This window comes from Mytilus edulis, chromosome 11 (genome assembly GCF_963676685.1).
Source record: "Mytilus edulis chromosome 11, xbMytEdul2.2, whole genome shotgun sequence".
NCBI lineage: Eukaryota > Metazoa > Mollusca > Bivalvia > Mytilida > Mytilidae > Mytilus > Mytilus edulis.
The window spans coordinates 75,659,083-75,731,171 of NC_092354.1; the positions used below are offsets into that span (position 1 = coordinate 75,659,083).

General features: G+C 33.6%; 2 protein-coding genes and 1 pseudogene across 5 annotated transcripts; all 3 read right to left on the bottom strand.

Moving 5' to 3' along the window:
- Positions 1-4,129: 4,129 nt before the first annotated feature.
- LOC139496298 (procathepsin L-like) lies at positions 4,130-24,912 on the bottom strand. 3 transcript variants are annotated; one of them, XM_071284804.1, is made up of 10 exons: positions 20,854-23,216; positions 17,562-17,629; positions 17,036-17,460; positions 15,318-15,423; positions 14,760-14,906; positions 14,038-14,161; positions 7,455-7,555; positions 6,881-7,043; positions 5,600-5,705; positions 4,130-5,148 (listed from the first exon to the last, which is right to left on the bottom strand). In XM_071284804.1, the coding sequence occupies exons 4-10, from the start codon at positions 15,375-15,377 to the stop codon at positions 5,049-5,051; spliced, it is 801 nt and encodes a 266-aa protein (XP_071140905.1). In that variant the 5' UTR covers positions 15,378-15,423; positions 17,036-17,460; positions 17,562-17,629; positions 20,854-23,216; the 3' UTR covers positions 4,130-5,048. The 3 variants fall into 3 exon arrangements, with proteins under 3 accessions (XP_071140905.1, XP_071140904.1, XP_071140906.1); XM_071284803.1 differs by lacking the exon at positions 17,562-17,629 and having other exon boundaries at positions 17,036-17,181; positions 23,071-24,912; XM_071284805.1 differs by lacking the exon at positions 17,562-17,629 and having other exon boundaries at positions 15,318-15,896; positions 16,313-17,181; positions 23,071-23,207.
- Positions 24,913-25,046: 134 nt separating this feature from the next.
- On the bottom strand, positions 25,047-42,305 carry LOC139496296 (cathepsin L-like; annotated as a pseudogene).
- Positions 42,306-42,553: 248 nt separating this feature from the next.
- Positions 42,554-51,072, bottom strand: LOC139496297 (cathepsin L-like peptidase). Of its 2 annotated transcripts, XM_071284802.1 has the most exons (9): positions 50,784-51,072; positions 49,226-49,371; positions 48,538-48,643; positions 47,936-48,088; positions 47,323-47,446; positions 46,471-46,571; positions 45,677-45,839; positions 43,705-43,810; positions 42,554-43,467 (listed from the first exon to the last, which is right to left on the bottom strand). In XM_071284802.1, the coding sequence occupies exons 1-9, from the start codon at positions 50,787-50,789 to the stop codon at positions 43,368-43,370; spliced, it is 1,005 nt and encodes a 334-aa protein (XP_071140903.1). In that variant the 5' UTR covers positions 50,790-51,072; the 3' UTR covers positions 42,554-43,367. The 2 variants fall into 2 exon arrangements, with proteins under 2 accessions (XP_071140903.1, XP_071140902.1); XM_071284801.1 differs by lacking the exon at positions 50,784-51,072 and having other exon boundaries at positions 49,226-49,380.
- Positions 51,073-72,089: the final 21,017 nt, after the last annotated feature.

Here is a 72,089-nt window from a genome sequence, read left to right on the forward strand (position 1 = left end):
TATATAATTAGTAACAGTGAAAATTATAAAACTAATTATTATTAAATTGTAGTAGTAATTAGATAATTAATTGTATTATCTAGCTTTGTGGGTCAAACTGCAAACCAAATATATAGCGTAAATTTCGTTGATCCAAAATTAAATCTACTAAATGAACTGGATGAGTAGTTATCCCCAACACAACACAACAATACAACAGAAAAAAAAATACGATTTACAACTACAAACGTTAAGACATTTGACAAAATCCGATGACAACAACAAACACAACACCAAAACCCAACACATTAATTTGGGATGGAAAAGTACCGTGCCACGTCTTAAAGCAAGACGAATTCACACTCAGCAGAACAGTCACATAAAAAGATCAGACGACGTAATGACAAACCACAATCTAACACGTGATAAAAATGTCCATAGTTAGTTTGGACAAAGATACGTCGTATGGATCAACCAATTCGTGATGGTGTCCGAAAAATTTAAGGAGTGTCATTTTTAATCTGTCCTCCTCATAACTTTGTTGGAGCAGTTTCTGCGTTAGGAGCAAACTCCTGTATATGAAGTCCGTATAGTGTGAACATGCACGAGAATAACGTATTAATTGAGATATGTAAACACCATACGAAGGGGCAGAGGATATGTTACTGCTGAGAAATGGGAAATTGATAATTGGGAATTTGAAATCGTCCCGTTTATCATAGATTTTCGTGTGAAGTCGTCCATCTGTGTCAATATTGAGGAAAAGATCAAGGTATGAAGTAGTCCTTCTAGTATCAGTAGTATCCTTAATTTCAAGTTCGCTGGGATATATGAGATGCAAGTATTGGCTGAAATATGGGTTATTCAGTGATAGGACATCATCAATATATCGGAAAGTGAAATTAAAGAATTTCGCAAGGTGCTTTTTCTGTTTGTCTTTTAGATGGGTTTGAATGAATTCTGCTTCAAACGAGTACAAACACAAATCGGCTATTAGGGGTGCAAAATTAGTACCCATTGGAATACCGATTGTCTGTTGAAATATGAATCCTCCAAACTCAACACATATATTGTCGATCAAAAAGTCCAGCATTTTGATAATATAATCTTCAGTATATTTTCTGGTAAATTCAGTGTGGTTCTTAAATCTTGAATCTCACAAAATAGGAAATATTGTAACCCAAAACAAGAAATGTGTATCTACGATTCCCATTTTTATAGAAATAGCTCTGTTTAATGAGATGGTGGAGTCGATCTTTCAACTGAGCATGGGGAATAGTAGTGTAAAGGGTCGAAAAATCAAAAGTCTTTATGTTGCTGCAAAATTGCAAAGATTGTGATCGAAGATTAAGCAGTAGATCTTTCGAATTTTTGAGAATCTACATCTGGTTAACACCACTGGTAGAATATATCTCATCACAAGAAACAAGAAAAAGGTAGGAAAAAAAACGTTGTTACTATGGTCATTTTAATAAATATCCTGTTGACAAAACTTTTAATTATCGAAAAAAATAAGGATTTTTTTATCCCAGGAATAGATTACCTTAGCCGTATTAGGTACAAATTCTTGAAATTTTGGGTACACAATGCTCTTCAACTTTGAACTTGCTTGGTGTCATAACTATTTTGACTGAGCGTCACTGATGAGTCTTATGTAGACGAAACGCGCGTCTGTCGTATTAAATTATAATCATAGTACCTTGTATGACTATTTAGACCACTGGATTAATGCCAGTGCTGGTGGACGCTTCTTCACCCACCGAGGGTATCACTAGCCCAATAGTCAGCAGTTCGGTGTTGACAGGAATATCAATTATATGTTCATTTTAATAAATTTTCTAGTGACAAAACTATGAATTATAATCCTGGTACATTTGATAACTATTTACTAATAAGCCCACTTAAATACATATCATTACAGTTGTTATTTTGCTAGGTTGAAACTTCTGTCACCTAAAAAGTCACACACGCACAAAGGGTAGTGGCTGTATTAATTCAGTCTGGTGATCTTTACCCTGTGTTGGTCGTTTTTGTCCACTTCTGATGTATTATTTTCAAAAGAGTCATATATAGATTGCTGTAGAGTCTGTTTTGCTATTTAGTTTTAGCTCACCTGGCCATTAACGGCCAATCGAACTTTTCTCATCATTTGACAGTCGTCGTCGTTATCATTTACAAAATTACTGAACCTTATTTTACAAAGCTAATCAATAATATTATTATTATTGTGGTATTTAGTTAAGAAAATAGATGTCCAATGAACCCCCTAGCCGACCAAAATGGCCGATCCTCCTGAGATAGAACATAGAAATGTTTGTTTTGTTTATGTGAATCTCTTGGTTTCAGTTTATTACCGTAGCCGGATTCGTATTTGCTTAACCGAGCTATTACTATTGAATAGCGGTATATAACTATTTCCCTCATTTAAGGAATCATTACTGATGTCTGATCTGAATTATTTTGTCGCCCAAGGAAAGCAGCTCAGCCGAGAAAGATAGTTCTTGTCCAATATTTCTCATCAAGATTTATTGCTGAGCATCGTTTAAAGTGCGATCAATCCTCGCTCAACAAGAACCTACCCTGCGTGTAAATGCATTTACAATAATTTTATCCTGAATTAGACTGTAATCTTATTATTCCAATTTGATTAATTTGATTAATGATGGATCTAAAAAAAATCATACTTTATTTTTTTATATATATCGTAGCTAGTGCCCCTTTAAGAATAATACATAGTTTAGCAAACAGTTTGTCGAAATTTCGTCAGTATTCCCTACAAAAAATAGGGAAGTATTTGCCACCCAATTTATAACCGATCTTCAAAGGTTTCGATACTTTGAGCGTTCCTGATGAAGGTAAATCCAGAAAAGCGCGTCGGACGCATGGAATTTAAACGTGTTGTTTCCAATTTTTCATAAGTTATGACTTTAATCAAAACAGGGTTTTTTAAAAAGACCGCTAAATGTTTCCATAAAAATAGTTATACATGTATGTCAATTTTGGGGCCTTTTATATCTTGCTGTTCGATGTGAGTCAGGGCTCATGTTGAAGACCATACTTTGACGTATAATGATTTTACTAATAGTGATTTAGATGGAGAGTTGTCTCATTGGCACCCATACCACATCTTCTTTTGTCTAATATGTATTTCATCTTTGAACGTCGAAAAAAACTTAAAGCAGTTGGTATCGTAACCATGACAAAAACAGAAGTACTCGTTTTTACCGATTTTCTATCTGTAGAGACCATCAACATCGGTTTGAAGTTATGGGGTTTAATTAATTAAAAAAGGGGTTAATTTTCAGCAGTTTTCGTGAAACTTTGGTAAATTGTTTACTTCTATTGACGTACATGTAAGCTCCCTTTCGAATTTATAAATTTTCGATTTTACGTTTCAGAGTTATATGATTTCATTCATAAAAAGAAGATATATCGCAGTTTTCGGACAATGCTTTGAATAGTTATCATTAAACTTGGGGGATTGGTTTATATCTATTAAGAAACCATCCCTTTAGATTTTCATGAATTTCTTATACGACAGTGATAAGTTATTGATCTTTATTCTTTGAAAAAGGGACGGGCGTATCATGCTCTCATGGCGTAGCTGTTTATTCTCCTCAGTTGAAGTATATGATAGACAGATTTCATATCGCATGTATTACATTTGGTGTCATACGGCCGTCAATCTTTCACTTTTTGAACAGTCTACAGTACTTGATACCAACTAAAAAGAATCAACATGTTTTTTTCCCCTCTCGGTTGTTGAAGCATATAATAAAAAGATCATAACATGTTATTTTTCATATCAGATGTATTATCGGCCCTTGACATGTGATAATCTGATATAGTATTCAATGTAAAGTTGTTAAATAATATCCGAATAAATGGGTTAAAATTTAAAAAAAATCACAGGCAAAATAAATGAAGGTTTTGCAGAGATACAATATCTTAAATAAAACGTTATGATTTAACGGATTTGAACGAAACTAAGAATTACCTTTTCAGATTGGACATGTACACATTAAAAGGGAAGACAATTTTGATAATATTGCGAGTTGTAGTTTCTTATGGACATGTATTAAAGACAAACAAAGAAACTATTCATTAAAATTAATTGAAATTTGAATGTAAGAAATTCCACAACACATAGTACAAGATATCGGTTTTTTTTTTATTAAATCATTTATTAAAATTGCGACTAAAACCACATTACATAACTTAAAATAAACGTTACTTTATTTGTAGGGATTTAATTTTCTCGGACACATTGATATGATTTCAGAGAATGTTTTCGATTGCGTCATCTAATAAAGTGTAAAGGTCGATGTTTGAAACTTACACCAACTAATTATTTCATTTGTCTTATAAAATTTGCTAGGATTTCTTAAAATTGGTATTCAAATATATATATATGCTTGTTTAAGAAGGCATGTTTGTTATTGACGCAAATAGCGTGATATTTTAATACAAGTAAATCGCAAGGTATATATCTGTGAATGAAGTAGAGAATAACTGTGGTATAAAAAGCAAGTTTTGTCTGATTTTGTATAGAATGAAAAAATCACATGTAATATTTATGTGACTGTAAATAATGGAAATACATAAAAAAAAAAAACAATAATGTGTCCATAGTACACTAATGCCCCACTTGCACTATCATTTTTATGTTCAATGTACCGTGAAATTAGGAATACAAACTCTAATTTGGCATACTAAGTTTCAATTTGATTGGACTTCAACTTCATCAAAAACTACCTCGATCAAAAACTTTAACTTGAAGCGGGACAGACGGACAAACGAATAAACGAACGAACGGACGGACGAACGGACCCACAGACCAGAACACATAATGCCCCTCTACTATCGTGGGTGGGGCATAAAAATCAATACCTAATCGTGACAAATCTACCTTTAAATACAATATTATCTAATTATTGCTAGTTTATATATATATATTAAAAAATCCTGTATTTCTAATTCATACAAACGAAACAAACACTGAATACACAATGCAATAAATACAGACTGTATCAATACAATTGAAATTAAATCAAAAATTAAAATTCACTTCATACAAGAGGATAGAGGGCATCGGTTGCTATTGCACATTGGTTGTTTTTATTCCGTGACATTTTGATGTATCCATCCATTCCCCAGAACGCACTCCAACTGTAAGAAAAAAGGAAATTGTACAGTTAGTGTTTGTATTAAGTAATAGATAGTGTAGAATAACAACAGGGTTAAAAGCATAATAATTTTGTGCTTATTTTGAATTTTAAATATGTGTTTTTCATATAGAGAACATGTTACTCGAGTATATATACACGTCTTCCGTGTGCCGAAAATACAGCGCATTCCTGTTATAATGTTTTCCAATTGTACTGGCTACCAAATTGCGAGCATTATGCTGCCGTATCCTATGATAATATACTTATAGTTTGTTACATTAATCAATGTATTTCATATGTCTCATCAGATGACATTTCCGTATTTTGTTTATCTCTTAACGAGGAGACTACTATAATTTCACTCACTAGAGGAAATGTATCACTTCACAATACCTTGGCTACATAAAAAGACCAGATAAAAATGACAAAAAGTACATTATAACAATGTTTACCTGTTTTTCACCAACCAGTATTCCTGACCATTCTCCGTCCCATATCCAACAACTAATACACCATGGTTGTAAGTCACTGAGCTGCAAGTTGGATCGTCAAATATACCTGAAAGTATCAATAATCTTTAGAAACGAGATGTGCGTATTAATTGCTAAACAAACATTTCAAATAATAATTGAAACACACATTAATACAAGGTTATATATGCAAATTCCATGAACAAAATATACAATGGTGGCCTTCGACAGTTTTTTACTCTTTTGTCGGGTTGTTGTCTTATTGACACATTCCCCAATTCCAGTCTCAATTTTTTGATATTCTTCAAAAATCATTAAAAAAAAAATACAGAATTTGACAAATTGTTACTGTTGTAACGTGTACCCGGGCGAGGGCGTTCTAATATTTTTATCCTCGGGTTCGATCCGGTTTCCTAGGATTTGAGCAGCGATACAAAACTTCAAACAGTTTATTCTATACTACCAAAAATAAAACTTAACCCGAACCTGGTACATGTGGTACATTAAAACAGTTTAAAACCTTTTATATTTTGTTTTGAATCAATTGTTCTCAACTGTAGGCTGAAAGCTAAATGAATGGGACTGGGTAGAAACCTGAATTTATGGAACTGGTCTGAAACCTAAATGAATGGAATTTGGCTGAAACCTAAATGTATGGCACCTATTACAAAACAAATGTATGAAACAAATTTGAACTATGTAAACTGTCGTCTGTGAATTTATTTATTAAACAAATATGTCTATAACTGTCGAACAACAGGGTAGCACTTAGGCGTGATTTATTGTCAGTAAAGTCACTGCAAAATTGTAGCACCAGCCCCGTTTGGGAATTTGTACCGAACCCGCTATCTATATCATGTCAGCAGGTTTCAAACACTACCATTTGTTTAACTATTGCTGCTACTCGTTGAAAACTTTTTACTTCCTACTTTTCCGATGTGCACTTCATACTGTACAAATGGCAACATTACGACGATGGAACGTTTTAACGACATTGACTGGCTAGTATACAACCCTTGCACGGTCGGTCATGAGAAGCTACCTTTTATTTAGGTCCTGCTTCTGACACTATTTATTTCGGTTTTAAGATCTAATATTACTCTGCAAGACAGTTTATACAATTATAATAACACGTACCAAACTACCTCAAATGAAGAGACATGCATCATTGGCTCAAGAAATATAGGTATGAGTTTTTAATTGATTTATATATATTTGTATATGCATAACGCAGCTCGCTACATTCGTATTTAAGCATCATACCCGATCTGTAGAATTGAAAAGGTCGCTTTACGTCAACTCCGACAGCTATTGGTCCCACAGTGGCTACTGCAGACTGCAGAGCCTTCTCATCTCCAGATTTAATGTTGGTAAATCCTTTGGCTGTAGCTCCAACATCATTCTCCTTAAATCTACAATTGTCATCCTGTAAATGTAACACTTTTTGATTGTACTACCATTACAAAATGTTTAATTTAGGGATGCTTAAGTACCTCATGGAATAGGTGAGACGATCGCCCAAAATCAATAAAAAACAGATAATGAATTGTATATAAAAAAAATACACCAAAGATTTACAAGATTGGTTTTTTATTATTCATATTTCTTTATAACTGAACTACAAAATTACCTATGACACCAAGCGACCTTCATTTGTATATGCTCAACGATATTTGAAAATATCTAAATGATGTATTCTCTGTAAGCAACCTATGATATTCATTTTCTCTCTATAAATATCTGTGCTGTACTCTTCTTTACTGTAATGACAAATTACTCGACTTACAGATATTCTAAATAATTAGAAAGAATTTTAAATATCTCCTTTTAAACAAACCGTAGCTTCATAAGGATAAGAGGATTCAGTATCTATCCCTCCATTGTCTTTAATGTATTGATATGCTTTAGACACATACCCGCCGTGACACCCTTTGTTACCTACAGTTAGAAAATGCAGAATAATGAATTTTACAGAAAAAGTAATAATGGGGTTCGTGTTGCTTATTCTCTAGTTTTCTATGTTGTTTCATGTGTACTGTTGTTTGCCTGTTTGTCTTTTTTATTTTTAGCCATGGCGTTGTTCATTTTCGATTTATGAGTTTGACTGTTCTTCTGGTATCTTTCGTCCCTTTTTTATATAATTAGAAACACTCATTAAGATTGCATTTTATTCTGATACTAATCTAAACTGTAAAAGTTGATTATTGTATTGATTGCTTAACTGTTTAAATGCCTCGTACCGATCTATGAAGTAAAGCAAATTGCAACTAATTTTCTAAAAAAAATATGTTGTGCCATTGAAGACCTGTTGGTGACCTCCTGCTGTTGTCTTTTCTATATGGTCGGGTTGATGTCCCTTTGACACATTCCCGATTTCCATTCTCAATTTTATTTTTATTATAAACCATTTCCGTCGTAAGGGTGACTGGTATTGAAACATGGTCAATCTTGGTTATCTTCCGACTGGCAGTAACACTCTAATACCAAAGTTGAGCACTTGTTTGCTTATGCGGGATCAGCAAGTACGCATTTACGTTCGATCTGAATGTGAAGGTTTCATCAGATGCATTGTTAAAAGTGAGTGTTACGCTCTTCGCACGTTGAAGACCATTACATCAACTATTTACAGGATCCGTAGGTGGCCATTTTCTACCCCTACCCCTCCAACTAAAATGTATATGCTCCCATTCAAATGCGTTGATCATAAAAAAAGGGGTGTTCAAACCACCGACCCAGCCCCCAAACCCCCAACCCCCTTCCACTGGATCCGCCAATGATCCCGAACGACCTTTGTTACTCGAGTACCAACCGATTGGATGTATTTGTGATGATTTTGTATCTGTGGTTAAATTGTTTACATTGATTACAGTTCGGCAGAAGCCTTATTTTATGCATTGTGTATATACTTTAATAAAACATAGAAAAGAGTAAGATGTTTCGCGGGTAAACTTTGGGTCAGGTTCAATATAAAGGGGTGTTCCTTAGGAAACTCAGATACGAGAAACAAGACACTTTGGTAGAACACCCCTCCTTTAATAATGGTACGGCTACCATTGGGGTATATAAGCTGGAGAGAATCCTAGCTCAGGGTCGATTGTCATATGTTTGAAGACGAAGACCTGAAGTACGGTACGTAGATATTTGAGATCGCTGTCTCTTATATATTAAATATTGTGTTAGTATTACTAAGAGTAATAAAGAACAGGTCGGTGCCTGTTATAAATACGGACTTGTACATTTACAAGCGGAACCGTATTGTACCGTATAGGACAAGTGTGAGTCTGTGTGACCACCTTGTAAAGTACATAATTGTATAAGAGGAACAAAGACAAGTGTGTAAACTTGTAGGGTACATTATTGTACCAGGAGGACAAGTTTGTTCCTGACCCAGGACAAATTTGTAATAGTACAAATTTGTACCAGTTGTGTATATATAAAGTAGAATTGTATAGATAGTTTATTAGAGATTGCAAAGAGCAGTTGTACATATTTTGGTTCATTGACGTATATATTTGAATAAAGATTATTTGTTATACATTTTGTAAATAGAGCAATTTTGGATCCAGTATCAAACTGGTAACGTACTCATTCTAAATTGAAATAGACACGCTTACCCTGTGTACACGTTACATAATTTGGTGGCTAGCGGCGGGATCCAAATTGTTCATTTTTAAATCCATAGTGAAAGATTATATCCAAATTTGAACATCTCATAATTGTATATCCGAACTGTCTTGTGAGAATTTACTGTTCACTTTTGCACAGATCATTTTTGTTCAAACTGTTCACTTTTGCACAGATCAAAATTGTCCTGTTAATGTTTTAAATTTCCCACGGTTAAATTACGATTATTATTTACATTAGGGATTAACGATCGATAGTGGTACAGGCAATATTTTGATTGACATTTATTACGTTGTACATTTATGACATTGTGTTGATATTATATTGTGAATGCATGGTTATATATCGCAAATTAAAGTACAAAAATGTCTTTTGACGACGAATTGACAAAACAAATTGAAGGTATGGAAGAGACAAGGTATAGAAACAGTTTTGTTTCGTCTACACTTAAAGATCAGGGTGTTCGTCCAAAAGATACTTTCATAAAAAGAAATGATTCGGGTCTGGGATCAAGAGGGTCCTCATTGTCAAGGAAGGGAGATAATGAAAAAGTTGATTTACCAACATTCAACAACCCGAATATGCACAAAACTGTTAAATTTTCCCAAATTGATTTAAAGGAAGGGGACACTTTGCCTTTACCCATAGATAATAGTTACATTAGGGAAAAAGACAAAACTGACAAATCAAAGTACCGACATACTGGTAACACAAATAATTCTGGTGTGAAAATTAAACCATGTCAATATAACGGTAGCACATCATGGATGGACTATTTGTCCCATTTTGAAATGTGTGCACTTGTAAATAATTGGTCGGAAAACCAAAAAGGGTTATATTTGGCGGTATCGTTAATGGGACAAGCACAGGCTGTACTTGGAGATTTACCAAGTGAGAAAAGACAAAACTTTACCGATTTAGTCAGCGCACTTGAAGAGCGATTCGCGCCTTCTAGTCAAACTGAGTTATATAGAGTTCAGTTTAAAGAAAGACGTCAAAAAGACAGCGAATCACTTCCCGAATTAGGCCAGTCAATTCGGAGATTGTCCAACTTGGCATATCCTACTGCCCCATTGGACGTACGTGAAACTCTCGGAAAAGAGCAGTTTATTGATGCGCTCGTTGATTCGGAAATGCGACTCAGAATAAAACAATCGCGACCGAAAGGTTTAAATGATGCCGTAAGACTTGCTGTTGAACTAGAGGCGTACAATAAAGCCGAAAATAAAGTAAGAGAGGGACGAGGTTATTTACGGCAAACTTTGAACGATGACGAGTTAGGTAGGGAAGAAAAGATTACAAAAAGTGACTCGCCAACGAAAGACATTGCATCATGGATGCAAACAATGGAGAAAAGTCTAAGTACTCTTACGACTGAAATGGCAAAATTAAAAACTTTTGGTACAAATGAGGGGCCTTCTTATAATAAAACGAGATATACCCAAAGTAAGAGGACAAATAAGGGTTGCTACAATTGTGGCAAGTTTGGTCATTTAGCAAGGGACTGTCGCCTACCCCGAAGAAATCAGAACAATTATAATGGAAATAAGGGGGATGGGACTGTCAAAATGAAAACTAGGAAACAAAATAACCGGAAGACAAATGAAGGTGCGGTTACAACAGCATCTGAAGATGCTGGTATGTATGTCAAACTAAATGTAGGAAACATTGAAGCCAAGTTTGTGGTTGATACAGGAGCAACTTTGACATTGGTATCTTCTAAGTTATACGATATGTTGACTCCATTAGATAAATCATATCTAAGTGAAGTTAAGACAACTGTTAGGTCAGTGTGTGGCAATAAGCTAGAGCTTCGTGGAAAGGGCAGGTTCAATCTGCATTTCGGTCCAAATATGTTGCAAACTGAAGCTGTTGTGACTGATCTGCAAGTTGACGGTATACTTGGTTTGGACTTCATGAAACGACATAATTGTTTAATTGATGTTAAGAATGGGCACTTTTGTATTGGGGATTTTAAGGTAGATTTGTGTTTTCAGGGATCAATAGGCTGTTACCGAGTGGTTGCTTCAGAAGCGGTTGTCATACCGCCAAGGTCAGAAATTGTCATTAATGGCACGGTTTGCTTAGCAGTAGGTCAGAAATTACCTGCTGACAATGCTTTGTTAGAAGCAAATGAGCATGCAGGGAAAGACTACATTTTAACTGCTAGAACGTTGGTAAGGTCAGGCGAAAAAGTCCCTGTTAGATTAATGAACACAGAACTAGATCCTAAGACAATCTATCCTGGTACAACTATAGCCCAAATGTCTGGTGTTGAACAAGTACTAGATAGTAATATTAGTTCAAATGAACAGAAACATGACGGACTTGGACCAGATTTACAAGATCTGTTAGACCGGACATCAGATGAATTGACTTCGAAAGACAAACAAAAAGTTAAATCTTTGTTGATAGAAAATCAGAACTTGTTTGCTTCTTCTGATGATGTTGATTTGGGAAGGACCAATCTCGTAAAACATGAAATCAATACGGGAAACGCAAGGCCGTTTAAAGAACCGCCTCGTCGTACACCATATCATTTGAACAAGGTAGTAAATGACAACCTTGACAAAATGTTACAAAAAGAGATTATTAAAGATATACCTGCACACAAGTTGGCTTGGGAGCTTAAGGAAAAGTTAGAAATCTCCCACAGTTTTGTCAGAGGTAAAATAAAAGGGCAAATACGAAGACAGAAACACTATCACGACCTCAAATTGTCATACCAAAATTTCAGAAAAGATGACGAGGTGTATGTTTATTTCCCAGTTAAGAAACATGGGATGTCTTCAAAATTGACTAGTTTCTGGAAAGGTCCTTTCAAAATTCTCGACAAATATGGTGACCTTACATATAAAGTTGACTGTGGATATAGAGGGAAACCACAAGTCATACATGTCGACAGACTTAAGAAAAAGAACAAACAGACATTAAGGACAGAATCAGATAATAACACTTTTGTTCCATTTAACACTGAAAATGATACAGCTGAAAACGACCCTTATTCACAAGACATTGCTGTTCATGAGTCAACGTTGCCTGAGGAAGAAACGCAAGAAATTAGTTATGAAGGGCGTCGTACAAGGCGAAAACCAGCTTGGATGGCAGATTACATTGTTAAATAGTTTTAGTATATTTAAATGAACAAAAATGTGTATATTGTACTTCTATGTTTTATCTGTTTTAAAGGTAGTTTTAGACATGCGGGACGCATGTGTTTTTGAGGCGTGGGTTATGTGATGATTTTGTATCTGTGGTTAAATTGTTTACATTGATTACAGTTCGGCAGAAGCCTTATTTTATGCATTGTGTATATACTTTAATAAAACATAGAAAAGAGTAAGATGTTTCGCGGGTAAACTTTGGGTCAGGTTCAATATAAAGGGTTGTTCCTTAGGAAACTCAGATACGAGAAACAAGACACTTTGGTAGAACACCCCTCCTTTAATAATGGTACGGCTTCCATTGGGGTATATAAGCTGGAGAGAATCCTAGCTCAGGGTCGATTGTCATATGTTTGAAGACGAAGACCTGAAGTACGGTACGTAGATATTTGAGATCGCTGTCTCTTATATATTAAATATTGTGTTAGTATTACTAAGAGTAATAAAGAACAGGTCGGTGCCTGTTATAAATACGGACTTGTACATTTACAAGCGGAACCGTATTGTACCGTATAGGACAAGTGTGAGTCTGTGTGACCACCTTGTAAAGTACATAATTGTATAAGAGGAACAAAGACAAGTGTGTAAACTTGTGGGGTACATTATTGTACCAGGAGGACAAGTTTGTTCCTGACCCAGGACAAATTTGTAATAGTACAAATTTGTACCAGTTGTGTATATATAAAGTAGAATTGTATAGATAGTTTATTAGAGATTGCAAAGAGCAGTTGTACATATTTTGGTTCATTGACGTATATATTTGAATAAAGATTATTTGTTATACATTTTGTAAATAGAGCAATTTTGGATCCAGTATCAAACTGGTAACGTACTCATTCTAAATTGAAATAGACACGCTTACCCTGTGTACACGTTACATATTGTTAATTTGTTTTTGTCCCAAACACAAACGACATAGTTTCCACTGGACAAAAAGTTCAGGATATGTGTCTATCATGTTTTAATGTCTGTGGACATCGGATTTGTATAATTGTTTAATTGTCAAGGAATTTACACAGATGATTACAGTTTGATCCTACATGTATGACGTACCATCTGCCAGAAGTCTAAGATCTAACTTACGTGGTGTAGAAATCTAACAAACATATTCAAATATCATATTAATAACGTGTTATACTAGACCCAGGAGCCTGTACTTCCGGGTTTTTTGTCGTTGGTTTTTGTCTGTCACAATTTCGTCGGTTTATTGTTACATTATATAGCATTCCCTTCGGTTTTTTATTACTTAATATTTCAAATTTTGTCATTCCTAAGCTTTTTAAAGTTTACTCTGCATTCTAATATGAATGTTGAAGACAATGTGGTGCTGTGACGATATTAGCCTCGTCTTAAAACTTTAGTTTTGGGGTTTTAACTAGCTTAGAAATAAAAACACGTCTTACGTTACGACATTTAATAAAAGAGAGTGTAAAACAAAAAAGTAGTTTCCGGACATCACTTGTACAATTCCGTAAAAACATATGTTACTTAATGACACATATATATAAAACATACATGTATATATGTATTTTAAATGTGTAACAGTGCCCTGTTTTTTTACCGATTTGTTTTTTTTTCTATTGGTTTGTTATTTGGGATCCTATACCATCTCATTAGTTTTATAAAACTTACCGTATTTAGAAGAACAATCAACGAGATTCTGTTCCGACAACGACACAAGTTTCCCGGTCTTTCTGAAATGTTGACCTTCCAATGAACCTGTGGCTGCAAAAGACCAGCATGATCCACAATGTCCCTGAAAACAAATGTACACGTGATAAGATTTTTCAAATATTTTATTCTATTTCAATACACAACAAGAATGTGCCCCTAGTACACGGATGCCCCATCCGCACTAACATTTTCTATATTCAATGGGGTAAAATTTCTAATTTTGGCATTACAGTTAGAAAGATCATATCACAGGGAACATGTGCACCAAGTTTCAAGTTGATTGGTTTCCAACTTCATCAAAAACCATCTCGACCAAAAACTGTAACCAAAAACTTTAATCTGAAGTGGGACAGACGAACGGACGAACAAACGGACGGACGAACGAGGGAACGGACGCACAGACCAGAAAACATAATGCCCCAAAATGGAGCATAACAATACGACTAGAACTCATGACATGACACTTTTTCTTGTCAAAATTAAACATTGCCGGAACATTCTTTATAAACAATAGTCAGTTTGAGTCATGTGTATGCTTTTGAAAAAAAAAGTTCATGTTTTAAAAATAATGGTTTGTGTATCGGAAAATGTTTGAAAATCAATGTGTGAGATATCGTGATTTATTTGTGGACTGTATATTTCTATATATAATATGTATGGAAAACAATGATAATTGATACCTGATTTTTCACTGGTGTGACGTATCCTTGTTTTCTCCAGTCGACTTCCTCAGGAGTATTTACATTACTCGGTGGGAGGTAAGTAGACCCGTCTAATGAACTGTTGTTTCCGTATTGTGTCATCATTTGGCTTACTTCATCTAAAGACTAAACAGGTGTTCAAATTAATTAATGGGATGTCAAGAGGTCTTTTGTTCAACCACTTATATTTTAGCACTTCGAATTCTTTTTCCCCATTCTTTTCAGAACGCAGACAGTTGTAAATATGATTTGCATAAACTTATTGCTCAATTTTGAATATTTTATTATTATATTTCCATATACAATGTATCAACAAAGAAAGGCAAATACTAACAATCAACTATGGTACAATTCGTTGGCCATCTTATTTAAGTAGGAGATGTTTCACGCAGCTTGTTACTTTTTAAATATATTTGCAGGAGCAGTAACTCACCAAAACCTTCGGACCAACCACAACCCATGATAGTACATCTTTTATTTGAGCAGTGGTGTTTTACTTTTTTGAAACAAATGTTTTTTGAGAAAAGAAACAATTACCATATCAGCGAGATGATTAATTCCAAGCCAGTAGCTATGTTCGCCTCTATCTGCCGCCATATTGTGGTGTTCTATAAAACGAACATTATCCTCCCATATCTGGCGTCTGTAATGAAGAAAAACAAAAGAAAGATGAAAAATGTATTGAATACACAAGATTTAGCTTAAGATATTACCATCTGTTTTCTCATGAAAGCATTTAAGATCGTAGTTTTGATTCACGCTCCGTTAACACAACATACTTGAGCATTTAGAATTAGGATTTTATCCAGTTACATGTAACTTGTAGAGTAGGGAGTTGAAAAATCGACACAGGGTTTCTTTAATGTGCAAAGCTAAGTTCATGCTTATATTTAACACTATATTCTTGAATGAATAGACGGGACTTTAAAAAAATAAACTGTCCATCCATCTTGACTAGAAAATAAATCACTGGAATAAATACACGGGACATTCGAAAGCTATTCAACCATCACGATTAAAAAAAGAAATCACTGAATACACGGGACTTTTGAACAGCTTTCCTTCCATTCCGACTCTAAAATAAATCACCGGAAAAAAAACGAGACTTTTAAAAAGCTATCCTTCCATTCCAAATTAAAAAAAATAACTGGAATAAATACACGGGCTTTCAAAAAGCTATCCATCCAACCCTATTCCAATAAAAATCTACACATACATTATTTTGGGAGTTTAAATTCAAACAAAGATGAGTAAAATACTATCAGATTATTACATGGCATTCTTCATATCGCATGCATTATCAGCCCAAGGGCCGCATGACATTGACCGAGGGCCGATAATACATGAGATATGAAAAATGACATGTTATGATCTTTTTATAATATGCTTCAACAATGGAAAAAAATAACAGATTCATATATAGATCCTTTTACGTGGTTCCAAAATAGAAGTTCAAAGATTGAAAAGTTCCCGGACGTCGGTCCCCAGATTTAGTACATTCGATATGAAATCTTTCTGTCATATGCCTAAACAAAGTAGAACAATATTTTAATATGGACGAATCGACAAAACAAATAATTCAACAATATACATAACGAACACTGTTTGGAAAAGTCAACTTTTTTTAAAGTAACTTTCTAAATTATGTTTGAAACTTTTAAAAATGCATTTAGTTAATATTTGTTTTCCATTACTTTACACCATATACTTTCCAGTATCCAAATAATTGTATAATATTTTGTAATGTTTGTCCCTGGAAACGTAGCATTGAGGTGTATTTTCCGGAATGCCATGCGATAACGTTACGGAAAGGCATGTGATAACAATCGAAGCATGTGATAAACTTTTCGTATCAGTCCGATAAGCATCAATTCAAAAAATATGGAGTTACGTTAATTTAATGTTATTATCATACAGTAAAAATCATATGTTATTTAGTCTAAATATATGATAAATAAACATATCAACCCTTTTGTAGCAGTATGTATTTATATAATTATATAAGTGTATTTTCAGTGGAAAGGGGTTATTTCAAAATTCAATTTGTCTAGTTCTTTAATTATATAACTTATTGTATAACATCTGGATGTGAGACTTATCCCAATACGCAGAATTTTTGAATTAATATTAGACATAAATTTGCGCTGAACAAGTTTTCTTTTTACACTTAGTCTGGCATTTATGTTCCTTATTTTCTCTTTGTTGTAACTAGTTTTTTATCTACGATTTATGCAGCCATAATATTCCATACTCACCTATTCAAATCTTCAACATTATCTGAATATATTTTGTTGTAAGATGTCTTGAACAGTTCCCATTCATTGTCGAGGTCTGCTGGTGTGAATATCAATGACCAAGCTAGAGCGTGTCCAACACATACTAATGTCAAAAATAGTTTTATCTGCAAATGAGTAAATATAAAATAGAATATGTGGTATGATTGCCAATGAGACAACTCTCCACAAGAGACCAAATGACACAGAAATTAACAGCTGTAAGTCATCGTACGGTCTTTAACAATGAGCAAAGTCCATACCGCATAGTCAGCTAAAATATAGCCCGACATGACAATTGAAAAACAATTCAAACTAGAAAACTAACGGCTTAATTTATGTACAAAAATGAACGAAAGACAAATATGTCACACATCAACAAAGGACAACCGCTCAATTACATACTCCTGACTCGGGAAAGGCACATACATACAGAATGTGGCGGGTTAAACATGTTAACTGGACAGGCACATACATACAGAATGTGGCGGGTTAAACATGTGATTACAGACTCCTGACTCGGGACAGGCACATACATACAGAATGTGGTGGGGTTAAACATGTGATAACAGACTCCTGACTCGACACAGACACATACATACAGAATGTGGTGGGGTTAAACATGTGATTACAGACTCCTGACTCGGGACAGGCACATACATACAGAATGTGGTGGGGTTAAACATGTGATAACAGACTCCTGACTCGACACAGACACATACATACAGAATGTGGCGGGGTTAAACATGTGATTACAGACTCCTGACTCGAGACAGACACATACATACAGAATGTGGTGGGGTTAAACATGTGATTACAGACTCCTGACTCGGGACAGGCACATACATACAGAATGTGGCGGGGTTAAACATGTGATTACAGACTCCTGACTCGAGACAGACACATACATACAGAATGTGGTGGGGTTAAACATGTGATTACAGACTCCTGACTCGGGATAGGCACATACATACAGAATGTGGTGGGATTAAACATGTGATTACAGACTCCTGACTCGAGACAGACACATACATACAGAATGTGGCGGGATTAAACATGTGATTACAGACTCCTGACTCGAGACAGACACATACATACAGAATGTGGCGGTGTTAAACATGTGATTACAGACTCCTGACTCGGGACAGGCACATACATACAGAATGTGGCGGGGTTAAACATGTGATTACAGACTCCTGACTCGGGACAGACACATACATACAGAATGTGGCAGGGTTAAACATGTAATTACAGACTCCTGACTCGGGACAGACACATACATACAGAATGTGGCGGGGTTTAACATGTGATTACACACTCCTGACTCGAGACAGACACATACATACAGAATGTGGTGGGGTTAAACATGTGATTACAGACTCCTGACTCGGGACAGGCACATACATACAGAATGTGGCGGGGTTAAACATGTGATTACAGACTCCTGACTCGAGACAGACACATACATACAGAATGTGGTGGGGTTAAACATGTGATTACAGACTCCTGACTCGGGATAGGCACATACATACAGAATGTGGTGGGATTAAACATGTGATTACAGACTCCTGACTCGAGACAGACACATACATACAGAATGTGGCGGGATTAAACATGTGATTACAGACTCCTGACTCGAGACAGACACATACATACAGAATGTGGCGGTGTTAAACATGTGATTACAGACTCCTGACTCGGGACAGGCACATACATACAGAATGTGGCGGGGTTAAACATGTGATTACAGACTCCTGACTCGAGACAGACACATACATACAGATTGTGGCGGGGTTAAACATGTGATTACAAACTCCTGACTCGGGACAGGCACATACATACAGAATGTGGCGGGGTTAAACATGTGATTACAGACTCCTGACTCGGGACAGACACATACATACAGAATGTGGCAGGGTTAAACATGTAATTACAGACTCCTGACTCGGGACAGACACATACATACAGAATGTGGCGGGGTTTAACATGTGATTACACACTCCTGACTCGGGACAGGCACATACATACAGAATGTGACGGGGTTTAACATGTGATTACACACTCCTGACTCGGGACAGGCACATACATACAGAATGTGGCGGGGTTTAACATGTGATTACACACTCCTGACTCGGGACAGACACATACATACAGAATGTGGCGCGGTTAAACATGTGATTACAGACTCCTGACTCGGGACAGACACATACATACAGAATGTGGCGGTTTAAACATGTGATTACAGACTCCTGACTCGGGACAGGCACATACATACAGAATGTGGTGGGGTTAAACATGTGATTACAGACTCCTGACTCGGGACAGACACATACATACAGAATGTGGCGGTTTAAACATGTGATTACAGACTCCTGACTCGGGACAGACACATACATACAGAATGTGGCGGTTTAAACATGTTAAATGGAGAGCAACTGAACAACACACAACCTCTCAAAAAGTATCAAAGAGGAACGACAATAGACGATAAAGCATAGACTATGTCCCGCCGGCTCGTGTAAGGACAAAAAGTATCAAAGAGGTACGACAATAGACGATAAAGTATAGACTATGTCCCGTCGGGTCGTGTAAGGACAAAAAGTATCAAAGAGGAACGACAATAGACGATACAGCATAGACTATGTCCCGCCGGCTCGTGTAAGGACAAAAAGTATCAAAGAGGAACGACAATAGACGATAAAGCATAGACTATGTCCCGTCGGCTCGTGTAAGGACAAAAAGTATCAAAGAGGAACGACAATAGACGATAAAGCATAGACTATGTCCCGCCGGCTCGTGTAAGGACAAAAAGTATCAAAGAGGAACGACAATAGACGATAAAGTATAGACTATGTCCCGTCGGGTCGTGTAAGGACAAAAAGTATCAAAGAGGAACGACAATAGACGATAAAGAATAGACTATGTCCCGCCGGCTCGTGTAAGGACAAAAAGTATCAAAGAGGTACGACAATAGACGATAAAGTATAGACTATGTCCCGTCGGGTCGTGTAAGGACAAAAAGTATCAAAGAGGTACGACAATAGACGATAAAGTATAGACTATGTTCCGCCGGCTCGTGTAAGGACAAAAAGTATCAAAGAGGTACGACAATAGACGATAAAGTATAGACTATGTCCCGACCTAAGTAGGCTCTTGTAAGGACAAAAAGTATCAAAGAGGAACGACAATAGACGATAAAGCATAAACTATGTCCCGCCGGCTCGTGTAAGGACAAAAAGTATCAAAGAGGAACGACAATAGACGATAAAGCATAGACTATGTCCCGACCTAAGTAGGCTCGTGTAAGGACAAAAAGTATCAAAGAGGAACGACAATAGACGATACAGCATAGACTATGTCCCGCCGGCTCGTGTAAGGACAAAAAGTATCAAAGAGGTACGACAATAGACGATAAAGCATAGAATATGTCCCGTCGGCTCGTGTAAGGACAAAAAGTATCAAAGAGGTACGACAATAGACGATAAAGTATAGACTATGTCCCGCCGGCTCGTGTAAGGACAAAAAGTATCAAAGAGGTACGACAATAGACGATAAAGTATAGACTATGTCCCGTCGGGTCGTGTAAGGACAAAAAGTATCAAAGAGGTACGACAATAGACGATAAAGTATAGACTATGTCCCGTCGGGTCGTGTAAGGACAAAAAGTATCAAAGAGGTACGACAATAGACGATAAAGTACAGACTATGTCCCGTCGGGTCGTGTAAGGACAAAAAGTATCAAAGAGGTACGACAATAGACGATAAAGTATAGACTATGTCCCGTCGGGTCGTGTAAGGACAAAAAGTATCAAAGAGGTAAGACAATAGACGATAAAGCATAGAATATGTCCCGCCGGCTCGTGTAAGGACAAATCATGCATTAATTAAGAGATTGCAAAAAAGAAAGCTTCCTTAAACAAGACGCTTAAACAAATTTAGACATATATAATTTGTATAAAATAAAACAGTGTTTTTAGTTTCCTGATTGTATTTGTAAATGACAATATGGTGGGATAACACTTGTGATTAAACTTCCCGTCTATTTCCCATGTAACTCCAACCTAAATATTTATAAAAGAAAGTAATTAGATATGAAATAAAAGATGCTTGATTTAATAATTAGTGGCTGCTAACAGTTCAGTGTCAAATAATAAAAAAAAAAGAAAATCATCCCATACAGTTCCGTATTATTATCATTTAAAGTAACTGCCGAGCTCTTACATAGATAACTTTACTCTCTCCTACACTCTAATATCGGTCGCTGCACAACTAAGTAGTAAAATTATGAACAACACACATCGCTGTTTTCACATAATTTTACAATGGAATTACGCGTGTTCATATGTCTACCAATCAACAGAACAGAAGTTCCTGAAGTTGACAATTAAATGGTTGAAATTGAGAATGGAATAGGGGACTAGTATGTCAAAGAGACAACAAACCGACCAAAGAGCAGACAACAGACGAATGCAACCAATGGGTCGTCAACGCAGCGAGAAAATTCCGCACCCGGAGGTGGTCCTCAACCACCCCTAAATAAAATTGTGTTCCAGTTCCGTGAAAATGGACGTCACACTGAACTTCAACATATGTATGATCTAAAATTAAAACAAACATACAAGACTAACAAAGGCAAGAGGTTCCTGACTAAGGACAGGTACAACAATGCGGCAAGGTTAACATGTTTATGAGTTCTCAACCCTCCCCTATATATCTCGCCAATGTAGAAAAGTAAACGCATAACAATACGCACATTAAAATTCAGTTCAAGATAAGTCCGAGTCCGATGTCAGAAGATGTAACAAATAAAATATCCATGATGCATAAATTACAATGTATATTAATTTATCAAAACTAAATGTCAACCGGTAATTCTGAAGAAAAAAAGCTAAATGTTGTGGATACGATATGTGTGGGTTTTGCTCATAATTGAAGACCGTACTGCGACCTACGTGTATGCTGACATCCACTTTATTAGGTCTATAAAGAGTAATCTAAATGACAACCATATGGTATGGCCTTTAACACGGGTCCTAGGCTCACATTGAACAGCCAGCTATAATTAAAGGGCCTCACAAATTATTAGTGTGAAACTATTCAAACGGGAAAACCAACGGGCTAATCTATATAAAAAGGAGAGAAACGAGAAACACATATGAACCGCATAAACACACGAAAACCACTGAACATCAGATTCCTGGCTTAGGACAGGGGCAAAAATTGCAGTGGGATTAAACGTTATAATGGTACCAGACCTTCTCCCTTTTCTGAAACAGTTACTGTAATATAACATCACAATCTAGAAAGACGCACTATAAAATATCAATTGGCACGACTTAACTCAATAAAAAAAAAAATAAAAAAATGCAAGCATTTGTCTCGAGCTGTCCAGCACAATGCTTCCGTAGTAAGTCCGAACACTGATTCTTGAACGTGACAGCATAAACGACTACAACCTGTTATAGTAAATTATATTATTTTTTATTTAAAACAAACTCCTGTACATACGGTCGTATTTGTTTCAAGCTGGGGACGATAACTCTTGGCTTATGGTAAGCATGTCACCGAGTTATTAAAATGGTAAATTATCTGTCTATGGAAGAAACGATTTCAGTATTATAACATAGTTTTTATAGGTCCTGTAGCTAGGAAAAAGAGAGGAAAACTATTTAAGTTAACTCATATTTACAAGGAAAAGTACATTTGTGTAAACACATTGGCAGTTTTGTTGAATTTAACAGTAAAATGTATATAGTTTTTACATAATATCTTTTAGCAAATTTCTACAATAAAAATTAAAAATTATTATAATACTTTTTTTATTTAAGTCGATTGAATAAATTGTTACCAAAGCGAACATTTTAAGACACGTGATTTACTTTTTAATTTGAACCGTGAAATTCAATTCTTATTTCAAGAACATTTGTATTCACAATTACCACAGTACTATTTCACAAAATCCCATGTAGACAGCTACGTATTAAAACAAACAAAGAAAACATGCATATGACTTTTACCTTCATTCTGTAACTTTTATGATTTTTTGTCCCAAGAGACTTCTTATCTATAAGCCGTCCTGTCCAAATAGACTTCTTATCTATAAGCTGTCCTGTCCCAATAGACTTCTTATCTATAAGCTGTCCTATATTAAATGGTCTTGTTTGTATGAATGAATATCATCGCAGTTAACAACAGGAAGAGGGAAGAACTTGTAATTGAACCTTATGATTTCCGTTCGTCGTAATTTTACTTATATTTTTACAATTTCTCGAGACACATTTCCCTTCCATAAAAAAAAGAAGATATGGTATGATTTTTCAATGAGACAACTCTCCGTGCAAGAGACTTAATGACACAGAAATTAACAACTATAGGTCACCGTACGGCCTTAACAATGTTAAGTTTCAAGTAACGAAATCTTAACGACTTTTTTTTTTTATCTTTTCTGTAGATTATTGAAAGAAAAATCGTCAGATAATTTCGAATGGAAATGAGGAATGTGTCAAAGAGACAACAACCCGACAAAAGAACAGAAAACAGCTGAATGCCACCAATGGGTCTTCAACACAGCGAGAAAATCTCTCAACCGTCGGTGGGTTAAGCTGGCCCCTGAACAATGTGTACTACTTTCGTGAAAATGAACGTCACGCTAATCTTCACAACATATAAATTAACTAAATTAAAAAAAAAAAAAAAAAAAAAAAAACAGAAAGAAAAAAGAAAGACTAGAGGCAAAAATAATCATGTTAAAACTACAATAAAGTATAGCTTGCATCAATTACTTCTTAAATAAACAATGTCAACTATGACCTGCTACTGACTCGTAAGGATCTACATGTATAACATGATATATAAAATTATATATATATATAGAATGAAAAAAATAGAAACAGGAGAGAGACCAAATACCGACCAGAGACCATCTTCGAAAATGATAATGTATATTAATTAGTTCAGCTAAACGGAAGCCATATTAAATTCCAAATCATGCTGTCAAGAAAACACTACACAAAACTAACATAGGCTTTAGAGGTTCCCGACTTGAAACAGTTGGAAAATGCGATAGGGTTAAACATGTTTTTTTGAGATCTCAACAAACATTGTATAGCACAATATACGATGTTTAGCTCACTTGACCAAGGTTTGTTACTTTTTAGCCGATCCATCATCCAAGATGGCCGCCAGCGGGGGCCTTAGTTTACCGTAGGACCCTATGGGAAATGCATATAAATTACTTCTTTTAGAGAGCCACTGAATGGAATGAAATCAAACATAGCATGAATGTTCCTTATGAGATGCTAACCAAGTGTTGGTACTTTGTCGCCTATCCAACATCCAAGATGGTCGCCAGTGGGATGATTCATAATAGGTTTATCATAGGACCCTCAAGGAAGTGCATACACATGACTTCTTTTAGAGAACCACTGAATGGAAAGAAACAAAACATAGCATGAATGCTCCTTATGATGTGCTGCCCAAATGTTGTTACTTTGTAGCCGATCCATTATACAAGATGGCCACCAGCGGGGGACTTGGTATAACATAGGACTCTATGAGAAATACATACAATTTCGCTATTTTGCGCTTGTCCAAAGTCAGGAAACTCTGGGTTTGTTAGTCTTGTATGATTTTTTATTTAAGTTTCTTGTGTATAATTCAAAGTTTAGTATGACGTCCATTATCACTGTACTAGTAAACATATTTTTTAAGGGGCCAGCTGAAGGACGCTTACGGGTGTGGGAGGTTTTCGCTACATTGAAGACCAATTGGTAGCATTCGACTGCTGTCTGCCTTATGGTCGGGTTGTTGTCGCTTTGACACATTCCCAATTTCCTTTCTCAATTTAAAATGTCTTCTTTAATAGAACCACTGAATTGAATGAAACCAAACATAGCATGAATGTTCCTTTCCTAATTAGATGCTGGCCAAGTGTTGTTACTTTGAAGCCAAATTTTATCTTTTTATATATGATTTCAAAAACCCAAGTAGAGTCAGGTGAGCGATACAGGCTCTTGAGAGCCTCTAGTTTGATAGACAAACAGAACATTTATTAAGCAATACATTAACAATATTATATTAAAGTTTAATTGTGACGTCTGGTCCTCACAAGTTTTTATCAAACGAGAGGGTACATGGCATAAGAAGCTATTCCACATTGGTTGTTTTTGTTCCTCGACATTTTTATATATCCGTCTATTCCCCAGGTTACACTCCAACTGAAAAAAAATACCAACATCATTTTATTATCCTTAAAACCATGATACGACATTAAAAATCCCCTATTTTATAATGACTTGATAAATTATGTGAAATTAAAAAAAAATAATTAATTTAGTATGATATTTATAGATTGCTGGTATACAAAAGTTAGAGTATGTAACATGCATTCAATCGATACATAGATATAGGACGGACACAACAAAAGTTAGAGTATGTAACATGCATTCAATCGATACATAGATATAGGACGGACACAACAAAAGTTAGAGTATGTAACATGCATGCACTCGATACATAGATATAGGAAGGACACAACAAAAGTTAGAGTATGTAACATGCATGCAATCGATACATAGATATAGGACGGACACAACAAAAGTTAGAGTATGTAACATGAATGTAATCGATACATAGATATAGGAAACACACAACAAAAGTTAGAGTATGTAAGATGCATGCAATCGATACATATATATAGGACGGACACAACAAAAGTTAGAGTATGTAACATGCATGCAATCGATACATAGATATAGGAAGGACACAACAAAAGTTAGAGTATGTAACATGCATGTAATCGATACATAGATATAGGAAGGACACAACAAAAGTTAGAGTATGTAACATGCATGCAATCGATACATATATATAGGACGGACACAACAAAAGTTAGAGTATGTAACATGCATGTAATCGATACATAGATATAGGAAGGACACAACAAAAGTTAGAGTATGTAACATGCATGCAATCGATACATAGATATAGGACGGACACAACAAAAGTTAGAGTATGTAACATGCATGCAATCGATACATAGATATAGGAAGGACACAACAAAAGTTAGAGTATGTAACATGCATGCAATCGATACATAGATATAGGACGGACACAACAAAAGTTAGAGTATGTAACATGCATGCAATCGATACATAGATATAGGACGGACACAACAAAAGTTAGAGTATGTATCATGCATGCAATCGATACATAGATATAGGACGGACACAACAAAAGTTAGAGTATGTAACATGCATGCAATCGATACATAGATATAGGACGGACACAACAAAAGTTAGAGTATGTAACATGCATGCAATCGCAACATAGATATAGGACGGACACAACAAAAGTTAGAGTATGTAACATGCATGCAATCGATACATAGATATAGAAAACACACAACAAAAGTTAGAGTATGTAACATGCATGCAATCGCAACATAGATATAGGACGGACACAACAAAAGTTAGAGTATGTAACATGCATGCAATCGATACATAGATATAGGACGGACACAACAAAAGTTAGAGTATGTAACATGCATGCAATCGATACATAGATATAGGACGGACACAACAAAAGTTAGAGTATGTAACATGCTTGCAATCAATACATAGATATAGGACGGACACAACAAAAGTTAGAGTATGTAACATGCATGCAATCGATACATACATGTAGATATAGGAAGGACACAACAAAAGTTAGAGCATGTAACATGCATGCAATCGATACATAGATATAGGAAGGACACATAGTGATGACAATTATCCGATTGTAAATATGCATTCTTTAAAAAGATGAAAGGCGATATATATAAGTTTCTGATAACTTCATAGTTCTTTTTCTAAATTAGTGTGTATGTAGGAAAAACTCAAGAATCGACCTCAATGATTAAGATGAATTCATATATAAAGTCCGGAATGGACTCTCCAAAAATAATTAGCCAATCCCGTAGCGACGCTTGCTGTCAAATAGTTCCATCACAAGCAAATAGTTGGAAGATATTGACCATGCAAATAGTTCAACGCTTAAAAATGGTGAAAATAGTGTGTAAATATGAGAATATTAGTTATGAGTGCCAATGAGACAACTCTCTATCCTAGTCGCAATTTATTAAAGACAACCATTATAGGTCAAAATTCTATATAGAACATGATAGCTGAGGTATAATACACATTTGTTTACCTATTTTTAACCAGCCAATAGTCTTGTCCATTCTCTACACCATATCCTACAATTAACACTGCATGGTCCGTGAAAGTGCTGTTACATTCTGGTTCATCAAACACCCCTGTAATACAAATGCAAATCAAAGTTAATAGACTATTTTCAATTTCTCGACTTTTGACTCTGGATTATATTATTTTTTGACATGTTACCTACGACATCCTGGTAATCGGTCAATTAAGAGCAACGTAAATAAGTAACATCAAACTTTAATCGGTGTAATTTGAGGGGAAATTTTACTATTTTTTGAAGAGTTTGTTGTGTAAATAAAATTTGAAACAGTATAACTTCCCCAAGAATTGTATATCCATATACAATTTTAAATACAACATTTGTATAAAGCAATCTGTTCATATACTAAATTTTACATGTGTATTACTTGTATTACAAATATGTTTGAAAATCACTTTTTGTTACCTATATAATAGCAAGGAAGTGTGATAAATTTACCATTGAGACAATGATTCACTTAAATTCAAATCATGAAGTTGATGTAAACAAGTATAGGCAACCAAATGGTGGGTAAAAGTCCGAGAAAAACATGACCTTCACTGGACAGCTCTAAATACGTTTCAATTAAAACAAAAATGTGTTGTCATAGTGTTTTTTTGATGTAAAATAACAATAACCTATCCTTAAGTTGGTTTTCATTACAATACTGTTTAAGGCAGATTTATAATCTCAGAAAATGACATGATAACATATAACAAAGTCTCGTTTTAATGGTTGTTTTACTAATTTCGGTTTCTCCTCATCTAAAGCTAATATGGGGACATTATTATTTATAAATAAGAACCGTTCTTGTAAAGGTGAATATACTCAGACAATGACATGTTAACAAACACGTACGTATTGTTTAAATGGTACGTTTATTTTCTCCTTACCTAGTATTGCGACATTACATTACAATTAAATAAGAACCTACCATTTTTGTAAAGGTGAAATTTGCGATCGGCGTCAATCGCTATTGATATTGGACCGACTGTTGCTACGGCAGATTTTAAAGCTTCTTCATCCCCCTTCTTTATTATTTTTATTCCTGTTACTGTAGCGCCGACATAAGATTTTTTAAATCTGCAACTAGCATTCTAAAAAATGGAGAGACACATTGAATTGAAGTTACACGAATCAGAATGTTGAGCACGTGTTTTTTTTTTTTTTAATTCTTAATAAGTTAACAGTAGGATTATATTATTGATATTGTTTAAACTATTCAGTGTCAATTAGACCTTGCTTTGTAAGCGGAAACCTTCCGTCATGTTTCAACATGACATCTTTGAAATCGTATATTTGTTAGTTTCGAATACAAGACAGATGCTTATTGCAAATACTCCGGGTCATTGTCAAATGCCAGCGTTAAAATCATAGGTGTTACCATTAAGGACCGAAATCATGGACCCCTGTATATGTTTAAGGTTATTTGCCGGGACCACTAGCCTGTTAGTTTGTATGAAGCCCCTGTATATGTTTAAGAAGGTAATTTGCCGGGACCACTGCCTGTTAGTTTGTATTCAAGTTGAATACAAATATGTTTGAACTCAATCAATAAAACATATGTTTGCTTTGTAACAAATACTACTGAAAGTGGCGTTAAACATCCTACAATTGATAAGTCACACATGAGACCCTGGAGACTGATAAATTTTCCATTACTCATTAATAATATACATGTATTTTTCGTACATAAAATATTTTGGGCATAGAAAACAAGACAAGTATAATTAATAACATGTTTCTGGTGATTAGCATGTGTTTGGAACGAAAGTCGATTAAAAAAAGACAACACTAAAACGGACATGATAACGACAAAAAGTAAGGATAAAGTTGTAAAATGATATGATTACCCTAGCTTCGTACGGGTAAGATGACTCTGTATCTATTCCATTATTGTCTTTAACATATTGGTATGCACGGAATACAAACCCTCCATTACAACCACCATTACCTTTAAGTATAAAAAAATATATATAGACACGTGTGAGCTGTGCTGCATATACACACGATATAACTTATCAACAACTTACGTCAAATAGCTTTACTATCACTAAACTAGTTTATATATTTGTTTGGGGGTCAGCTTAAGGACGCCACTGGGTGCGGGAATTTCTCGCTGCATTGGTGACCTGTTGGTAACCTTCTGTTGTTGTCTGGTCTATGGTCAGGTTGTTGTCTCTTTGACATATTCCTCATTTCCATTCTAAATTTTATTTCTGTAAACATTGTCCATTACCAAAAGTCTCTTACTTAATTGGTAAATAACATTAACAAAGCAATCACCGGGGTCTTATTCTCAGTGAGAAAAGGTTTTCGTAAAAAAAACGACTTCTTATTTATAAGTTAAAATAGCAGGGCAGTATTAGATATCAAAGGAACAGTCAATCTCATCTATATTACTAAATGAATACATGTAGAGTTGAAATGGGGTATCGTTTACAATTCACGAATATTGTTTGATACCACAAAGGGGTAATGACCAGTGTAGTTTATTATGTGTTCATTTCAAGATTTTTTAGGGATCTTTGGGGGGGGGGGGGGTCAAGGAAGGTGAATTTGGGGTTAAAAACTAAGAAAGCTGTGAGGATCGACTGTCCTTCGCGAAATTTACGTGCCCTCATCATTTCCGTCATTGCACGTCGGTCCGGCAAAATAAATTTCTATTTCGTAGCTGGTAAATATTAACCTTTCACTGACACACTTTGTTATTAACATTCCATTGACGCTCTCAGCAATTTAACAACAGTACTAGTTGTGTACACCCCAAAAACTTTTCTTTCCGGAGAATCACATCAATTCAACACGAAAAGGGTGGTTGGTTAACTTCGGTTAAAACTGGGTACCGAAGTGTGACTTGAATGTGACACCCCATTCATATATTAATGCATTTTCAGACCACTCATATATGAGGGTTGTTTTGAGCACGGAAACACCAGAAATCAGGTGCAGATTCAGGATTTAATGATAGGGAGGTGGGAAGGGGGAGGTACAAACAATTCTTCGGAGCATATTGCAAGTATTATGGTCTGCTCAGCAAAAGTATACCATGAAGGGGAGAGGAATTACATCTGTTTGGGTACGAAGTGCGGCTGAGAAAGTATCCCCCCTTTTCCCCATTCATATAAAAACAATATATCTTATGAACCAAAGTATATTTTGCGGGTAGTTTCTAGTAAGTTGAAAATTAACTAACAACGCCATGACAAAAATAGAAAATTAAGGACAAATAACAGTATACAAAACACAAAACAAAGAGAGCAACACGAACCTCATCCGATACCGGGGATGATATCAGGTGCTCCGGAAGGGTATGCAGATCATGTCGCGAGCGATTGAAGTTATTACACTAATAGAGGTCGATCATTTAAAGACATATCAACCGTATCATATACATTGACGTATACGCATCTGTAGATTTACCAATAAACATTATGTGATCCCGAGCTTTAATTGTATAGACTTTCAATAATGCAGATGGGCAATTGATTAATTTATAATGCTAGTATCTAATTGTGTAGCTGACTTAATTGTAGGAAAAGAGGGGCGAAAGATACCACTTTGACAGAGGGAAAACATATAATAGTCTAAGCTCGGGATCACATAATATTTTTTGGCATATCTGCAAATGCGTATACGTCAACGTATATGATACGGTTGATACGTTTTTAAATGACCGATTTATCAGTTAAAAACATTGGTCGGGTGGTTGTCGCTTTGACATATTCACCATTTCCTTTCTCAATTTTATAGTCTTATATATCCATCCTCATACTTGAATGCTCGTATTTTATCATTGTTTTCAAATAAAAGAAACTTTGTGAGGTGTAAAGGGGTATTTTAGTCGATTATTCGATTGTATTGAGCTTGACCCAATATGAAAATCACTGCTCCCAATACGTTCGTTCGTCATTATACGTCGGTTCGTGATCTCAACGGTTACCTCGGACTTTCTCCTGTTGTCGTATAAAGCGACCCTTAAATCGAGCCATTATGGCCGCTATAGCTTCAGGTTTTTTTTAAAGAAAAATAAGAGACTATCATTTTATTTTTTTATGATTTCCTTGTGGCCTGTTCTGCCTTTTTATTTCACCCCCCCCCCTTTTACAAATCAAACTGTCGTTCCCTACTCTAGTTGCTGGCCTGAATTATTTTTTTACCAAAATCAGAATCAAAATATTTCCCCCACCCTTTCCCACTCACACCAGAAAATGCTCCGTGACTGACGACGACATACAAAATAAAAAGAATAAAACAGACAGTACGCGTATCAATCAATAAAAAAGTACTTATAATCGAAGCGAGATAATAATGAACACTTAGGCATCCTAATTTGAAATTAATGATCCCGCTTCGTGTCATACGACAAAGTAGGTGATGTGATCTCACCGGTCACCTCTAATATAACGTAATGAATTAGCGTTAGTACATATATTAATTATGGTTGTCTCCCTTTTGCCAAGGAAATACAACTAAAAACAGTGCACGATCGATGTGTTCCTTAAATAATACAAATACATATAACATATGACAGGACATTAGGAAAGAATGCATGCTGTGCATTTAGTTGTTTGCCTAAAGGATAGTTGCAAATGAGGTATGCTCATTCAGGATGAATAAAATTGAGAATGGAAATGGGGAATGTGTCAAAGAGACAACAACCCGACCATAGAACAGAAAACAGAAGAAGTCATGTTTAATTATATATAAGTGGTAAGTCCTGGAAAGTGGATCGGCCGGGATGGAGGAAAACGAGAGTATGATAAATTAGGTTATTGTAACTATATATTAACGGTTTATCAACTTGTTGTATTTCTTAAGTATTTAAGCTTGTCCTGTTATTTGTTTCCTCAAAATATCGATACAAAATAACACGACAGATAGGAACATATGTAAACCGCAAATAAAAAAAAATACTTGTCTTGACTTCGTTTACTTTACTCCGTGTATGCGATTTTTACAGAATAGCGGATCCGTGGTAAAAACAAATATGTCTGATATTTACCATACTTAAATGTACAATCTACAAGGTTCTGTTCTGATAAAGAAACCAATTGCCTGTTTTCCTGAAATGTTGACCCTCCAAGGCACCAGTTGATGAAAATGACCAGCATGATCCACATTGTCCCTGAATAAAGAAAAGATTCATACAATGTACAGATTTTATTTAATGTATACAGTATTACCTACATCTTGAGATTTGGACCATAACATTCGTCTCCATCACCTCTTTTGTATGATGTCGATACACACAACATATGCCCTTTACACAACGTCATCGACCTTACTACCATATTTCTCCACTCGAGACAGTTACATTTTTATATTTGAAGCGCAAGGCTTGCCAAGCTTTTCAAATAATTAAAATTTAACTGTTGAGAAATATCATAATACACGAGTAACAGTGATGGAATCCGTTTCCCTAATGATTTTTATCTTTCCTTTTCAAAGATTTGAGGAAAGTTGTGTACTTTTGATATGACGTCATCAGGCATTGTCGCCATTTTTTATGACGTCACATTAAGAAAATTCAGAAGAAAGGAAGAAATTAGATTTCAAACAAACATTTGCTGAGAACAAATTTCAATAGAGATTAGAAATATTTTTCTCACACCGGTCAGAAAATGTGAAAATAGCATGCAAAATAGAGAAAAAGCCATTACCAACGTCATCATGGTTATCGTGAATAACTGGTTTTGCGACAATTGTCAACACAATTTTGATAAAAAGAATATTTTTTTTTGTAGCAGGTGAATATGCTGATTAACTAAATAATATAGAAAACCTTCTAAAATAATATACATATGGAATAACCAAAATTGTCAATTTTACATGTTTCTTATAGCTCAGTTTGAAGTAAATTAATGTTTAGGGTTGACAATCTTGTATATGCACCACTTTAACTAACCACCGTTGTATAATTTTACAAATTGACCCTTCGACCCATTAACAATACACGTTTAAGACGTTCTTGTGCATGTCTAACAGTAGCAACAAATTGTCATAACAATTATCAGAGATATATCAGAGAATGTTTTATGCGATTTAATATGCCTCATATCTACAACACATGGAGATTTTTTTAGGTAAACGACCGTCTTGAAAACAACCCTCGACAGCAGATGGATTTCATTTGCTTGATTCTTCGTCATTCGAGTCCTAGGTCTTCTAACCTGACCGTTGTCTATATGTTCACATACGTGACATTTTGTTTTCCTTTGTTATGGTGATAGAGATTATAATACAATGTTCACTGCTATGCCCAAATTTATGATTTTTGTTTAGCTTATATGTCCGTTTGCATTGCCAATGTAAACAATGTAAATTGCTGTCGATATATAAATTGTGTATAGGTCACTGTCATACAATTGATAGGTTAAACTACCTATACAACCAGGTTTTATCCACCCTTCCTCCTTTAGGAAATGCCTTCAGGACTATGACTTTTCGCAATACATTTTTTTGATGTGAAAAGAATTTCACAAACTAATTTGCTTTGGAGTTTGATATTTTTGTAGTTCAACTTTTTATACATCAGTGACGCCATTTTGATTGAAAACAACTCGAAAAAAACAAGAGAATCAAACTAATATAATTATCTAAAAATATCAAACAGGATGAAACGGTAATTTCATGAAGCATGTATGATTTTTGGGCTTATACGACACAAATGATAATTACCTCAAATAGTTCATATTGATCCCGAATTATTTTTTTTGTATACTAATTCAGTTTTTGTGAGTAATTTTAATTCACTTGTTAATACAGGTGTCATAACATAGATGTTGTCTTATTAATCCTGTTTATGTCTTAATGTCGTATTTGGTCTATATCAACTGTATTGACCTTCAGTTTTGTCTCGCGCAAATACAACTAACATCGACCCAATCATCTTTACTTAAACACACTATAGCATTGATATAGAAATACCCAATACATAACACACGTTTAAGCACAAAAGGACACCAATTGTTAAACATTAGTGCATTAAACAATTAAATCAACACTAGAGCATGCTAAGAAAATGCAAGTCAGGATTATGACAGTTGTTATTGATGTGTTTGAGCTTTTAATTTTGCCATTTGATTAAGGACTTTCCGTTTTGATTTTTCCTCGGAGTTCAGTATTTTTTTGTGATTTTAGTTCTTTTTTATCCTCACCAAATACCAAACACTTAAACAAGTGTGATATAGAAAACATATACCGACCTGATCTTTTACAGGAGTAACATAGCCTTTTTGCCGCCAGTCAACTTCATCGGGAACTTGGACATTATTTGGCGGGAGATAAAGCGAGCCATCTTTTATGACATCGTGTGACGTTTTGTATCCTTTCATTTTCCGAGTTACTTCTATCTCTGACTGAAATTGAAATATACAGTTTGACATTAAGCCACGGTTTAAGGAGAAGATCTGACTTAAATAGACTCTCGGGTTTTCACCAATACTCAATGAATACTAGTTTATAAAGTTGTGCAGTTTCACCTTTTTTTTATTCATTTTTAAATTAAGTTGATGGTGTTGTTTGTATTTCATTAGGTAAAACAATCGGTTTTGTTCTAAATTTTCATAAGACATTCAACTGAGAGGTTTGGCTAGATATACAACTCGGTTGAATCTAATACGTTCCACAAAAGGAAAAACGTGTACCAAGTTGAAAATTCTTTTTCGAGAGATAGTTATTTTCCTTTCGTTTGATGTTTTTGAGCTGTATATTTTGCTGTTTCAGAAGGTCTTTTCCGTTTTTGAATTTTAATTGAGTTTGGTAAATGTTTAAATAAACTAATAATCACAACAAATTTTTCTCGTATTGTTTTTCTTCTAAATGACGGTATTCCAAATGAAACGTTACATTTTATACCGCTAGTCGAGTGCGTGTTTAGTTAAAAATACATTTTCGATGTCAGCTTAACTTGGCCTTTTTGTTGCTTTTATAATAAACTAGTTTACGTTGATATTATAATTTATCGGCATGAAAGAGGGACGAAAGATACCAAACGGACAGTCAAACTCATAAATCTAAAACAAACTGACAACGGCATGGCTAAAAATGAAAAAGACATACAAAAAACAGCATACATGACACAACATAGAAAACTAAAGAATAAACAACACGAACCCCAAAAAAACTAGGGGTTATCTGTGGTACTCCAGGAGGGTAAGCAGATCCTGCTCCACATGTGGCACCCGTCGTGTTGCTTATGTGATAACAAATCCGGTAAATAGTCTAATTCGGTAGGTCACATTCATGAAAGTGAAGGGGATTGTAGTTACGACGTAAGGAACATATCCGATATCATTTGTGAAACGGTTATTTCAAAACGGTCAACCAACTCGTGATGGAGTCCGTAAAATTTACGATGGGATGATTTCAACTTCACTATTTGGAACTCTTGGTTTAATAGGTTCCTTGTGAGCAGCAACCCTCTATCAAAAAAAAATAAAAAAATCATGATATGAAATGCAAGCACGGGAATATCGTATCGATTAGGAGATATATACCCCGTATGCAGGTGCTACTTAAAAATGGAAAGTACACAATTGGAAAGCTGAAATCATCTCTTTTGTCGTAAAGTTTTGTTTTCAACCGACACTCATTGTCAATCTCTAGATGTAAGTCAAGATATTAGACCGACTTAACTGTATCTGTGGTATCCTTTATCTCTAGCTCGATGGGATAGATGCGTTCCACATAGTCATTAAATTTTGAATTATTTAGTGAAAGAACATCATCTATATAGCGGAAAGTAGAGTTAAAGGATATCGCTAACTTCTTATCTTTCTTCCTAAGAAGTTCCTGCACGAAGTCAGCCTCATAAGAATAAAGAAACAAGTCGGCAAGTAGAGGGGCACAGTTTGTTCCCACTGGAATGCCACCAGTCTGTTGAAAACACGTCCTCCGAACGTAACAAATATGTTGTCAATCAGTAAATCAAGCATCTTTATGATATTAGTTTCAGAGAATTTTTTGTTTGAATCTGAGTGGTCCTTCACAAAGTAGGATTTATCCCTCCCTAAGACAAGATACTTGTTTCTACGTTGGCCATTCTTTTTTATAAAGCAGAGCAATACCAACTCTTTCAATTTGTCTCTTAGTTTGGAATGTGGAATACTAGCGTAAAGAGTAGAAAAGTCAAATGTTTTAATACTGTTACAAGATGAAAGAGAGTTAGATTGTATGTACTCTAAAAGATCTTTGGAATTTTTTAGTATCCACATCTGATTCATGCCCCCTCTAGAATAGGCAGTTTCACAATAACTTTGAAGCCATGAACAGTTGCATTTTATTTTGCATATGTGGTAGATGTGTTTTGTTTTGTTGTAATGTTTGTATTTTTGTCGTAATGTGTGTTTTTTTGTCTAAAAAAAGGAGGGGCGAAAGATTCCAGAGGGATGATCAAACTCATAAATCAAAAATAAACTGACAGCGTCATAGCTAAAAAATAAAAAGACAAACATAAAAATAATAGTACAAAAGACACAACATAGAAAACTATTAGCAACACGATCCCCACCAAATACTAGGGGTGATCTCATTTGCGCCAGAAGGGTAAGCATATCCTGCTTCACATGTAGTACCCGTCGTGTTTCTCATGTTTTTACAAACCTGGCAACTAGTCCAATTTGGTTGGCCACATTCGTGTGTTGGTTTGCATGTCAATTTGCTTGACTGTAATGCATTATATTGATATCGACGTTAAAAAGGTCACTACAGCTTGTGCAACTTTGTTTTCAATGTAGCATTGTATCGTCAGTACACAAAACTTTAATTTGATTTGATTTGAACAAAGCTTTTATCTTATATTAAAGTGACCGCATAAAAATCACCTACCATGTCAGCAAAATGATTAATTCCAAGCCAGTAAGTATGTTCTCCACGATCTGCAGCCATATTGTGATGCTCAATAAAACGGACATTGTCTTCCCAGATCACTCGTCTAATTACATAAAACATTTAAGTACATATTAGTTTTCACTTAGTATTAATTAATTGGGATGAATAAATTATAAATTACGAACTACATATACAATATAAACAATTCGTGACATCACATTAAGATGTAAACACTTATCGCACATATTTTGGTAACCTTTGATTGTATGTTTTGTTTTTGTTCACAGTAATTGGTATTGTGTATTGCCTCATTTAAACAAATGATACGGTTAATTTCTGCGTTGTCGTTTTTATATGTCATTAAGTGTAAGGATATGGACAATGGTTTATAATCTTTCTTATGTAAAACTTATCACATGCCCCAATATATCATACTATTTTGAAGTACTAAAAGCTTACCTTTGTATTTCTTCATTATTATCTGCGTATATTTTATTATATGATTTCTTGTACAGTTCCCATTCATTGTCTAGACGAAGAGATGTGAACTTCAGAGAAAAAGAAACTATATTGCCAAACAACAAAGTACAGAGTATTACGTGTATCTGAAATATTAAATGTCAAATTGGTTAGACAAAAACATAAAGATCGGTCTGTCTTTTTACAATTTCTTCAAAAAATAAAATCACAAAAATACTGAACTCCGAGGAAAATTCAAAACGGAATATCCCTAATCAAATGACAAAATAAAATGATAAAACAAATGAAACAAATAGACAACCACAGTCATATTCCTAACTTTGTACAGTTATTTTGAAGTAATACATTCAAATGTATGTAAATATGTAATTTAACATAAGGTCGACTTTACAATGTTTGCTATGCTCTGTAAACATGTTTCCTTATATATGTAATTAGTTTAATGTATTTTCTGTGTATTTTCTTACACATTCATTAGCATAAAAGCACGTGTAAACACAATGTTGTAATTCATTTTATTTAACTGAAACGTAAATAAAAATAAAAATCACTGATTTGTTTCATAAACAAATATTTAGATAACGTTTAATATTGGCAGTTTTTAACAACTTCTCGTATTTAAGTTAACTTTGAAATTTAATAATGTGTTTTGTCCTTTTGTTTAGCCTATGTAATCAATGCAGTCTTATAGAAATAAAGTAACCAGTAAGATACAGGTATAAGCAAAATAAAGCGTTCAACCTAACAAAAGGCGTCATTGAAGCGTTGAGACTTACGTCGCCAAATTGCACAATGTAGTTTTTTTATTATATTTAATACGTACTTGCATTTTGTCTGATATTCAGCAGTTTCAATAAAATAAATCCAGCATTCAAATAAATTAAAACAGGAAGAACAAATTATATTGAGTGTTACTTCGACTTCCTAGTTATAAATGAATTTTAAATACCTGAACTTAAAACAGAACAATACTTCCTTATTTAACAGGTTGAATAATTCATGACATCTAAAACCCTTGTATAGGTTATTTCGCAATGGAAATATAAAGTTAATTGATGTGTAATTACAGAGACTATTGTGTCCGACCGATACATTGATTGATTTGTTGACATTTAATGAACGTTCCCATACAAATGTTTATGCATTTTTAGATTGAGCTAACTATTTCCGGCCTTTGTTAGTCTTGTATTATTTTAACTTTCAGTTTCTTGTGCACGATTTGGAGTTTAGTATGGCGTTCATTATCACTGAACTAGTATATATTTGTTTAGGGGCCAGCTAAAGGACGCCTCCGAGTGCGGGAATTTCTCGTTGCATTGAAGACCTGTTGGTGACATTTGCTGCTGTCTGCTCTACGGTCGGGTTGTTGTCTCTTTGGCACACTCCCCATTTCCATTCTCAAGTTTATACATATTTGTATTGCATGTGTTGGTCGACATGAGGGATGGAAAATTAAATGGTAACGGAGGACTTAATTTGGTCAAACAAATCGAGCTATCTGTAATAATGATTTAAATTAAATAATTTAAAAGAGTGGCGAAAGATACCAGAATCAAAATCATAGATCGACAATAAACTGGTATCGCCATGACTAGAACAGAGAAACAACAGTACACAAGTCACAATATATAACACTGAAGACTGCGCAACACGAACCCCACCAAAAACTGGGGTGGTCTCAGGTGCCCCAGAAGGCAAGCCAGAGCCTGCTCCACATGAGGCATTTATCGTGTTGCTCATGTTATTAGAAACCCGGTAAATAGTATAATTCAGTCGGTCTCATTCGTGAAAATAGAACGCGATTGACGACATGAGGAACATATCCGATATAATTAGTGAAACAGATATTTCAAATTTACTGCACAACATTAGAGAAATATAAAAATCATTTAAAAAGGGTTAAACTCAATAGATCGACATACATCACAAAAACTACCGAATAAAGACAACAGTAGTATACCGCTGTTCGAAAGTCAAAATCGATCGAGAGAAAACGAATCCAGATAACAAGCTAAAACTGTAAGAGGAAAAGAACGAAATAACAGAAACACTAAATTTCAACAAAAAACAAAAGACAATGTTACACTGACTTGGTACATGACATTTTAAGAAATATGGTGGGTTTAACCTGTTTTTTGTACATGTATGGATTTTGTGCCATTAGTTCATACCCCTCATCGATAAATTAATACGCTTTTGGATGGTATGGCATAAAACCAAATCAACCTGGGTGCCCGATTTTGTTTTACTTTATTGCTAATACTATAAATATGAAATTAGGCCTATTATGTATTTGTTAAAAGTGTAGTTATAGGTTATTACACAAAGATGCGTATATTGGTAATATACCCTCGTCTTTTGATATAGCACTGAAGTCAAAACAAAATACAGATCGCTTATTATTTTTGTACTTTCTACACATACTCAAATTGACACAGTAAGATGTATGAAAAAATGGGATTTGACAAAAGGTTTGTAAAAGTCTTTTTGTTTATTTTATTTACCCCAAATATGAATGTATAAAGGAGGTATTATTCTTTTTGTATGGAACGCCGGAACTGTGTAATAGTGTAAACATTTAATGTGTTCTCTCGCTTTGTCTTAACGTTCTGTCGTTTCTTCTTTATGTTATGTGCAAATGTCTGTGTTTCATTACACGGCATCTTTGTATTGTGTCAAATTAGTTATTTGTTTGGTCAAACATTTGTATGATATGTCGTTGCTTAAGTTTGTTGTGTACAATAGGCATTACATCATGCTTTAACTACTATATATTCTGTGAATACTTCAAAACTTTATGATCAACCACCTTTTCATTCTTTCATATTTTATTTATGTTGTGTCTATTCTTCTTTTACTAAAGTCAATTTAAAATTGCGTGCTGTCTCAAATGTGATTGATATGCCGAATTTTCTAAAGGTTTTGTTTTGGTACACCTTTGTTCTATGTAAATCTCATGATATTATAGTCTTTTGGCGTTATGTTGTGTTTATACAAATGTATCTGCAGTGCAAAACACAATACATCATGGTATAAGTCATATGCGTTTTGGCGAACAATTGATACTCTCTGTGAGCATTCATTACGTCATGTGCAAATGCCTTTTACATCATTAGTATGTGCAAACTTATACGTTTTGTGCAAACCTCGTTTACCTTATGTGCAAACCTCGTTTACCTTATGTGCAAACATCGTTCTCCCTAAGTGCAAACATCGTTTACCCTATGTGCAAACATAGTTTACATAATAAACACCTATTGCGTTATGTGCAAATACATATTTAGTAATGTAGAACAACTACATCATTATGTGCCAGCACTATTACGTTATGTGCAAATACCGCTTACATTATGTGCAAAGACCGCTTATATTATGTGCAAACACCTATTACGCTATGTGCAAATGCCTATTATATTATGTTCAAACATCTATTACGTTATGTGCAAACACCTATTACGTTATGTCCAAACACCAACTACGTTATGTTCAAACACCTATTACGTTCTGGTTTACGTTTTTTTGACACAGATTAAAACAAAACGCATCAGTGATATACACTTTGAAAATTAAGAAAATTATAAGTTTAAGCTTTCTAAAAAGCTCTGAACTACTTCGCTGTATTCTTTTTCAATGTAATATGCTTGCATCGGGTTGTATTTTTATATATTGATTGATATAAAAATGATATATAAATGTTTTTTTTTTTAATCAATGCTTACATGTATCAATGCTGGATTGTTCTGGCGAGTCAATGTCGGTCATTTGTCAGTTGTTCATTGTTGTGTTTTCATTTAATTTCGCCATGTGATTAGGGACTTTTCAATTTGATTTTCCTCTGAGTTCAGTATTGTTCTGATTTTACTTTTTTTTGTCTTTTTCCTTATACCATTGTGGGTTTGCAATAAACTAATAATACTATGGACATCTATACATAGCATTTTTGCAAACTGCATTAGGGTTAGAGTTTTTGAATGAAGAGTCTCATGAGGTTAGGTAGTTATGGATTGAATGCACGAGTTTTTTTTTAAATTTCATATGAAGATCTATCCAATTTGGTCATATTATCTAATCGTTTGCATTTGGTAAGCAAATGAATGTTTTTCATTTTATAATTTAACAGTGTTTTCTTATTAACATATTTTATGATACATTGAGTTTAAGGATTAGGGTTAAACTTGTGCATCGTTTCGTTTAAAGGCTAAAATTTGTTAATGCTATTCAAAAGAATGATTTAGTTAGTTATAAAAAAAGTTTATTCCACCATTTTCTACATAAAAAAATGCCTGTAACAAGTCAGGACTGTTGTTATCCATTCTTTTAATGTGTTTGAACTTTTGATTTTGCCATTTGATTATTTTGTTTACTAGGGACTTTCCGATTTGATTTGTCCTCGGAGTTCAGTATTTCGTGATTGTACTTTTTCAATACTGTATTATCACTTCTTCATTGATGTATAAAAGGTCAGAAATGTCAATAAGGCCCTTTAAAAAAAAAAAACACTTCTGTTTAAGTACAGTGTTTCAATTTTGTTTACAGTGTAGTCAAATTGGTAATTTAATAAGGAACCTACTTCTCTCGTAATGTTGACATTTTCTGTCAGCATCAATCGCTATTGATATCGGACCTACTGTTGCAACGACAGATTTCAAAGTCTGTTCATCACCTTGTGGGATTTTGGTATAACCTGTGTCTGTAGTGCCGACATCGGACTCTTGAAATGTTCCGAATTAAGAGTCTCACGAGGTTATGAAGTTATGGATTGAATGCACGAGTTTTTAATTTTTGTAATTCAATATTAAATATTTATCAGTGTCTTTTATCTTTGAGATGGAATCAACAGTAATACAAGGACCGTGCCTTTGGTTTTTGTTTTCCATGTTCATTTATGGACTTTGTGTCATACCTTGATACCACCATGTTATATAATGTGTTTCAGTTGGGTATGAAATAAAGAATGAATACTGGAATTGATATGCTTTATTGGCCATATTAGACATATTAAAAGTATAAAAAACTGAAGACCAATCACAATATACAGTGAATGTTTGAATATAAAAAAAATGATATTCATGCATACTGCATTGGTTTTTTCAAGTGGCAGGTCTAGTTCAGGGACAGAACAGTTGTTTTCCCTGCGTTTCATTTTTAGTGTTTACCGCCTTGTCCAAATCTCACGATCAAATAGTGAAATATACGCAAACAATGATGTATTGAACAGATTCATAGTACAATGTAATCAATATACAAATAATAAAAAGAACGCATACATAAATTGTATTCAAAAATATTGTCACATGTACTTTGACAAATGCAGTGAAAGTTAATACTATAAATGTTTTCCACTTGATGAATTAATCCACACAAAAAAGTCATTACACATGTTTAATCGATGTTCCGTTCGAAACAACAGATAAGGGTATTGTCGTGATACAAGGAACACACACTAACCAATGTTAATTATCATTTAAAAAAATAAATAAAAAAATAGCAAAGGCATGTCAACAATGGCCTGCTAAAATTTCACTATAAATAATAAACAAAAGACATAAAGTGATCGGCAAAAAAAATATAATCTTTGTCCGTCAAGTCATTGGTCAACATGCAATATCATCAAACAAAAATCCACGGACGCATGTATCTTTTTCTCGTGAGATGTAACATGTATCACACACGGTTTTACGTGTCCATATGAAGTATCAATCCGGTCCTCAAGATATGCTATCAAACTAGGGCATATATTACAATGTTTATGGCGTCATGAATTCACGGGAAGCTATCAAACGAGAGGGTACATGGCGTAACTAGCTATGCCGCATTGGTTGTTTTTGTTCCTGGACATTTTGATATACCCATCCAATCCCCAGCTTTCACTCCAACTGAAAACAATTTAATCAACGTATATGTTTTTGCCATAGGATATCTTTGCATAATATGGACATATATCTTATATTTGATAAATCTATAGTACTGCTACCAATTTGTTAATCTATAACATCTATTTCTTAGTTAAATCAATCTTTTATTTTTTTCAAGTTTAAAATTTTTGTTAATAACGTTCATTCAAAACTAATTAAACAAATTTTAAGTTTTGTCTTACTAAAAATTCGTCGTACCTGTTCTTTACCAACCAATAGTCTTGTCCATTCTGTACACCATATCCAACAATCAAAACTGCATGGTCAGTAAAAGAGGCATTGCAGGCTGGTTCGTCAAAAACTCCTGTAATACATATTATAAGACCGCACAATTTACAATGAATTTTTAAAAGTAACCAGTTGACAATATGGAGTAATGTTGAATGAGACAGAATTCCTCCAAAAAGAGGTAAAATACAATATAAAAAATTTAACATAACTGTTTGTAAAATACGCCTACAGCTCTTAAGGTTCATCATAAGGAATTGAAAAATATGGCCGTGTTTACACCTCCAAAATTACTATGAGTACAGACAAACTGGTACATCCAGGAAAGTTTTAAGGCATGGCAGGAACTAGATATATAAAAGTTATATGAAGTCTACGTTTCAGAAAATTAAAAACTTACCTGGATTTTGATGTTCATTTTTTTCCAGTCTGCAGAAGATAGCAAAATAAACAAACACCCGAGTTTCATTTGATACAGTCCACTCATATACACAGTTTAAACCTGTTAAATCACCTATTGTTTACAGGTGTCTATTGTCCATCTATTGTCAATTTAAATCAATACTACTCACAACATTGATTATATGAGGGGAGCTTCTCAATCGTTTTCACTACTTAGTTAATTTTTGCACCTTCTGCAGGAACGAAAAAAAATGAATAGCAAAATCTAGAAAAGTTTATAATTTTCTGAAACATAAAATGCATTTAAAATTTATATATCTAGTTCCTGCCATCCCTTAAAACTGTTGCAGGTGTATAGGTTAGTCTGTACTCAGAGTAAAATTTGGGGTGTAAATACGGCCATTTTAGCCAAAAGGTTATGATGAACCTTAATCGTACACAGTCTAAGTCAATTAAGATTGAAGTCGAGTGCACCCGCATGAGCGGGGTTCTAACTCACAACCTCAGTGTTGACTGGCTAGTGATTACAGTAATTATAACTAATTAGACCATTCTAGGCAATATAAGAATCTTACAAGGAAATGCGTTTCCCATATGTAATGGAATTTTAAACATTGTACCAAGGTAAATAAGTGCACAACTGGTCTAATATCTACATTTGTTTTTATCAAAAACATTGAGGGGGAGAGGGGGAGAGGGGGGAGAGGGGTGGAGAGGGGGATTTTTTTTTATTATTGAAAAAATCGTGCATGTCTTTTTTTCATTAATAAACTTCAAAATCAATATTGGAACTTAAAATTTTGAACTACAACATGATCTGTTTAAATTTGGATGGCAAATACATTTAATTTATGTAAAATTTGTCTCCGATGTAGTCAGAAGAAAATGATACAAATTCATAATAATCAAAGTACAAACATTAACAATTTACAGACATGGCAAATGCTTTATGACCAAATTGAAGTGCATGGTTTTGTCATCATTTCTGTAAAAAAGAACACACCTGTGTTTTACATCACGATGTTTTCAAACTGTCCAATTTGGTCAGATTATTTAAATCATTTGCATTTGCTATGCAAATGTATTTTTTTCAATTTATAATTTATCAGTGTTTTTTTTATTATCATATTTTATGATACATGGAGTTTAATCTTGTGTATTGTTTCGTTTACAGGCTAAAATAATAATGCTATTCAAAAGAATGATTTATATAAATGTAGATATAAAAACAAGTTTATTCCACAATTTTCTACATTAGAAAATGCCTGTTCCAAGTCAGAACTGTTGTTATCCATTCCTTTCATGTGTTTAAACTTTTGATTTTGCCATTTACTAGGAAATTTCCGATTTGATTTTTCCTCGGAGTTCAGTATTTTTGTGATTTTACTTTTCAATACTGTATTATCACTGATTGATGTTTAAAAGGTCAGAACATGTCAATAAGGCCCTTGTAAAAAAAACCATGCCACTTCTGTTTAAGTACAGTTTTTGCAATTCTGTTTACTGCATAGTCGAATTTGTATTTTAGTAATGAACCTACCTCTCTCGTATTGTTGAAATTTTCTGTCAGCATCAATCGCTATTGATATCGGACCTACTGTTGCAACGGCATATTTCAAAGCCTGTTCATCACCTTGTGGGATTTTGGTATAACCTGTGTCTGTAGCTCCAACATCGGACTCTTGAAATCTACAGGTCCCATTCTAACAATTATACGAGGAAATGATGACATTCTTTCAAGGCTTGATAATTATCATAATGTACTGTTTTTTTTCATTATATATTCATAAATTGTGTATACTGCTAGATTCGTACACGAGTTTTCGCATACTGGAAATATACTCTTATTCGTTTGAAAAGAAACCAACTCAGATCTATGTTCAGTTTTATTCCTTATTTATATACACTTGATATTGGTGAAGAACTCTTTCCACATCAATAATTGTTATTTATAAAAATAAATTAGGACTTACAAAAAAGTTGAAGTACAGTTAATATAGACGTCTTGCTCTCTGGTACCAAGTTGATGTTGTTTATTTTGCTACTCGCATTTGATAAAATGAGAAAAAAAAAGCGTTGGTACAGTCGCTTATTCTATTGCTTGTGTTTAATTAAAGAATTAAATTTCATGTTTGCTTACAAGTTGTCTGATCAAACTTTTTAAAAGACATTTATTAAAAAGTATGAACAGTGTTATATTTGGACTTTATAAGTTCCTCTTTTATTCTAATAGATCTGCACAACGATTTCGATTCATTTACATACTTAGCTTTCATTGATAATATATGAATGCACATGCAATTTAGAAAGAGTTTTTTACACTAATATAATTACCCTGGCTTCGTATGGGTAAGATGTTTCTGTATCTATTCCACCATTGTCTTGAATATACTGGAATGCACTGTACATCCAGCCTCCAGCACACCCATCGTTCCCTTTAAATAACAATAAACTTTTATAAAACACATTGTTACATTGTACCCATAGTCTTCTATTTGTATATCGAATTGAGGTAGGTTCAAGTTGGTTTAAATTCGGGTCTTAGATTGTAACAATTGTTTTGTTATTTCGTCAAAATACAGCACAATTTAACACATACATATTCAGACATAATTGTGTTTCTTTGGCACCTTGTACAAAGGAAATAATGACTCCTGAATTTTACATTATTTGTGTTATACGTAAGATTAAGTCTATTCCCTCCACCCACCTAATATTTAACATTTGTTTCAGAATTTAGTATCATATTTTGCATGTGCGCAACATAATGTCCTGCCTAGGTGTTCAATATAAGTATGAGATAAATTCACCAACATGTGCTGACTTCGGAGCATATACTGGACTTGTCTGAAGATATTTGTTTACAATTGTTTACCTAGCATTGATGTGTTCGTCCTGTTAGGACAGTGCTTAATCAAAGTTGCGAAGAGCAGCGGCCGAAAGTATAAATACGACAAACGTAGCATCGTTATCTGTGGTCTGTTTTTCAACTTGACGATAAACTATTTATTTTACGTTAATTTTAATTTATGATATATGCGCGATACTGATGCAACAGCTTTATGTTCTCTTTATTTCAGTGTTTGATTTTTTTTATAGAAGGAGGTGCTTATCATGTATTTTTTATCTGGTCGATATCTGAAAACATTGACTTTACATCGAACTACATATAAGCCTGATATTTACCATACTTAAAAGTGCAATCTACAAGGTTCTGTTCTGATAAGGAAACAAGATTTCCAGTTTTCCTGAAATGCTGCCCTTCAAGAGCACCAGTCGAAGAAAATGACCAGCAAGATCCACATTGTCCCTGAATGAAGAAAATGTTGTTCCAAAATATTTTTTATTCTTTTAACGAACATTTTGATTGCACATTCAGACTATATCTACCTGTAATATTTTAATACCTAAGCTCACACAGAGATGCATCTTATTATAATGTATCAAGTAAACGTAGTTCAATGCGACAAATTTATGTACTTGATTGTGCTGATAACTTTATAGCTTCAACTATTCTTTCTGTTAGCATAATCCAAACACCTCTAGCTTCGACATGTTAAGAATCTAAGGTAAAACTTGCCGTTAATCCAGAATTTCTAAGGATATTTTTCTTAAGTTGGAATTTTAATTGGCAAACAGATATTGCTTATGCTTAAGTATTTATCTCTAATAAAATATGAAACGTCAAATCAAACGTTTGCTCTCTTCAAATAAGAATATATTTTTTTTAAATTGATGACAGTTTGGGAAAAAAACGATGAACTTATAAACAAGTCTGAGAAAGGATAAGAATACCGACCTGATTTTTGACAGGAGTCACATAACCTTGCTGTCGCCAGTCAACCTCATCTGGAACTTGTACATTATTTGGAGGGAGAAATGTAGAACCCCCTATTACGACATCATTTGACCTTTTGTATCCTTTCATTTTCTGAGTCACTTCTTTCTCTGACTGAAATTCAAGAATACAAATTGACCTTATTGTTAAAATAACAAAGATGACTAGACCTAAATCGACAGTCGTGTTTTCATCAATTCCAAATATTGATATATATAATTAATTAACAGTCGTGTTTTTATCAATTCCAAATATTGATATATATAATTAATTAACAGTCGTGTTTTTATCAATTCCAAATATTGATATATATAATTAATTGACAGTCGCTTTTATGCAATGTTTTGTTATAACTTAAGCTATTACAATACATTGTCATGTTTCAATATTTTGAATAAGTCGTTTTAATGACAAAATGATACTCAATATAATCACATAACGTTCTACCGTCGGTCGATTTTTTTCCCATTTTTATGGTATGAACAAAGGGTGTTGAAACAACATGTATTTTCTGACTTGTACATTTTAATTAAATTCATAACTGGCGCTTATAAAAATCTTACCATGTCAGCAAAATGATTAATCCCAAGCCAGTAAGTATGTTCTCCACGATCTGCTGCAATATTGTGATGCTCAATAAAATGGACATTGTCTTCCCAGATCACTCGTCTAATAATTAATAACAACTTTAGTCATATTACATCTTCAATTTATATTGATTTTATTGGTAATACATCAAATTTAAATTATCCACATTTATTATTGCTGCACAATGCCCAAAATATATAGTGAAAATTTGAATCAGACCGTAGAATTCGAATAAAAGGTACATATGCTCAAAAAGAAAAAGGAATTTGATATAACATTCAGCAGCATAAAAACAAAACCTAAATAACATATAATTAAACCACATGCATAATTGTTTATGTATGCTATTTAACAGACAAATTGTAAATGTTGTAGATGATGAACTTTATACAAAACATAAATTAAGAGTAACCTCATTATATTATACTAATACTTCACGGGGATTCTTTGAAGAAATTTAATTACGTGTCTGCTTTTCGACCTACATAACTTATAAAGTGTATTGCCCGATTGATAAACCATTTAGTTCCTTATTGTAGTGGCATGTTTATTAAGTATTCCTAAGTTTTGATAAAATGGACATTGGATTATGCCATGTTTCTCGTGTAATACCTTGAAAACTCCGGACTACATTGTGGATTATAGTAGACACTTCAAGCTTACCTTTGCAATTCTTCATTATCGTCTTTATACACTTTATTATATGATTTCTTGTAGAGTTCCCATTCATTGTCCATACTATTGGATGTGAATTTCAACGATAAAGAAGCAACATTGCCAAACAACAACGTAGACAGTATGACGTAGATCTGAAACATAAAACTAGAAATTGAAAGCATAAAAACAAACAGTAAACCCTATTCAACCGTTGTTTTTTGTATACTGATGTTGTAATGTTTCGCCACTGTTTTGTGTTATCAATTAAGGGTAGGGTTAGGCTATGAACCTTCAGAGATGTTAAGGTACTCCCAGTTCTGTTTTGTCCTTTACATAAAATCTTTGCACATTTCCTTATTTCAACTAAAATTATGTGTTTCCGTTTGTGAAAACAGTTATGTTCTTCTGTGTTGAAAAAAACAAATCTCAACACCTAATGTACAAATGTATGTCAAAACGGAATTGAGCAATACATTGGTTTTTTAAATGACTGTCCCGTTTGATCTATATAAAAAAAGAAGTTGCAGACAGCTTTTTTTATTTATTCGATATGAAAACCAGGAATCAACAAATATCCGGTTGTGGAATGTTTTTAAAGATCGCCCATTGATCAAGAAAAACAAAATACTAATACGAATTTATTAATACATATAAGTTCTCTATTTTAAGTACTATACGTTTAAGGTCAAGTTTTCGAAAAAGGACAACTATGTTCACCAATTATAAGTGTAAGTTTCCTGTTACAATGCAATTGATACTTCGTTAAAACAAAATCACATTCTGTACATGATTATCTATAATGACTAGTGAGCATGGCCCTGATATTACAAAACACAAAACACTTTGTCCACAGCTCTCGACATGTGTTTACTTTCATGAGTCCGGTTATCAAATAGTTACAAAATTCTGATTTCAAAAAAATGCAACATCAAAAACCCTTATCTTGCCCAGCCATGAAGAACTAATAGATCACATAAAAATAGTGTATACATAACTTATTTCTTAATTTTGGCATTCACCTTTACGGATTTTATATAGAGAGATATCAATCTCACCAAATAGTGTTTGGAATGTGTATCTAACAACCTATACATGCAGTTGTAGTTGAACAATATTTCGACTTCGGTGAAAGGATGATATCTAAAGAAAAATGCAAATGTATTTTTGGGCACATACATTCTTGTTCGCAACGGAATTGAAAAAGTTTTCGAAAAGTTTCGTAAATGCGCAGAGAACGCGATTATCTTTCTAATCCAGGCGCATAATTTAACGTTCTTATTCCTAGCCGTGTGTGGCTGCGATGATTGAATACATTAAGCTTAACCATTTTAAACAGCAAGATATGTTTACCAGGCATCTTGCAGTCGGGTGGTAGGAGATTACCAATGACCTTAAGTTTACAACGCAGTCAAAACCTAAGGTGCCAATAGAAAGTTGTTAGATTCAAATTTAAGAAATATACACAACAATGACAATAGTCAAAGTTGCATGTTGACTAAAGTTTTTGTGCAGAAATACAAAATGTTAACGTAAAGATTGCTGCTGTAGTATACACAATACATACCTGCATGTTGCTGCTGAGATTTCAATGGAAGATGTAATGCAATGCAAAGTTTAACGACAAACTGAAAACCAGATGATATTGACTCATGTGCTCGTGATTCCGTCAACTGCCTAGTTAACAATAAACTGGTAATACCTGAACTTTAAACCTATTCCGGTCGATAGAATACCACACTTAAAACTTTTGAAGTAGTTTCTATATTGAATTGCTATATTTAGTATCATTGATATAAGTATACACAAGGGTTTCGTGTAAAAAATAGTACACTCACTTCAATACTATTTCATCTCATACATTTACTTATAATCCAATTCTAATAACAGCAATTACAAAATATTAATTCAAATCTCACAAATAATATATAATTGATTTCGTGCAATGCAAACTTTTTTTTAAGATAAATGCATTACAGATTTTCATACTGATATTTTATCCCGCATCCCTCAATACAATAAAAATGAACAAATACATAACGTGTATAGATTAAACAGCACCTGTTACAATACAATAGTGACCTTAAACATTCAAGTTTATTTATTCATAAACAAAATCGTTATAAATGGTTTAAACTGTAAACACTAAGTGCAATGTGTTAGTAAATTTCTCAGGTATAATTTTATTTCCTTAATACATCTATTTTAGTTATATATTTTAAATCGAAATTTCTTGTGATTATTATCGAATTATTCAAATAAAACTTGTATTGATATGTTGAGGAAATAGGCCCGTTAATAACTGATTTCTTGAAGCTTAGCATTAGCAGTTACTTATTTTATGCATTGCTAGGAGGAGGACACACTTATATTTGATGCAATGTTTGAGGATTTGCTAATTAATGAATGGATCGAGCTGAACGTATTTTAGACTGCAGTTGAAATTATCTTACACGTGCAATAGGATATATCTATATATTTATTTCCCGTGATTGAGGGATATATGAAGATTTGTTTACCCAAGAAAAATAATAACTGACGAGGGTGAACAAATCATCATATCTCCCGAAGTGAAGGGAAACTGCATATGTGATGCTATAAGAATAAAAAACCTCCGAGACATTTTTACTCTAGAGACCGCTTACTATCTGTATTACAACATGCAATGTTGCGAAACCATTGTAGCATTCTTCAAACGTGCAATGTTGCGAAACCGTTGTAGCACTCTTCAAACATGCAAACTTAATACAAGATGCCAATTGTTTATTTGGCTTATCAATGAAGATGCTCAACATTATTCATTATATTGTAAAGACATTTTGTCATCAGACAGAGTTATAATGACAAATGAAATCAATGTTATTGCTTTCAATATTACAATTGAGGTATTGGTCTACGGTGATGATTCTGACGAAAATTACAGTGTTTTTCTTTCTGTACAAAAGTATATAAAATGTACCAAGCGTTTAACTCAACTTTGACAACCTTATTCTGTAAGAGATCTTACTAGAACATGATCAATTAATGCTCTTAGGGGTACGATAATCGGATGATCTTTATAACTGTAATTTTTATTCTAAAACGTTTGAATGGATTTTAGTTTCATCATCATAAGGAATTGAAACTATGGCCGTGTTAACACCTCAAAATTTACACTAAGTACAGACAAACTGGTACATCTAGGAAAGTTTTAACGCATAACAGGAACTAGATATATAAAAGATATATTTAGTATACGTTTCAGAAAATAAAAAACTTACCTGGATTAAGGTGTCCAGTTTTTTTTCCAGTCTGCAGAAGATAGCAAAATAAACACCCGAGTTTCATTTGATACCGTCCACTCAGTTACACACTTTAAATCACCTATTGTTTGCAGATGTTTATTGCCCATCAATTGTCCTTTTAAATCAATACTACTCACAACATTATAATATGAGGGGAGATTATCAGACCTCTTTCCCAACTTAGTTTGTTTTTGACACCTTCAGCAGGAACGAAAAAAAATGGATATCAAAATCTAGTAAAGTTTATAATTTTCTAAATCATAAAATGTATTAACAATTTATATATCTAGTTCCTGTCATCCCTTAAAGCTTTTGCAGGTGCATAGGTTTGTCTGTACTCTGAGTAAAATTTGTAGTGTAGACACTGCCATATTAGCCAACAGGTTTTGATGAACCTTAAGTAAAAAACAAAATTGATACTTTCAATAACGTGACGATTTATTCCGTTTTCCTGTTAATCCGTAACTATAAACTATGAGTGTGTTTTACATTTAAACACATGACTTGTCATGTTCACTAACATATTCTATATTACACAGCTCTGTGTGTTTGTACTTATTTCTTCTGAAATATGCGCATTTGATTGGTTATAATAATTTGAACATATCCATTGATACGATTCTTACAATTTATGTGTAATTTATTTTTATATCTTCATGCTAAAACAATAATTAGTTAATGTCAGATCTATGTAATGTTCATTCATGTGTATATGTACATGATGTATGTATACATTTGAGAAAACCTTTAGTTACTAAGTTGAAAACCTTAAACTAACATTGTCTAACTAATGGTTATGGTTTGTTTCGCAACTACCCCTGCTTTGCGAATATTTAAGCAACCGTAACCTGCTTTACAATGCCACATTCTTTTTGGGTATTCGTGGCTGCTGTCTGCCTTTTTCGTTTTTCGTTTGTTTAATTGAATAAAAATGAGGCCGCTTTTCTTTTGTGATATTTTGATACGCCAACTATTTTTACGATATGGTACTGTTAAGTTTATCACCGACTGCATAGTGCCATGAAGTTGAAACACTCACATTCTTTGAGTTCTGGAGGCCATTGGTCTCATTAGCAAACGTATGGGATCTCATTTGTCATACTTGTTGACATAGCTGCTAGTTTGTAACAACGAATGGTGTGTTAAACATCTGCAGGTACCACCATATTTGACAAATGAAGTATTTTAATCATATATGGAGCATATTCATAAACCCTTAGAGCTGAAGTAGAAGAAATCATCTGCGAAATGAGATGAACAATAAGTCGTTAGTCTCCATTCGTCAAACCTTTACACTAGTGTCTATCAAAAACAAACACAAATAATAACAAAACGTGACGAACACACATTGGCCCTTGAAAGACATTATAGAAGAAATAGGAACAACAATGAGTATATCCACAAGATGATGTACAAATATTAAGTACAAACTTATAATGGAGAACGAGAGAAGGTGGTTCATAATCCCGCAACGTCCCCGTACGTATTTCATAATAATCTTATCTGACTTGAATTCATCGACAGTTCTGACATTTTAAACACTTTTCTTCAGACGAACCTTAACATTCTGCAAATTCTGCAAAGGGATTAACCTTTAATTTGTAATGGATTAATTAATCATCAACATCAAAAGAGAACAACAGAGAGTTAGCAGAAAAATTGGAAGATATCTTAACATTGTAAGAAAGTATGACAAGTTGATACCATAGCGAAGTTTGATATTGATATTTAGCAAGTCTGTGATACGAAATGTAATTTGATGAAAAGTTTTAAAACCTACCTTAGAGGGACAATTACGTTATAACACCTGCTGTTAACAATGTCTGACAGTTTCGAAATTAATTTAAACATTAACACATACTTCAAATTAAAATTGTAGGATATCGTTGTATTAGACTTGTTAATATCCCGCTTTGATTACTTTCCATCGTCAATTGTGATAACCCTAGAATTTATGTAACAACAAAACAAAAATTGCTTTTGGTATTAAGTTTGCAAGTTATTACGTACAATTTTATTATTTACACTTACAATCTCATATACGTAATTAAGGGCATATGTTACAGTTACATGCGAGTTAATAACGTTGCTAATTTAAAATGTTATTTTTGCGACGTCAACCGTGACAGATCGGGAAAAGATGCATTTTTTGACTGATTTTAATCATTCAAACTGATTTAACTTTTAAACGAGTTATAGACCCCTCTTTTTAAAAATGACATTCGGTTTGATTACGTATGGAGAGCATTTGTACCAAAGGAGTAGGTCCGGTAAGGGCTGATTATGGCCTCAAATTTCAAGTTCATCAGATGAAAGATTTTGGATACTTTTTAAACACTAACGTGTCTATTTCAGTTGATTCAATTAGTAACAACTTACATTTCAATATTAAGAATGAACACAAATGCGGCCACTTTCATTTAAAACGGAAACCGTCAGAAATTTAACTAAAATGCAAAATTGTGAAGATTTCAGTAAGTTAGCATGAGTTAATGATGCTTGTACCCGATATATGAGAATTGCATTGTTAAAAAACGGCCCATACTGATGTAGCAGAAGCATTATACTTTCAAATAAATAACTAACCGTTTACATTTTAACAATTTTGAAAAACTGCTATATTTTCTGTCAATGATGCATTTTTGAAAATTTGATAAAGAAATATACAGCAAAAAAAACCCGTTTTTTCTACATGCATGAACATGATGAACACTTGATCAAATTTCGTTATTTCTAAACAAAATGCTTTAAAAATTTATAGGATATTTATACATGTTATATGAAAGAGAACTTATAAATATTCTGGTACTGAAATGACTGTGTAAGTCAAATTCGAGATATAAGTCTAAAAATGAGGCGGAGTAAGCCGTGTCTGTTGTTTCTTTAATATATAGTTCTGGGGGATATATTAATGGAACCCAATTAGAAAAGTTCGGATTGTTTATGGAAAGAACATCATCAATATATTTGAAAGTGAAATTAAATAATCTGGCTTCTATGATCCTCTTGTTTTTGACAAGTGTCTGGAGGAACTCCAATTCATATGAAAATAAGAAGAGGTCGGCAAGAAGAGGCGCACAGAATGCTGACAGTTTGTTGGAAAAGTCTACCTCCAAACTCAACAAATATGTTGTCGATAAGAAACTCCAGCATACTGACCACTTGTTCTTCTGTGTAGCATGTTTTACCTTTTTGATTGTCACTATTTACGAAATATGCCTTATGAAACCCCAAAGTAATAAAGCGTATGCTACCATTTTTATGTTGAAAGGCATTATGGATTATTTCTTTTAGACGATTTTTCAATTTCACATGGGGAATGGTGGTATACAGGGTTGAAAAATCAAAAGTTTTGATGGAACTAATTTCAGAAAAAGACCGAGATTTAAAATTGTCTAGAAGTTCTTTAGAATTTTTAAGAATCGAGTAGCCTTTTGTAGACGAAAATGGACTTTGGTCGATCGTTCACGCAGTTTTTCAAATTGTGAATGCGACGTTTTCTGAGAGACCTGATAGTTTTAACCCATTCTGACAAAGTGTCCAGTTCAACTTCTTCTCGCCGCTTAGCCCATGCTCTGGCGTAGTCCTCAATGGAATCCATAATTATTTTGAAGTTATGGTTCCAATTGATGTGTTGGGGTTCTCTAAACTTAGGACCATGAGAAATGACCTGTCGGAGATTTTCATGTTGAATTATGTTTAGATCCCCAATTATAACATGACCAGAGGGACTGTAATTATAAGAAGTCCCTAACTCCCTTATCCAGAAATTTTCTCTATCTTTGCGGAAAGGAGTACTTAGTACAGGGCTATTTGTTAGGTGATAAATTTTCTCAATGATACGTACTTTCATAGATAAAGAAGGATCATGGTCCGATTGATTAAAATGGTTATAAAGAACCCTAAATTGAGGATCTTTATTATCAGACCGGTGTTGATTCATTCTTTTACGCAAAGTTTGACGAGTTTCACCAACATAAAGAAGTCCACACAAAGTACATTCGATTCCGTACACGACATTGTCCGAGGAACAGTCCAGAGGCTCGAAAGATTTAGTATAATATGTTTTAGATGTTCAATTACTAGTAAAATCAGAAGTCGTGATTAACATATCACAAGTCTTACACGTGCTCGTTTTTCCTTTTTTATGTTTACAAGAAGAAATGATAGGTGTTGATTTACTTGTAGCAGGTGTATTTAAACAGTCGAAAATATTGACGCAACATGGCTTTAATTTATGAAACGTATCTGAATTTTTTGAAATAATAATTACCTTCTGGCTGAACATAAGTCAAATCAGGGGTATCCCGGAGGATATTCCGTGGAATACACAAATCAAATGCAACAGTGTTTCGTGCAGCAAAAGAGGACCTTAGTAACCCGGGCGAAGAAGAAGAAACTTGGCATCGACTTGGTTGTAGTAAAAAGTAAAATCACAAAAAATACTGAACTTAGAGGAAAATCAATTCGGAAAGTCCATAATCACATGGCAAAATCAAACAACAAAACGCATCAAAAACGAATGGACAAGAACTGTCATATTCCTGACTTGGTACAGGCATTTTCAAATGTAGAAAATGGTGGATTAAACCTCGTTCTATAGCGCTAACCCTCTCACTTTAATGACAGTCTCATCAATTTACGAAATATTTACATTGATGCGTTAAATAAACAGACACAATAAATATAATAGTCAAAATATGGGTACATCAGTCATCATCGTTTAACAATTTTAAAAGGAACAATCTAACTAACAAACACATATACATATGTTAAAAACCATTTTTATGATCCATGAACAACGATACCGACCAAGTTGACAAATGTGCAAAGTATAAGCACCAATTAATTTCTTAAATAATTTTATTGAGACAAAATTAAAATCTCAAAAATACTGAACTCCGAGAAAAAGTCAAAACGTAAAGTCACTAATCAAATGGCAGAATCAAATGATAATACAATCAAAAGAATGGACAAAAACTGTCATATTCCTGACTTGGTACAGGCATTTTTAAATGTTTTTATAGCGCTAAACCTCTCACTTGTACATGTATAATCCACATGTACATTTGGAAATGGAAAAGAATTAGATAATGTTATGAATATAATGAAAAAATCAATGACGTAAATTTAGACTAGCCGGTTATACACTTCTACATTGTTCTTTATAAGATTTTTTTCAATGGAATATACAGTAGTTTTTTTTATTAGTGATAAGCTGTCGACAGTATACTTGTGTCTCCGTTATTTAATCGTTGTATGTGCTCGAACTTTTGATTTTTCTTTTTGTGCAGGGACTTTACGTTCTGAAGATTCATCGAAGTTCTGTATTTTTGTTATTTTACATTTTTGTCGCAACAAATCATTTCCGATCTTATACGATAAAAAGCTCAAAGATATATAGATTATAAACATCGGACCATCATTTAAAAATAACAATAATAAAAATGAACTCGACACTTTTTAACCTTAGCTGAACGTCAAAGATTTGTTTTAGATGTTATAAAATTTTAAATTCAATTTCAACGGCGATAATATAATTCAACATTTATGGAAGTTCCTTATAACTACGTCTGTACTGGATAACATCAACCACAAAACGATACGACACATTTATCATTTTAATTTTCTACTTGGTTGTATATTTTTTTATACCAATGAGTAAACATAAACTTGTGTACGTAGTTTTCATTTCCTCAATTTTTTACATGAATGCCCGATCTTCGGATTCATAATTGTATATGTTTACTTTTTTTGTATATATTTGCAACAGTTCGATCACACTTTTTAACGTAGAGTGTGTGTCTTTTTTGGCAATGACATATCCAAATGTGTAAAAGACTCATTCATTTTCATTTAGTTCATATATATACAATGATTTATTTACGTTTGGCAAACGGCATTTCCATGGAAACCAGATGTGACCTCTTGTTCCTTAGATCTCATGAGTCTGATTTCATACAAAACGTCATAGTTAGATGGAAACGAATGAAGTAATATTCTTTAATTTTACTTTCCGTTATATAAATGATGTTCTTTCACTACATAATATAAAATTTAGTGACCAAGATATAAGGGCCACAACTAAAACAGTAAAATATGCCTACTATCTCGACTAACATCTGGAAAATGACAATGATGGTCGGTTGAAAACAAAACTGTACAACAAAAAAGATGCGTTCAGCTTCCCGATTATGAACTTTCCATGTCTATTTAGCAACATTCAAGAAGCGCCTGCATACAAAGTATGTATCTCCCTATATGTACGATATTTCTGTGCTTGTGTATTTCCTATTACTATTTTCTTGATACAGAATAACCGATCACAAGGAAGCCTCTAAACCAAGAGTACGAAATGATGAAATTGAAATCATCCCTTCGAAAATTTTACGGACGCAGTTATACGAGTTATTTGACAATTATGGAATATTCGTTTCACAAATGATATCGAATATGTTCCAAATATAACTATAATTCCATTATGTGACCTACCTTATACTATTTACCAAGTTTGTAATAACATGGGCAACACGACAGATGCCACATGTTGTGCAGCATCTGCTTACCTTTCTGGGAAACATGAGATCAACCCTATGGTTTTGGTGGAGTTCGTTTGGGTTGGACTTTATTATTTGTTTTATATGTTGTGTGTCTTGTGTTTTAACTTTTTCTGTATGTATGTTTTTAGCCATGGTGTCATTTTATTTTTTATACAATTTGTGATTGAAGGTCCCATTGGTCTTTTTCAACCCTATTTTAATAAAACTAGCCACTCTTGAGGTAGGATTATTTTACCATAAAATTTCGATGCACCTGCTTTGAAGTATTATTTAGTCGTTAATGACTTGGTCATGTCAACGCAAAACCAAAAGTCGAAACATTTTCCAAATATGTATTGCCTTTATTATAGTTTCTGAAATTGAAAAAAAAACAATGTGTATGTTGGATTTCTACTAAAGAATCTTACCTTTTACCATCACCTGTACCATGCAGTACAGACTACAATTTACTAGCCCACTACTTATTGCAATAGGAGTTAGGAAACATAATTTAAAATTAAACAGTTAATTTTCTATTATTTTAATGGATGTTTCCATATTTTGTGCACTGAAGTTGGAACAAATTTTTATCCTCAAATGATGTTTTTACGAATTATAACCAAAACTCTTTTCATAACTCTTCTAAATATAACAAATGATTACAAGAAAAGATGGCATTTGCATGATTATATTTATATAATACGTTTCAAAAATTTGAATAACTCATTGCCAAATAGATACAACAATGTTACTTCTAAACGGAAAGCCTCCTTGGCAAATTCAAAATTTCCAACACATCAAACGATTGAATGTGATGGACTCTTTCTTTTTTTTTATTTCATTATTTTATCCTTTCCATTTTCAAATGTTCGGATGAGTTTGACTTTATAAAATTGTTGAACTAATTAAATTGTGCACATACTTTTCAACTTGGTCGCTGTCGTTGTTCACATATGTGAACGTCTTTGTAAGTTTGTTAAAAGAACATACATTTTTGCTTTTTTGTTTCTTGTTAAGACAAAAGTATTTGACCTCGAAACACGTGTATCATAGAAACTTATTTTTATCTCAGAAATTAAAATGTTTCTGAAAATGATCTTTGAAATCCTCATTTAAAGACTGATTACGTATTGTTTGACGTCAAAAATTTAAATGTTGAGTAACATAGTACTTTAATAATGTTAAATTAAATTATCACCGTTGAAATTGTGTTAGATAATATTATAATGTCTCAAACTGTAAGGTTATCAGTTCAGAAATAAACATGAGGTACATTTAGTCAATTTCAACCGACATTATTTCTTAAATCATATACAATTAAAATCATTATAGGTACCAGAATTAACATTTATATTAGTTCTAGACAAGCGTTTCGTCTACAAAAGGCTACTCGAATAAAAAGTCAAAATAAAGTACGAATTTGAGAAGCATTTAGAATCAAAACACTCACTCATTTTACATTGAAATCTTGTATTTATCAGGGTTAATTGCAATTGTATCTGTACAACGATATGAATGTTTGGCGTTTTCAGAAGAGGATATGTGAATTCCTACTGGTATGTACAAAGACTAAATAAAGAATTCGCGGACAATTAACACTATACGGGTATTGAACATCAGTGGAATAGGTTTAACAGCTCGTACAAAAGGTTTGTTTAAAATCACATAATAGAGTAGATATCTAGAATTTTCCAATCATCACTCAATATGCAACCTTTATGTATAATTAATAGATCAAAATTTTTTATCGTTACAGAGCTACACAATGTTAACAAAGGAATATACAATATAAAATATTAACAAAATATCAGTACGGTTAGTGTCACTGTTGTAAAGTATGTTATTATTGAGATCTATAGATGAAGTGAACAATGTAAATTGATCTCAAGGTAACGATGCAGAACCGTGGTGTAGTGGTTAGTGCATCGGACTACTAACACAAAGGTTCCTGGTTCGAATCCTGGTTCGGGATGAAAATTTCAGGGACATAATTTTCGGCTTTCCCTTAACACTAGTTGCGAGTATGGTCTTGAGGACACGATGATAGTCCGTCGGAAGCAGACGATTCATGGCTGACCCGTATTAAAAGAGAGTTATATTTCTTGCAGGTAAAATACACCCTTGTAAATTTCGAAAAAAGCAGGTTAATGCGGCTACAAGGCAGCACTCGAACCCGCAAAGTGGAAAGGAATTAATATCAGTTGAACAACTTGTTTCCCAATCCACTATCAATAAATATGTTTGAACTAACGATGAACTGGTGTGCAAGACCATTTTCTGCTTTTGATAAAATAATGCTTATGATGTCTGACAGTTTCAAAAATGTGTAAATTTGAACATATATTTTAAATATCATTTTCAGACATTAGACTTGATACTCACCGTTTGTCGATTACTCTGCATAGTTAGTTGAAATAACCTCTATGTAACTTTTTACTTTAGATAGTAAGACATTAAAAAGTGTTAAAATTACTCCTTTCTTTCACGTAAATATCATTGTTACGATAGTATGGACACATTTGATTATTAAACAAGTGTGAAGTGACATGGTTTCACGGAATTTGTTTTTGCAGTTCGACACAATCTTCATTATAAGATAATAACACAGTAGGATATCGTTTTTTTAAATTAACGATAATAAAAAAAACGATCGAGAGAAAACAACACGAACAACGTTATTTACTATATAGGTTCCCCTCAAAACACATTTGGTAGTAAAGTTCAATTCCAAGCTTGATGTCGGTAAATCCTAGATCTGCACAACAATCACTTATGCTTACAAGGAGTTATCTCATTGGCAATCAAACCGCATCTTCTTTTTTTATATTGTTTGGATTTTTTCATTACATGTAATAAATTACACGAACGACAAAGTAAAAAATGTTGGTACTCTTCACAAGATTTCTACATTCTTACATCGATTATATCAGGCTTATGTGGTAAACAAAGAAGCAAGCCGGTCTCGCATAAGATTATCAAGACTTGTTTTTAAAACTAGAAACCACAGACTGTTATACACATGTGGCATAAAAGATAACACTCAATGACTGGTCGTTTCAGAAGTATATACAAGTGTCCTTATACAACATGAACTATGACATGTTTTTGTGAATTTACGCATTACATAACTAGCATATGAATATAACAAATCTCACACAAAGCAGTATTCATATTACGTTAAGCAAAATCATTCTCCTGCATATGTGTTTGGAGTTAATCGTATGTCAATGATACTACTGTATGTATTACTAATATTTATCCAAGGTACCAGGATTATGATTTAATACGCCAGACGCGCGTTTCGTCTACATAAGACTCACCAGTGACGCTCAAATCCAAAGTCTTAAAAAGCGAAAAAGTTGAAAAGCATTGAGAACTGAAAATTCTAAAAAAATGTGCTAAATACGGCTAAGGTAATCTACTCCTGGGATAAAAAAAATCCTTCGTTTTTCCAAAAGTTAAAAGTTTTGTAAACAGGAAATTTATAAAAATGACCATACAATTGATATTCATGGCAACCCCGATGTACTGACTACTGGGCTGGTGATACCCTCGGGGACGAAACGTCCACCAGCATTGGCATCGATCCAATGGTTTAAATAGTTATCAAAAGTACCAGGATTATAGTTTAATACACCAGATGTGCGTTTTGTCTACAAAAGACTCATCAGTGAAGCTCAGATCATAACGCTTAAAAAGACAAACAGGTACAAGTAGAGCATATATATATGATAGTTGGTCAGCGGCGTATATATACAAAGCATAAGTATAACCAAAGGTATATTTGTTTTGAAAAAATAGATTTTTGTAGCGTTCAATAAATCAACTGATAAGCTTCCACTGATCTTGTGAGCTTATGTTTTGTATAACATATTTAACAAATTGATTCAATTTTTTGAATATCATCTTCGTTTATAACCCTCTTATATAAGTTAGGTTAGGCAATTATATATATAAACACAATGAGCATTACTTTAGTAACTTTTACTTACAAAATGTATGTTTTATTATATAATATTTCATCATATACTATGACGCATTAACATTCTTCACAAGAACTACACGAAATGATAAACGTCATGCACTCCAAGAGCACCTGCGATCAACCTTGTTTGCATATTGCTTACTAATTATTTATCCGTTTAGTGTTCGATAGAATAATTCTTTAAACGCGAGTTCACAACGGGTGAAAAAGATGCCAACAATGTAGGGGTGTGACGTTAATATTGCCAAATTTCTTTAGATGATATTTTTTAATATACAACTAAGACCACCAGCCACACAGAGAGTCAAGTATTTAACACTCAATCAACTCTCAGCAACCTCTGAACATTTAAAGGTCCGTACACTGTATTGCTTTTGCAACCTGTTTTCGTCGTTTTGAAGTTTTTACATTGAAACGGACCGCAAAAGAGTTTGAATCCAGTATCATTCTATATATGCTTGTCGAAAAAGTTGTGACTAGTTTTTAATGGTTGTCGTTTGTTGGAGTAAAGTATATTTGATTATGTTAATTTTTATGTATGCCAGTATTTGTCATGTTCAAATTAAATTCCTCTGTCCTGTCGGAAACTGTATACTGTAAAGGTTTGTTTATTGCTGAAAGCCGTACATGTGAAGATAATTCAGAGGACAGCTCTGCCCTTCGTTTTTTTTCTGCTTGGTTTTATGTTGTCTTTTTACTCACTCTTCCGGGTCCTGTATGCGGCATGGATTTTTGCTTTTTGTTAAAAGCCGTACAGTGACATTTTCAGATCATTTAGTTGAAATCTCCGCCTTTTGTCTTTTTCTAATTGGTTTAGGTATTTTCTTATATAGCATATGCATATACAAAATCACACAAAACAGTATCCATATTATGCCGTGTTCACACCAAACGCCATGTAAAGTAAACATATTAACAATTAGATAAAAGTAATGTAAACTAGTTTCACATGAAATTTTTTCACATCTATATACCTGGTTTAGCTACCTGTGCATAAGTTTTGTTCACACTTATAAACTATGTGTCATTTAAATGTTCATTACATAAAATCGAATGAAAAATTTTATGACAACTTTTCTAACAGTGAGGAAAGTCCTTTGCATCTATTTCCAAGTAACTAAAGATGTATCGATTACCAGAGCAGATGCAGTCATTTTTAAAATGCATGGGTTTCAAACATTATTCGTCCTAAAAAGGGGGTTCAAACCCCCGTACCCCGTCCCCATCTGAATCCGCCACTTATTACTCAATACATCACGTAGGCTACAAACGAAGAAGAAGGATTGAGATGTTAAGGGTGTTTTAGTAATGCATTTGTGAGTGAATCGTTCATTGACAAGTGGTACTTATTTCTGTGTAGATCAATGAGAACACGGCCTTACGTTATTGCAAAACCATTCTCCTGCGTATGTATTTGGAGTTCATCGCATGTCAATGTGACTACTGTCTGTATTACAATTGACTTATCGCAATGACAAACAAAACATCGTCTTCGTCTACTTTATAATATGCTTCAAAAAAGTACTTGATACAGTTTATGTTTTTTTACTTTCCAGAGGTGTGCCTGAGACAAAGGTTTATATATACTAATATGTTAAAACTGTTGTTTTTTATTTGTGTTTGTAACTATGTATACTGTATTGTGTATTATATTTGTAAAATAATAATATTACAATGATATTATATTACGCTCCTTGTGAACCCATTTTATGGAAATAAGGCATCTTCTTCTTCTACTTCTTCTTCTTCTTCTTCTTCTTCTTCTTCTTCTTCTTCTTCTTCTTCTTCTTCTTCTTCTTCTTCTTCTTCTTCTTCTTTTTCTTCTTCTTCTTCTTCTTCTTCTTCTTCTTCTTCTATATTACGAAAACATGCATGAAGTCATATATATGTTATTAAAACAACTATTTGATACACGCAAATCACCAACTTCCAATGATGATACCTAATCGGCATGCCGAGTTTCTTATGAAATGTATCTTTAACCCTTTATGACAGTATATCAGTATTTCAGAAAAACTATTACCATATATATGTTTTTAAAATGCATCCGATTTTTTAAGCGTCCAAATTATGACATTGAATAAAATTCGATATTCGTATCAACCTTAACATTTATAATGTAATGAATTACACTTGACGAATTAAACCCTCAGTTTCTGTAATCAATGATAAAAATATTTTCAATTCAAAAGTTTTTTTCAATTCATATATTGTCACTTTATTATTTTGCGTAAACATAAGGTTATGTGATACACCTGTATATATTTGTTAAACGTTTCAGTGTAATTGTTACTAACTAAAAATAAATCATTAAACAAAACCCCATCAAAACAAGAAAAACAGGCAACATAAACATGTCAAATGATTATACACACACAACGATAATGAAAGCAATAAGTTCAAGAGTGATGTTTCTAAATTAAAAGTACGAAGACAAACATTTTATTTAAAGAAATGCACGATGTTTTGCTATTAAACAAACAGTTCGATATTCCTCTGAACTTTTGAGCTTTTGTTTTGTATAATATATTTGTCATTTCAATTTTAAAACATCATCTCCGTATATGAGCGTAAAATATTACTTAGGTAAGGCAATTATGTCTATATAAACACCATAAAGGTGACAAACGTGCCATTAACTTCTGTCTTATAATATAATATGTAACCATATGTTATGACGCATTAACATATTTGACAAGACTACCCATGGTCAACTTTGTGGTGTAGATATTGCTTACTAATTTGATGTTATGTTTAGTGATCTATAGGTTTATTCTTAGGACTCTAGATTCGTTCATACAGGCCGATAAAGCCGCCAACAATGTAGTTGTGTGACGTTAATACTGCCTAACGTTTTTAATGGGACAGTATAATAATTAATCAAGTCCGTGAGCCGCACAGAGTGTCAATTATTCAACACTCATCTCTCAGCAACCTCTGGATATTCAAAGCTCCGTACACTGTTTTTGTTATCAATCCCGTTTTCGTCTTTTTGAAGTTTTAACATTGTAAACGGACTGCAAAAAAGTATAACCCAGTGTCATTCGTTATATGAATATACCAAATCATGTGACTGTTTTACAATGTTTGTTCTTTTTTTAAGTAAAGCATATTTGATTTTATTCAATGTCTGTGTCAAAAAAATCCTGTTGTTTTCTCGTTCAAACAATTATTGATATGTTCTGTCAGAACCTTTATGCAGTAAAGGTTTGTTCATTGCTGTAAGCCGTACAGCGACACGAAAAGCTAATTCAGTGGACAGCTCTGCCCTTCGACTTTCTTTTTCCTTGGTTATATCGTTGTCTCTTTAATCAACTTTTCGGACATTATACGTTTTGAATTTGCCTCTTTGTTAAAAAGTCACACATTGACATTTTAAGATCATTTTGTATAAATCTCTACCTTTTCGTCTTTTTTTTCTAATTGGTTAAGGTAATGTCTTTAAAAAAATCTGATTATATAGAAGACCTTGATACTGCCATTCATATTGACATTTTTTTAAATTTAATATTCAATGTATTATAAATATATTAGGTCAAGTATCGTTCTTTTATTGGTAAGTTACCAAACCATAAACATTTATAAACGCTATGATCAAATATAAGACGTTAGTCTTTCAATGACTACATGTTGAAAATGCGTCAGGCCATTTCGTGACCATCACATATTATAAAATGACCCCGGCTTCTCCAATAGTTTATGATGGTATGACACTGAACCTCTAAAGGGAGGGATTGCACTTTTCATAGAATGAAGACATTATCTTTTAATCAGTTAAATTGAGTTCTAGAGGTGATATGTCATACGCTAGTAGCTTTTGGTCTTTGCTAATCTCGTTTGTTTTATAATGTTAGCTCATTTGTGTGTTTGGTGTGACGTCTAAGTGAACTAAAAGACATTTTGTTTAAGATCAATTTTAAACCTTTCTCCGTGTGTGATATTTTCGTGATATGTTGGAGTCCCAATGGTTGCCTTTAGATGTTTTCTGCACTTTGGTCGGGTTGTTGCATCTTTGACACATGACTCATTTTCATTCTGAATTTTATCATCCCAGACATTTGACAGAGTTCGATTTAAGGTTGTCCTCATGCGAGTGACGCACAATAATGATCGCTCATCTTATTAACATGATTAACGCATTATTGAATAATGTAACTCGAGCTGTGAACTATCGACGTCAAACAAATTATTTTACACATTTTGATTGGTAAGACTTGTAAAAAAATAATAATTTGTATTTTATTTGAAAAAAAGTTAGATCCCAGAAATTCTGATCTCCCAGGAGAATTCAAAAGGAAAGTCTCTAATCAAATGTCAAAATCAAAAGCTCAGACACATCAAACGAACATATAACAGATGATTGATGATTGATGATGATGATGATGATGATGATGATGATGATGATGATGATGATGATGATGATGATGATGATGATGATGATGATGATGATGATGATGATGATGATGATGATGATGATGATGATGATGATGATGATGATGATGATGATGATGATGATGATGATGATGATGATGATGATGATGATGATGATGATGATGATGATGATGATGACTTATAGTACAGCAGAAAGATGTTTCACAAATGCATTGCAAATGACCATAAACCCAAATAACGCGATTACGCGATACTTCATGTTATTCTTAGAAGTTTTACATCAATTTTATCATTGCATCAATGAGTTTATACTTAGTGTTTGAATTTCATATGGCAATGAATAACATAATTTGCGCAAAGTAGTGTCTGCCTTTTATATATACTGTTTATTACTTTCAAAGCAACATTAACACAACAATGAGACATTGGGGCATTTCTTCAAACTTAGCCAACCTCGTTACAGGGTAGCAAAAGGAAACACTAGACATATACCTCAGCAGATGTTCAAAAATGGAAATCTGTTAAAAAATATTTATGATGGTTTAAGGCACAACTAAATACTATAAGCTACAAATTTCGTCATCAAAAGTTAAAATACGTTAAAGTCATATTATTAGTCAGTAGGTATGCAAGGAGAAATTGATATTTCAAAATAGGAACAATAACATCGTTATATTGTCACACAGATATATATAACAAGTCTAAAAGGGTACAGCATCACAAAAACACAATAAAACGAACAATATATTAGATATTTCGGATAACAGATATCCTTCCTCGGTAATTGCACGATGACAAATGAATCATGTCAATTTAAATTAAGACTCTATCAAAATCTTGAAATTTATAAAATTTAAGCAAACGCTTGAACAATTTCAATATTTCCAAACACAGCGCAAAGACTACAAAGATATGCCAAAATAAAAATAGTTATTTACAATGTGAACTAGCACAACTCTAAATTCCCAAAGGTGGTGACAGTTGAGATGTTAAACAACTGCGTGGAAAAACAGTCCCAATAAACAGTCCTGACCGATCTAAGCTGGTATAATATTTTAAATATGACAACGGTAGAGAAATTGCAACAGCGACTGCGTATTTAAACATCCCAAAAATATAGTAATTTGATAATAAGAAAAATGAGTAATACATTTTTACTAAGGTTAAGTTATAGAACGTGGCTGCATATTTACACATCCCTGCCAACTGTAATTAAAACTAGTATAATTAAAAAATTCCTGAAAAGTGTAAGAGTCCAGTACGGAAGCCGGAGTTACTGGACACAACTGATGGCAGGAAATGAGTGATGGTAGGAAAATGAGTGAATCTTCTATGTTTTTCAGTAATGCCCTCTGGGGAAACTGTCCTGAGCTTTCTTATCCAAAAACTTTCCCGAGCAAGTCTGTCGGCCTTTGACCAATCCTCGTTATGATTTATGATAGTTATGGTAAGTTTTTTAAGATCAGCTTGGGCATGCTCATGTGATCTTAAATGACGACTTACGGGGAGGTCGGGCTTGCAGGTGTAGTCACTACGATGACCATTCATGCGTTTGTTGAATGGCTGTTCTGTCTCGCCATATATATATATAAATGTCTAAGAATATAACTTAAACACGCTATTTAATACATTAAAAGTTCTATTAGATTTTAAATAGAAATACGCAATATTTTGCTAAACAAATTAGCTGCATCAGGCGTGTGCATCTCTCAAGGTGAAATCGAATGCATGACAAAAAAATATTTTTGTAGCTTAATCTATACCAAAAATTGTAACATATTGATTGATGTTGCATAAAATATGTTTGCAGCTACAACTACATGAAGTTGGAATAAAAGTTTAAACATTTATAGATGTTCGATTAATTGTACGAATTTCTATAAATTAATTTGTATGATTTCAAGATAATTATGGTTTTGATTTGCTTTTAAATCTTTTTTCGTCTCTCTCATTGAGTCCATCAGGTTCATGAGTTCGTAACTGGTGCATCCAACATCTCTCTCTTTTTTGTCTTCCTTGTGTATCCCAATTTTGATTTTTCTCAATGATTTGAAATGTGGCATTTTCAAAATCACGTCCTGCTCTTAAAAGGTGTCTTGTAATTAGGCAGTTCCTTTCTTTTGTATAAAATGACCGATGGTTATTTAGTCGGATGTGAAATGGTGTTTTTGTTTCACCAACATATTGTAATTTGCAAGTTCCACACGTTAGAACATAAATGTAATTTTGCGTTTTGCAATTTGATGTTATAAATATGTTGTATATTTTCTTTGTGACTGTGCTGACGAATTGGCTTTCGATGTTTGCGACTTTGCAGCACTTACAATTGCCCCATCTGGACGGTTTATAACCTCCGATTGTTGATATCTCCTGTTTAGATACTTTTGATGTTACTAGAATATCTTTGAGGTTTTGGGGTCTGCGGTAAGCCATAACGGGAGGTGATGGAAAAATCTCTTTTAAGGAAGAATAATGTTCAATAAGACGCCAGTGTTTGTGGACAATTGATGAAAGATTTGTCAGGTGAGGATGAAAGCTAACAACAAACGGGATTTTTTTTGTCAGGGCCGTCTTTTCTTTGTATTCAACTAGGTTTGTTCGGTCTTTTTCTTTTGGTTTACCGAAAGCTTCTGAAATATTTTTGTTCTTATAACCATTTGATTTGAGTTGCTGTCTGAGTTGCCCCAAACGATGGTTTAATTCTGATTCCGGGGCAACGCAGTGGTTTATGTATTATCTACTATCTACTATATGTCAATGCTTTCTGTTGTTGTTTGTAAGTACACTGATTACTTACATTTGTAGAGTTTCATGATACAAAGATAAGAGAGATAACACAACTATATTCGTTGTGTAATGATAAGTGGAATTGTGAAAGTTGATAAAAGCGCTTCGTACACAATTAATTTTGAAATGTTATTTGTTTTAATTTATAGCAATTTTATTAAAAAGATAGAATTCTGTAGAAAGTTGATATGAACAAAAATCAATCTATATTATCTGAAACACTGAAACAAAATGATACAAATAAAATAAATTGACTTGACATTTAGAAAAAAACCGGGTTTATGCACACTAAAGGTTATTTAATATTGTTAAAATTTTAAAAAATCTACATTTACACAAAAAACAGCAACATATCATAGCACACAAAGCATGTTTGGTTTCATACTGTTTTTAGTATTTCCTTAATATAAAGCACACGTTCAATATTGCTTTATGAGATTTCTTCATAATCAACATTTTCAATGTTATATTAACACGTCAAAAGGCAGGTATAAAAACAAACTTCTGAACTTTTAATAATATAACCGAAGAAGTTACTAAATACGATGGCTGCATGCTTCAATTTATCGTCGTCTTACAACAACTCTCCTGTTTTTTGGATCTGCATTTTCTGTAATATAATTGGAATACTTTTAAATAGTTTGTTTGCTTACACAAGTATCAAGATAAACGACAAGAAAAAACTAGTTGACAAAACGATTTTAACTGTTACTGTTGTTAAATTACTCCAGGGATCTGTTGCAGTTGTGAAGTCTTCTTTCAAGTATTCACTCGGCAAAGAAGATTTTGACATGTTTACACTTAACGCGTTTGGTAAGTACCAGTATGCAAACTTCTAACTTTTTATACCCGAACAAAAACAGGTATTTGAAATCAGTGGCAATTAAGTAAATTTTAAAAGGAAGAATTTCACCAATTAAAGGTTAACATATTTTGTGTAGATACATCAATAATAAATTGAGCGTCAACAATAATTTGATAATGCCTTTTCGTGCTTAGTTATTTAACATGTTTCAAATTATACCGAAACACAAATTGTATTTGTTGATAGAGTGTTTTTTTTATAATATTTAATACTCAAACATGTCAATTACTATGCTGATACCTACATGTCAATTTGAAGTTACGATATCACCAATGACATCAAACTGATAATCCCCCAAGTCTTTGAAAATAAGCAATGTTAATCACCTTTAAACATACCAAATCAGATGACATCTGTTGAGAACATGCAGTCAATATTTTAATTAGCTGATAATTTGGCATGTGTTTAATGGAAATCTTTTTGTATGAGTATTGTATTCAGCATTTGCCTTTATTTGTAATCAGCATACACACAAATAGTATGCATATGCTATAAGTATTGATTATAACATGCCCTTTTCCATATTGGCCCTGGTATCATCCCGAGACTCCCATATCGGTCTCGAGGCTTTAGCCGAGGGCCGATATGGGTCGAGGGCCGAGGCCAATTATAACAATTTAATGAAAGATAAAAGGTAAAATCTTAAACATTTTATCACAAACGTGTCGTTAAGGACGCAGTGACGTCACGTCATTTAGAATCAGGGCACAATATGAATATGCTCTTTTTTGCCCCGGGCAATTTTGAGGTTATTGCATATGCAAAAACAGACGTATTCGTAACAAATATGTGATAAATGCTCATACTCTTCCTCTTAAGTATAAATTAAGGTGTTGTGGTATGTTTGTCAATGACACAACTAACCACCAAAAACAAACTGATGTAAATAGTGTTATCGATAGCGTTCGAAAGTCAACAATGAACAAACCTATATGATATACAAAGCTATTGAAGGCCCTGACACAACAAAATATAAAACAGTAAAATTCACAAAATTCACAACAAAGGAAAAATATATAGT

Bases quoted from the DNA above. Each gene is read 5' to 3' on its own strand.
- LOC139496298 (XM_071284803.1), bottom strand. The intron at 7,044-7,454 runs GTTTGTTTAAAA...TTACATTTACAG, and splicing joins CTTATCCTTATGAAGCTACG to GATGACAATTGTAGATTTAA. The intron at 5,706-6,880 runs GTATGATGCTTA...TGATACTTTCAG, and splicing joins TTTTCAATTCTACAGATCGG to GTATATTTGACGATCCAACT.
- LOC139496297 (XM_071284801.1), bottom strand. From the start codon at position 49,380: ATGTTTCAGATCTACGTCATACTGTCTACGTTGTTGTTTGGCAATGTT. The intron at 46,572-47,322 runs GTAAATATCAGG...TGTTATTTAAAG, and splicing joins AGATTGCACTTTTAAGTATG to GGAACGATGGGTGTGCTGGA. The intron at 45,840-46,470 runs GTAATTATATTA...TATAATTGTTAG, and splicing joins CTTACCCATACGAAGCCAGG to AATGGGACCTGTAGATTTCA.